Source organism: Bos grunniens, chromosome 8, assembly GCF_055505025.1.
Source record: "Bos grunniens cultivar Pamir isolate PY7600 chromosome 8, Bosgru_T2T1.0, whole genome shotgun sequence".
Taxonomy (NCBI): Eukaryota; Metazoa; Chordata; class Mammalia; order Artiodactyla; family Bovidae; genus Bos; species Bos grunniens.
The window spans coordinates 110,556,440-110,626,040 of record NC_141172.1 but is presented as its reverse complement, the minus strand read 5'-3'; the positions used below and the strand labels follow the sequence as shown (position 1 = coordinate 110,626,040).

Below are 69,601 nucleotides of genomic sequence, written 5' to 3'. Positions count from 1 at the left end.
GAGGTAACAGAATGGAGGTAACAATGTTGAAAACTCAAGAAAACACTGGTGGAGTGTGTGTTAGTGCGGCCACTACAGAGAAGTAGGCAGGTTCCTCCAAAAAAGGAGTTGCTGTGATCTCACAATTCCATTGCTGAGGATTTATGCAAAAGTAATGAAAACATCAAAGGGATGTCTGTCCTCCCAGGCTTATTGCAGCATTATTCACAGTAGTCAAGGTACTGAAACCTACCTGCCTGTCACGGGACAAATGGATAAAAGCTACAGATAGAGATGTACAATCAAACACCCTCGTGAGGAGGAGGGGTGTCCTTCATTGGACAGCGTGCTTTTCCCTGGAGGGCATAAGCTAAGTGAGATAATCCAACAGAAAGACACTATGATTGTAACTTTCATGCGGGTCTAAGGAAGCCAAACTAGAAGGGGCGGTGGTTGCCAGGGTGGTGCTGGCAGGTGGGGACTGGGAGAGAGGTTTCAGGGACACGTGTGCAGCTAGTAAGTCCTGGAGAGCTGATAGCGCAGTGCAGTGAACACAGACAGCTATGTTGTATTAAAACCGTCAAGATTCCTGAGAGCTAGATCGTAATTATTCCCACCACAAGAGAGAAATGACAGGCTTCCCTGGTAGTCCATTGGCTAAAACTCCACTCCCAGTGCAGGCGGCCTGGGCTTGATCCCTGGTCCGGGAACTAGGATCCTGAGTGCCGCAGCTAAGACCTGTCAGCCAAGAAATTTTAAATCAACATTTAAAAAAGCAATGAGAACTCTGATGTAGTGAAGTGCTAACTGATGCCACCCCTGTAGGCAACCATATTACCCTGTTCAGATGTGTCAGATCAATGTGCTGTACACCTTGGTCTTGAATGCTGGGTGTCAGATATGTTTCAATTAAAAATACAGTTTTTATTTTAAAAATGCATGCTCTTTGTCAAGATGAGGAAATCCCCCATCTGTTCCCATTTTTCTGAGAGTTTCTATCATCGAAGTGTGTGGATTTTGTCAGATGCTTTCTGCTTCAACTGATGTGACATGTAGCTTTTCTGTGTTAGTTTATTGGTATGGTGGGTCACTTTAGTCGATTTTTCACTGTAGCCGATTTTTGAATATTGACCCAGCCTTGCATCCCCAAAATACCACAGTCATAGCGTATAAATCTTTTCACATATTGCTCAATTCTGTTTGCTAATACTTGGTTAAAAATTGATTTCATCTACATTTTTTTTTTTTTTTTTTTGCATCCGTATCTTTTGCAAGTTATTGGTCTGTACTTTTCTTTTTGGTAGTGTCTTTGTCTGGTTTTGGTATCAGGATAACACTAACTTCATAAATTGGTAAGTGTTTCTCCTCCACTTCTGTTTCCTGGAAGAATTGTATGGAATTAGTTTTTCTTTAAACATTTGGCAGAATTCTCCTATGAAACCATCTGGCCTAGAGATTTCCTTTTGGGGAGATTTAAAATCACAAGTGCAATCCCCTTAATTGCTCCAGGACTGTTGAATCCTGTCTTCCGTGGAGAGTCTGCTGTGGTAGCTTATGTTTTCCAGGACGTGGTCTGTTTCCATCTGAGTCGTCGGGTTGACTTATACAGTCAGGCAATTTGAATAAACAGTCCGTTCTTCCTCATGCCTTTGGGGATGTGTGTGGCATCTGTCAGTCCCTACTTCTGTAATTTGTGATAACTTCTCTTGTCAGTCTTAATAAACGTTAATCTTTGAACCTAGCTTTTTATGATCCTAATTTGCCAACTGTCTTCTTAAATGACACCCCCACCCCCGCGCCCCACTTGCAGCCACACGGAAGCCGGATCCATCCAGTCACGGATCTGGCTTGTGTTCCCTTCAGTGAAATTCCAGTGAGAGGAGGGCTTTTGCGGTCTCATCATGGGTTAGGGCTTCCCAGGTGGCGGTAGTGGTAAAGAACCCCGCCTGCCGATGCAGGGGACATAAGAGACAAGGGTTTGATCTCTGGGTCAGGAAGATCCCCTGGAGGAGGGCGTGGCAACCCACTCCAGTACTCTTGCCTGGAGAATCCCCATGGACAGAGGAGCCTGGCGGGCTACAGTCCATAGAGTTGCAGAGTCAGACACGACAGAAGCGACTCAGCACACACACACGCACAGATTAGGTCTCGGCAAGCAGCAGGTGAGTACTTCATGGTTTTGGAGTGAAACCCACGTGGAAAAAAAATACAGTATGTCAGCCTGTATTCTCTGTGATATCAGGTGATAATTGTCACTCTCCTTTCTGCTCTGCTGCATTCCCACAATACGCATGCTTATTTATTCAAAAGAAAGAAAGAGGAACAGGAAAGATGCATAAAGAAGGGACTGGTGTGGAAGTTCGGGGGAAGAGTGAGGGGCCCTGAGACCCCGACTTCTCACATGTCCCCGAGTTCCCAAACTCCCTCCTCTGCCTGAGGCTTTGCAAACAGGAAGCCGTTTGCAGATAAGGCTGCAGCCCTGGGCGGAGTGGAGTCGCTGCCGGCCGACAGCCAGGCCACTCGCCCAACGTGCGGGTCTGAGCGCAGACCCAGCCCGGGGCCCAGGGTCCCCGTGGCCACAGTCAGGACTCCCCCTCCGCCTGGTGTGCGCCTCAGGTAGGGACTCTGCTGGCCCCTCTGCAGCCTCGGGGCGGGACGCGGGAGATGCTGGGGCCACGAGGCGTGGCTGCTGGGGGGCACCGGGGGTACCGGGTGCGGGGCGGAGCGGTCTGCTCCAGGTCAGCCTGTCGCAGGGACCAAGGCCGGGATAATTCTCTGGTTCATGGTGGAGACTGCCTGGAGCCGAGCAAGAAGCACTTAGTGTACCAGTTACTAGGAGACCAAGGCAAGCGCTGCCAAGCTGACTCAAGGCGGGGAGAAGCAGCTTTTCCTGAGTCCCAGCCAGGTGCGTGCCCCACAGGAGGGGTGCCCAGGAGAACTGCTCCTCTGCTTTCAGTTCAGTTCCGTTCAGTTGCTCAGACGTGTCCAACTCTTTGCGGCCCCATGAACCACAGCACGCCAGGCCTCCCTGTCCGTCACCACCTCCCAGAGTTTACCCAAACTCATGTCTGCCCAGCAGCTCCAGGTGGGACTCAGTGACGGGAGTTGGGAGGGGCTGCAGAAGGCAACTGTCGGGACAAGTCGGGTCCCCTTGTGTCGGGTCCTTTTATGATCGGGGAGGGGTCATCCCGCCTCCAGCACTGGGCTGCGCAGTGTCGCAGGGGCACCCACCCACCAGCCACCTGCCTGCGGGCTGAAGCTGGGCTGCAGTCCTGAAGCTGAAAGCGGACGTCTGGGAGCCACCGAGTGTGGCTGTGTGTAACTGAGTTTTCGGTTTGATGGGAAACGTGTTGCCCTGGGAATGAGCAGAGCAGCACCCAAAACTTTCACAGCTCCCCAATTTTATTTACGGTTTTGAACAACCTATATGCCAAATAAGAGAACACACAGATGTTTCTCGTAAAGTTAGGGAGGGAAAGACGGAAAAGGCCCCTTCTTCCTGCCTTTGGGGTGACGCTGGCCGTGCTGTGGCTGCCAGGATGCCCAGTGTCGCTGCAGGAACAACACGGCGAGTGGGGTGGGGTTTATGCCCCCGAGACCCACGGCGCTGCTCTGCAGGCCCTCGAGGTGGCCAGAAGGTGCTGGGCTCGCTGTGGGCATTTAATGAAAACGGACAACTGCATGTTTGGCGTGCAGGAAGCCACATTTTTTTCATTGCCTGTTTCATTCTTACCATGTATTTCTACTAAAAGTTCCAAATTGAATTTCCTTTCCCCTCTGCAAAGCTGCCTCCTTCACGGAGGGGAGGGTCCCAGTCTCAAGGGCTCTGGCCTCCCGGGTCCTGGCTGGGAGATAAGGGTGTTGTTGTTGAAGAGGCGCCAGGAGGAGCTGCAGCTTCCTGGTTTATAAAACAAAATTCCTCTTCTAAGAGGGCAGGAAGGAGCCTGAAGGCTGGGAAACAGGCTCCCACCAGGGTCTGCCCACCCCAACTTCTGCTGGCAGGACCTGCTGGGTGGGTGGGCACAGACACGGGAGTGGGCAGAGGGCCAGGGGATGAGGGAAGGGCTGAGTGGGTTGTCTGCCCCTCAGGGTCCTCCTCCCGCTGCTCCCCTTTCTCGAGACCAAGTTGGAGCAGTTGTTGTTCAGTCACTCAGTCATGTCCGGCTCTTTGCAACCCCATGGAATGCAGCACGCCAGGCCTCCCTGTCCATCACCAATTCCTGGAGTTTCTCAAATTCAAGTCCATTGAGTTGGTGATGCCATTCAACCATCTCATCCTCTGTTGTCCCCTTCTCCTCCCACCTTCAGTCTTTCCCAGCATCAGGATCTTTTCCAGTGAGTCATTTCTTAGCATCAGGTGGCCAAAGGATTGGAGTTTCACCTTCAGCATCAGTCCTTCCAATGAATATTCAGGACTGATCTCCTTTAGGATGGACTGGTTGGATCTCCTTGCAGTCCAAGGGACTCTCAAGAGTCTTCTCCAATACCACAGTTCAAAAGCATCAATTCTTTGGCGCTCAGCCTTCTTTTATGGTCCAACTCTCACATCCATGACTACTGGAAAAACCATAGCCCCGATTATATGGACTTTTGTCGGTAAAGTAATGTCTCTGCTTTTTAATGCGCTATTTAGCTTGGTCAGAGCTTTTCTTCCAAGGAGCAAGTGTGTTTTAAGTGTCAGAGCAATAGGTCTTGCTAAACACCCTGGTAGTCTCCTGATGCAGTTGTTTCTAGCTAGAAAGGATATTCTCGTGCACGCTTTGGATTAAAATAATCTGAACATGGCCTGCATCCCACAAACACCAATAAGCCAGTGTCCATCGACCTGAGCACAAGTGATCTGCCGCTAGAGTGGTGGTTCCCTCTCTCCCCACCCCCGAGCTCCTGTTGAGATGCCTTCTCATCGATGTAAGGAGATAATGGATAAGCCACAGGTGCCTGTAGCAGCATAATGTACATGCATCCTGGAGCGCTACTGTTGACTAAGGGCTTCCCTGGTGGCTCAGCAGTAGAGTCCACCTGCAATGCAGGAAAAAAGGGTTTGATCCCTGGGTCAGGAAGATCCCCTTGAGGAGGAAAAGGCAACCCACTCCAGTAGTCTTGCCTGGAGAATCCCATGGACAGAGGAGCCTGGTGGGCTACAGTCCACGGGGTCACACAGAGTCGGACACACTGAGCAACTAAGCAAAACAAACTGTTGAGTAAAGCAGGTGAGACCACGCAGTGTGAACCAGGATCCCATGACTGAGGCCGGGCGCACCAGCCCTGCGCTGTCCAGGAATCCGCTGAGCCGACTTCAGGGCAGGGGGAGTGGGCGGGCTCACAGGTGTGGGGACGGGCCCCTCTGCAGGAGGCAGGGCTGGGGCAGGCACCAGACACTAGGGTCAGGATGCCGTCGTGTGAAGGGGCGGCTCTCCAGCATTTGGTTTTTGACGATGAACACGCCTTTGTGTGTACTGAACCTTAGTTATAAAGAACCAGAAGACGAGAATCTAGAGTAATATGGTCTTCGTTGTCACTGCTGGGCAAAGGGGACGTCTGGGTGGAGGTTTAAGTTGGCACCCAAGTGAGAAAGAGACAGAGGCAGAGAGAGAGAGGGAGAGAGAGAGGGACGCCCCAGAACGAGGGGAGCGGCCTCAGGCAGGCGGCCTGCGCACTGTCACTCACTGTCGGGCTTTCGGAATTCCCAACACTGTTTATTCCTGCCCCCTCCCTCCAGGAGTCGGCGTCCTGCCAGCCTCACCATGAAGCGGGCTCTGACTCTGATGGGCCTGGCCTTCCTGTGTGTGCTCCGGGCTGGGGCCGCGCAGCAGACAGTGGACGACGCCTGCTCCGTGCAGATCCTTGTTCCCGGCCTCAAAGGTAGAGTCCCCAGGCCTCCCGGGCAGCGCCGCCCACGTGGCAGCTGGTGGGCAGGCGGGTAACCTGGGAAACGCAACCAGGAGGGAGTTCTAAAGAATGCTTTACACAGAGAGCAGTTGTTGTAGGAAGAGTCAGCAGTTTTAAACGGTCCCTTCCGAATCCCAATAAAAATATGCAAATGCACAGAAGTTGGAAGAAAAGCTGGAGGGAGACCCACTGCCGTATCAGCAGCCGTGCTTCTGAGCACAGAGCCCAGGAGGGTGAGGCATGCCTGTCTACAGCTCAGCTTTGTCCACAGATTAAATAGAAAATGGGGGCCGCATCTAGAGTCAGGTGTCTGGGTTTACAAGCGAATCTCGAGGGCACTTCTGAGAAGATGCTGTTTCCATCTGCTTCGGGACCATTTCTGCCGCATCCAGATGAGGTGTCTCTGACCTGCACGCTCCACAGGCCCCGCAGGGCTTTCTCCCCCACCGGCAGCTGCCCCAGGGACCAGTCGCTTCCTTCAGCAGTGGTCTCTCCCCACCTAACACTGTGCTGCGGGCAGTGATGAGCCACTGAACTGCCAGGTGAAGGCCAGTCCGCAGAGAGCTGACCGGCTGTCCTCCCCGCCCCTCCCACACGCACAGGCTGGGCGGGTGCAGTGAGCAAACGCGATGCGAGTTCTCCCACAGAGGGGGTGTGTCGGTGAATCTGCCGAGACCCTGCTCGCCAAGGCTCACCCGCCAGCAGGCAGTCGGACAGGTTCCAAGTGGCAGTGTGGGATGTCTGGGGCCACGGGCTACACGCTGTCACTTAGCCTGCGGTCTGGATTCCGGATCTCAGGGCAGCCTCGTCTCACACGTGTAGTTTCATGCTAGTCTGCCGACATCAAATTGGCAATTCCAGTGGAGAAACTTCCTAGTATATTTACGAAAGCCCTTGGAAATCTGGGCAGCTGGTTCTTTCTTAGATATCCAGCTTTGCTGAAGGATAACTGGCAAACAGAAGCTGCAGCAGCTATGTGCGGCGAGCTTTGTGATGCTGGATTCTGCAGGCTTCTTGTGAACCGGCCCCAGAGTCACGCTGACGGAGCCGCCCGCACCTCGCCTGGTTACTCTCTGTGGCATGTTCTGACTCAGAACTGCGGGGCCGCGTGAGAGCCTTCTGGGCTGAGAAGGTGCTGACCGGAAGCGAGGAGGGATTCAGTGTTCTGGGCTTTACAGGGCAGGGGTGGGGGGGGAAGGTGGTAGGCAGCGGGGGAAGAGTGGAGGGGAGATGCTCAGGTCCACGTGCATGCGTGCCCCCTGCAGAGCAAGGCTCTGGCATCACAGCAGGGCCCGCCCCCCAGACCTGGGCCACTGCGGCGGGGGAGAGGGGGAGCAGGGGGCAGCTGCACTCAGCTGGTCCTCACCGCCTGGATCCCCAGCTCACAGCTCCATCTCTGACCTCGCAGGCGCTCTGGGATGCTCCCCGGCTGCAGAGAGCAGGAGGCCCCAGGAGCGGAGAGAGACTTTTCTGACCCTAGGAGGCCCTTCCATGAGGCTCAGGGTCGTGGTGGGGCTGGGACTTCTCCAGCGCTTGGTGTGTAGAGCATCAGCGTCACACCCAGATTCAGGGCACAAGGGACGCCCTGCCGCCCTCTGCCCTCTCCAAGTGGCTTCCCGACCACTGGGTGCTCCAGCCACACAGGGAGCCAGGGAAGGGACGAGGGCTCCGCTGGCCACACCTGCCCAGAATGTGCCCACAAGAGCCTGTGAAAGGTCTGATGACTGCACGCGTGTCAGGAATGGCCTTGGCCAGTGGGGATGGAAGTAAAAACACAATACGGGTCCTGCTTTTAAGATGAAAGAGGAGGTGCGTGGCCTCCCCTTGTCCATTAGACAAACGCCGGGCCAGGCTCAGCCCAAGAGGACGAGTCGGTGCCCATCTCCTTAGAAACGGAGCCTGGAGGCACAGGGGATCTTAAATGCTGCCACCTCCACCGTCCCATGGGGACACCTCCTCCACTGAGTCACAGGGGCTTCAGGTCCTTCTCAGCACAACTCCAGGCAGCCTCCCCCCAACTGGCACTGTGCTCGAGATGAGGTCCGTTTGCAGACCCAAAAATAGCAATCTCTCTTTGCATTCAGATAGAGTAAGAGCCCTTTCCATTATGGCTGGAACAATGGGGTTGCAGGAAGGAGAATACAAGTGTGTATTAGCAAGCCTGCCACTCAGAGATTTTAAAACAGCATCGTTATTCTGAAGGTTTTATCCAATTGATTGGTTCAGTTCAGTTCAGTTGCTCAGTCGTGTCCGACTCTTTGCGACCCCATGGACTGCAGCATCCCAGGCCTCCCTGTCCATCACCAACTCCCGGAGTTTGCCCAAATTCATCTCCATTGAGTCGGTGATGCCATCCAACCACCTCATCCTCTGTCGTCCCCTTCTCCTGCCCTCAATCTTTCCCAGCATCAGGGTCTTTTCCAATGAGTCAGTTCTTCCCATCAGGTGGCCAAAGTATTGGAGTTTCAGCTTCAACATCAGTCCTTCCAATGAACACCCAGGACTGATTCCTTTAGGATGGACTGGTTGGATCTCCTTGCAGTCCAAGGGACTCTCAAGAGTCTTCTCCAACACCACAGTTCAAAAGCATCAATTCTTCGGTGCTCAGCTTTATAGTCCAACTCTCACATCCATACATGAACACTGGAAAAAAATTGATTGGAGGGAGGTTGATAAAACCAGTTAGTTGACTCATACACACACTTGGGCATTTCGCTCTTCTGAAATGTTGCTCCGGCCCGTACCCTCTTCTCCTGCAGTCTCCCGGCCCCTTCCTCCCTAAGCTGGGCACCTCTGCCCTGCGCTTGGCCTGGGGAGGCCTGCCCGCAGGCATTTGCAGCAGGTGTGGTGAGAGCCGAGCCGCTGTGGTCCTCCCATGGCGGCTGTGGACTCAGCCCGGCGATGCACGGCCTGAATCTACTGACGGGCGTGCCTTCCCGCTCGGGTGGAGAGTCTCCCTGAGTGCGGTCTAGGCGGGGGAGCTCGCGCACGGTCGGCATGGTGCGCAGGCGCGGGGCGAGCCATAGGCACAGGACACGTGGTCTTCCATTCTGCGAGGCCGGAGGACATAGGCACACGGCCGCGCGAAATGAGCAAGACAGCAGAGCGGCCGCGGGAAATGAGCAAGACAGCGGAGCGTCAGCCTCTGCTGGTCGAGACACTACAAATATCCGTCATTCAGAACCTGATGTAGCAAATTGGCCCCAGATCAGCGCCCGACAGAGACCCAGCTGTGGGGAAAGGCTCCGGCGTTCCCGGGTGCGTGCGCGTTGCGGGATACGTGTAACGTGTGTGCGGGAGGGGTCAGGAAGACAGTCACCAGCGAGCACACCCCCGGCCCCGCAGGAGCGCAGGCTCTGTGCCCCCAGACAGCAGACACCATGAATTCAAGCCCTGCTGAACACCAACAGGGCTTGGAAATCGCCTATGTTCCTGGAAGCGCCTCTAGGGCGTGCCTGCAGAGAGGAGGTCAAGGTCAAGGTCACAGGACAGGTGGTCAGGAGCTTCCTGCCGCTGAGTCTCGGGGTCTGGGCTGCCTCCCAGGGTGGGTGGGGAGGGGGGGTGAGTCTTTCCAGCGACCCCCAGCACGCCGTGTGCACACGGGTCGTCCCCTCTTCGTCAGAGATGAGGGAGCTAGGTGGGACAGTCTACATGGCCCAGGATGAGGAGGCCCGCGGACTCCAGGTTCTGGACGCCCCACGGCAGGACCTTGAGGAAGGCTGGGGCCTGCATCCACTGGGGGAGGCTTGAAGGGCCTGGAGCCAGAGAGTCACCGGTCAGAGCCTCAGGAGAAGGGCGAGGAGGGGTTTCTGCCTAGACTCGGGAGAGAAACCCCTCGGAGGAGGGAGGTGCGAAGGGGGTTCAGGATGGGGGGAGGGGGACACGTTTGTACCAGTGGCTGAGTCACGTCAGTGTACTGCAGAGATCACCACGGTATTGTAAAGTAATTACCCTACAATTAAATTAATTAGAAAAAAGAAAGAAGCCCTACGGGTCCGGCTCCTCAGGAAGCCTTAACTGGGTCCGGCGACGTCTTATTCCTGTTCCTGTCTCAGCGAGGAGAGTCGGGAAATATGAGGTGACGTTTGGGGCTCTTCAGGCTCTTGCTGACCTTGGATCCTTACTCCCAACCCCTGCTGGATCCTCGGAGATGGCCCCTGGAAGTGGGTGGACGCAGGGCAGGAGGCGGCATGACTGATGGCTTTCTCTCCCCGAGGAGGGGCTTGGCAGCCTGTCCTCTCCCCGGGGCTTGGCGGTCCCGGGAGGCGTGGCCTGTCTCTGGCCTGAGTCTTCATCCGTGAAGAGGACACGGTGCCCGCATCACATGGGGCGGCGGGGGGCGGGGGCGAGGTGGTGTTGCTATGGAGATGACTGGAGCGTGTGTGAGCTCTCTGAGTCCATCTTAACAGACGAAAGAAAACCTGGGGGGTTTGCTGGCGCTACTTTTCCAGGATTGTTGAGGCCTCCGTGAGGTCCGGGCTCCCCAGGTGCTCTCAGAGACGCGGACACACCCTCCTCACTGCCCTCCCACAATGCAGGGGGTGCCCTGGTGGGCGCTTCCCTCCCTCAGCCCGGCGAGGCATCTGGTCCCAGCGCCAGCTGCTCCGGGCTCCCCACCCAACATCCCAGACCCCCGGCTCGCCGGGTCCTCACCCGCCCAGGTGGTCCTCTCCCCCCACTCCCCACTGGGTTCATCCGCCTGCTTCAGCAGGCCCCCGTCAGAAGCCGGGTCATCGGGGAGGCCCCTTCTGATCTTTGTCTAAATTACGGGCTTTTGTTGAAAACCTGCCTCATTTTATTCTTGTAGCCCATGTCGCTATTGGGGATTCTACGTCTGTCTAATTCCCATTTACGTGCATACAGGCTCTAAAAATTCCTTTTGCTTGTGTTGCTTGCAGAATTTTCTCTTTACTCCGACGTCCCGTCTGTCACTCTAGCACGTCTGAGTTGTTTCCCCCATTTTTTTCTGCTCCCGCTCCATGGGTGCTCGCTTCACACCCTTCGTGACTTTCCCCAGAGCTGGAAAATCACAGCTATGAAGGCTCGAACGTCTGTTCCCCTTTCCGGAATTCCTGAGTGGTGGGTGTGGGGATTTGTGGGTTTTTTCTTCAACTCCCGACTGGATAACTTCAAAACTGAAACAAAACTTTTCAGCCCTTCATCCAAGTCCTTCTGTCTAATCTTTTGTTTCATAAACTAGCCTTGTCGTTGGCTATTCGGTTGCTCAGCCTGTCTATGTGTGTGTTAAGCCACTTCAGTCATGTCCGACTCTTTGCGACCCCCATGGACTGTCACCCTCCAGGCTCCGCTATCCATGGGATTCTCTAGGCAAGAATACTGGGGTGGGTTGCCATGCCCTCCTCCAGGGCACCTTCCCGACCCAGGGATGGAACCCACATCTTTCTGGATTGGCAGGCAGGTTCTTTACCACTAGTGTTACCTGGGAAGCCCTGTCTATAGAGTAACTGGTTTTGGAAACTCATCTGATGCAGAAGATCCCTAGTTGGTCCTTCTTCACTGCCGTTTGCTCCTGTTCCCTCTCATCTTTGCGGGGATCCTCCGGGTCTCATTTCAGAGCAGGTTCTGGCTGCCCCCCGAGGCCTGCCTCCTGGGTTGTTCCTTCTCCATCACGATGCCGGTGGCCCTGCAGTGTCTGCCAATTCCTGGCGGTAACAGATGAGTCTGTTGGCTGGTTCTTCATGCCGGACTTTCAGTGGTTCTCCCAGTACCATTGCTGTAATGGTTTCCTTCCTTTTTAAAGAGAGAAAGTGAAGTCACTCAGTCGTGTCTCTTTGCGACTCCATGGACTGTAGCCTACCAGCCTCCTCCATCCATGATATTTTCCAGGCAAGAGTACTGGAGTGGGTTGCCATTCCTTTTTGAAATATAAGAAAAAATCCCGAGAACTACCCTGCGATTCAAGGGCCCATGTGTGTGCTGCACATGCTGGTCGCCCTTCGTAGTGGCCCCCGGAACCACCACGGCTGTGCTGGGGTGGCAGTGACACGGCCCCTCAGCTTCCAGGTCTCCTTGGTGCTCACTTTGCTCGTCTCTTTGTTGAATGCTTCCCAGCCCACACACTTCGGGCCAGATGATCGGTTTGGGGAATGTCACTGGGGAGTTGGTAATCTCAGAGAAGACGGCCACCCCGTGAAGGTGCACAGGACACGTTCACGCAGGACAGAAGTGCACTCAGACTTGTGCACACCGGGGAAGGTGCATCAGCCACAGCCACTCCTGGGAGCAGGGGCAGCGGGAGGCTACGTGAGCCATGATGACTGTGGTGAGGACAGGCTCCCCATCTCCAGAGAAGGGAGACCCACCTTGTGGGGGGTGGGGAGGTGAAGCCTCCTGGAGGGTCCGATGATGAGATGAAACCCCTCCAGGTGGAAGCAGCATGTGAGAAAGACCTGGGCTCTGTGCACAGGCTTGTGGGGCTTAGAGACGGGACGTTATTTTTAGGGACATTTGGCTGTTGGTGGTTTTGAATCTCCAACCAAGGGAGGTGTCCTGATGGGCTCTGTGTTTTAGGAAGGTTGTTCCGGCCTGGACTGGAGTGGGGACCGGGGCGGGCAGGGGGAGGACTGGATGTTCTGTCAGGACTTCACCCTCGCTCCTGCCACATCCTGACCTGCTCCGGCAGGGTTCTCTACGACCTGTCCTCTGTGCCGAGCTGCGTGAGGGCAGGCTCGTGGTCCACGCGCCCCCAGAGCTGCAGAGACACGGCCGGGCATGGGGGCTGCAGAGGGAGACCGGGGAGCTGGCTGGCCTGTGCACAGTTGGTGGATACTCACTGGCTCAGTTGCGTCCCAGTCTTTGGCTCAGATGGTAAAGAGTCTGTCTGCAGTGTGGGAGACCCAGGTTTGATCCCTGGATTGGGAAGATTCCCTGAAGAAGGAAATGGCAACCCACTCCAATATTCTTGCCTGGAGAATCCCATGGATGGAGGAGCCTGGTCAGCTACAGTCCATGGAGTCACAAAGAGTCAGACACAACTGAGCGACTTCTCTGTCTCTTTGCGACCCCATGGACTGTAGCCCGCTAGCCTTGACGAGGGGGATGGAAAACCAGAAACGACTCAGGGCCTGGGGCTTGGCGTCTGGGCGAGTCGATGTCTCAACGGCAGGAAAGTCCACAGAAGAGACTCACTCCTGGGGGAAACCCTGGGGTCGATTTGGGACGTGCCAAGTATGTGGTACCCAGGAGACTCAACAGACAGCCCAGTTCCCTGTTTCAGTTTTGAACAAAATAAATGAAACAGAACCAGTGGAAAGACTGGGCGCCAGTCTGGAGAGGGGCCGGAGCATTGCTGCAGGGAGAGGGTGGGTGAGGACGCAGAGTCCTGAGAGCAGACCGGGGAGGGAGACCGGCTGGGACGGGGTCGGGGAGCGGGGGTGAAGCCCCTGGGGGCTGGGCAGGAGGGAGGTCAGGGCCCCGGCCGGAGGCACAGACGTGGAGCAGCTTTCTCTGGTTGCTCCCTCCGCACAGAGGCCAGGGCCCAGAGCTTGGCGTGAGGTCCTAACGGCCTGTGGCTTCTTCCGCAGGGGATGCTGGTGAGAAGGGGGACAAAGGCGCCCCAGGACGGCCCGGGAGAGTCGGCCCCACGGGAGAGAAAGGTACCTGCCGCCCCTGGCCCCGGGGCACTTCGGGGGAGAAGAGGGCAGGGGGTGTGAGTGAGCAGGTGCCCAGGGTACCTGCCGCCCCTGGCCCCGGGGCACTGCAGGGGAGAAGAGGTGGGGGGTGTGAGTGAGCAGGTGCCCAGGGTACCTGCCGCCCCTGGCCCCGGGGCACTGCGGGGGAGAAGAGGTGGGGGGTGTGAGTGAGCAGGTGCCCAGGGTACCTGCCGCCCCTGGCCCCGGGGCACTGCAGGGGAGAAGAGGTGGGGGGTGTGAGTGAGCAGGTGCCCAGGGTACCTGCCGCCCCTGGCCCCGGGGCACTGCGGGGGAGAAGAGGTGGGGGGTGTGAGTGAGCAGGTGCCCAGGGTACCTGCCGCCCCTGGCCCCGGGGCACTGCGGGGGAGAAGAGGTGGGGGGTGTGAGTGAGCAGGTGCCCAGAGTGCTCTGTAAACAGTGCTCCCGGGTCCTGCCTGCCTGGTGCCAAGAAACAAAGTGCCTCCTGGGAGGCGCACGTCGCGGGACGGCTCAGGGCATGGCGCTCGGCTCTGGCTGGCCCTCACGTGCCAGTGATTGTTACACGCAGGCACAATTATGAGGGCGTGCAAACAGTGATGGAAGCAGTTACATGGTGTGCAGGGGAGAGGGCACAGATTTGGGTGGGCCATGGTGGGGGGCACTCTGTGGCCTCCTGTTTATGGCTGATGGACCCTAGTCATTTTTTGGGGGGTTCTGAAACCCGAGAACGGAAGTCACTTTGAACCTGTTCCCTCGTTAGTAAAACGGTGTCGTGTAGCCTGCTTACTGGGCTGGTGCTGAGGTTCACAGGGAAGCAGCTACACGGTGCATGGCGATGTCAACCAATGTCCCCTTTAGAGTTCACTTACTGCTGCTGCTTTAAAATTTGCAAAGTCCTTAAAAGCGGTGTGTCGAGTGCTCTGTCAACGCTGGGACACTGTCCTGGGAGACCATGCCCTGAGATGCTCTGGCCCCAGCCGAGCTCTCAACACTGGTGTCAGGAGGAGGTTGCAGCCACACGGGAAAGGCCATTGTGCTTGTCAGCCCTTGCTGTTTGCTCATTCTTTTGAGGTGTGATTTACCCGCCGTCGCGTTTTGGGATGTGCCGTCCGTGGCTTTGGCATGTGAAACCCTGGTCCCAGGCAAGACCTAGAGCGGTTCTGTCACCACCACCCCTCCATCAAGCCCAGGAGCCGGTTTTTATTTATTCTCCCGTTACTTGGAACAAATTAATTCAAAAATAAACCAACTATGCTCCTGGCTCAAAGTTCAAAACGTATATTCCCAGGGACTAGCCTCCTTCCTTCCCCACCAGCCACCCTCCCCTCTGACCACCTGTCAGGGTTCTTCATCTTCGCAGAGCTATTTTGGAACGGCCAAGTGAGCTCTGGTCTTCCCTGCTCTGTAGGAGCAGTTGCAAAATGTATGCACCATCGTGCGTTCTGTTCTTCCCGCTTGTCCGTGCACTTGGAGCTCCATCCACAGGAGGACACACGGGTTTGCTCGCTCCCTCCTGATGACACGGTATACGTGCTTTAGCTGGCTGGTCTCCTGTTACTGCAGGTTTGCAGTTTCCTAGGGCCTTGCTGCAGTGAGTCATCTTTAAATGTCATTCTTAATGTGCATGAGTGGAGCTTGAAGATAAATTCCAGGCATGTAATTGTAGATCGAAATGCTGGTATCTTTTGAACAAAGGGTCAAATCTGTTCACCCTTTCTTATTGAAGCAAAAGGAGGCCATCCGCCATCACCCTCCCTGCCTCAGAGAGCTGCCAGCCTGGCGGCAGTGAGAGGCTACATCAGTGTGCTTTTTAAAAAAGACGTATTTTCCTCTCTGGCCGCGTCAGGCCTCGCGGGGACGCGGCGGGGCTCTCGTTGCAGCGCAGACTCTCTAGTTTCGGCCCGCTGCCTTAGTTGCCCTGAGGCGTGTGAGATCCTAGGTGTCTGACCGGGAACTTTTTTGTTAGTTGCTGAGAAAGTGTGAGGGATTCCCTCCAGATGTCCAGAATGTCCCATGGGTGTCCAGTCTCCCTGGTGTGCACCGTTTTCCCCATGGGACCCCTTCCTTCCCCTCTCCGCTGGCTCCTGACTGGAGTCTTCCCATCCCATCAAGGACCCGGCCGTTGGAAGGCCCTCAGTCAGTTGTCTGGGAAACATCTGGAAGGAGTGCGTCTGAAATCTGTGGGTGGCCTGTCTGAGGGCCGGGGTGACTGTGCGGGGACCTGCCCCTCCCCAGGTTCCAGCGAGGGGGGTGGTCTGTGCTGAGGCATCTGGCCACGCTGGGCTGAGTTCCCCCTGCTGCCCTCTGGGCAGACGCTCTACCTTGAGATGCTCCTCCAACCAGAAGGACCAGCTGGGCTTATGCAGCTTCAGCTTTGGTTTGGGGGGCGGCCGAGGTGGGTAAGATTGGCAGCCGGTGCCAGGGGGTGGGTTGGATGGGACCGCGGCACCCTGTTCCTGGCGCCCTTCTCAGCTCAGCTTCCATGGAGGGCCGGCTGGGTCGATGTGGGGCTGCTGCAGGCAGGGGCCTCCCACTTTGGCTGGCATGCCATGTGTTGGGGGGGGTCTCTGGTCACACAAGGAGCAGCCCCCCTGCTGGGAACTCAAAGCAGCTGCAGCAGAAAGTGCCTGCAAGCTGCTGGCTGGCTTTTTTGGAAGAACAAAGACAGCCCATGTGCTGCGGCAGAACCCACCCCCCCCCCCGCTCCCCCACCGTTGTCGGGGTCCTTCATTGGAATGCGAGTCCTGCCCGCACTTCCCACACGAGCTGTGCTTGCTGACACCACCTGCTAAACGTGTGTCGTCTCAAGCCCCCAGACATGCAGCTAAGAGGCCGCCCGCCCGCCCCCGGAGCGCAGGAGCTGGGGCCCCTCCCGGTGCGGGAGGGTGGAGGGCGATCCCGCCCCTGATGGGCTTTCTAGGCGCTGGAACGTGTGTGTCATCCCCGTTAAAAATCGCTGAGGAAGCAGGTTGCCAAGTGCTCTTTCTGCCCTGTCTCCTCTTCAAAGGACCGTGTGAGATCTTCATTAAAATTAATGAGGATCGCCAGCCCGCTGCGAGCCCCGTTCCCGTGCATGTCCAGAGGACAATGTGCGCAGTGCCCGTCTCATTAGCGGAGGGGACGGGCTCCCTGTAGGCGCCACTGCCAGCTCCGGAGGCCTGGAAGGACAGGGTCTGAGTGTGTCCAGTGTGTTCCCAGGGCGGGGGAGTTTGCTTTTTGTCCTAAAGGACTCGAGAGGGGGCAGCAGGCAGTGGGCTCTTGTTGCGTCCAGTCCCCGCCGGGTTGGCAGTCACCCAGCTTTTCTGCTGCTTCTGGGTAACCATGGGTGTAGATCTGTCAGGGGACCCAGTGGCTCTCGCCTCTTTCTTCTCCAGCAAACCCCACAGAGAGAATATTCCTTGAGGAGTGGCAGCCCACACCCCAAAGGTCTCGCATGCATGCGCAGGGTCACACTGCAGGACCTGCTGGGCTCCTGCTCCCAGGTTCCAGCCCGAGTGCAGCGAGGATGACAGCGTTGCAGGGCGTGTGTTTACGTTTGCGTGTCTGGATGTGTTGTCCGTGCGTGTGTGCATGTTTGAGTGTCGACATGTGTATGGATGTGGGTGCATGTGTGCATCATGCACACACATGCACAGGCATGTATAGCACATGTATATGTGTTAGTATACATGTGTGTGCACACATGTAACAGGCACATGTGTGTATGTGTATACACACGTGTAATATAGATGTGTGTATACACATGTGTGATATAGATGTGTGTGTACACGTGTGTGATATAGATGTGTGTACACGCGTGTGATATAGATGTGTGTGTGCACGTGTGTGATATAGATGTGTGTGTGCACGTGTGTGATATAGATGTGTGTGTGTACACGTGTGTGATATAGATATGTGTGTGCACGTGTGTGATATAGATGTGTGTGCGTACACATGTGTGATATAGATGTGTGTGTACACGTGTGTGTGCGCACATGAGTTGCCCAGCACCACCACTGCCCGCAGCAGCACCCACAGGTGGTGGCTGTTGTCACTCTGCCCTCCGGGAGCCTGATGTGTGGGAACCGTGTAGGGCAGGGTGCTGGTCGTGCTGGCCAGGGCGACCCCTCACTTGGGGCCCAGCTTCCCCCAGGGCCCGGCCTTCTGCATAGAGGCCCTCTTGTGAGGCCACCAGGCTGGGAGCAGGCCAGGGCCTGCTCCGGCTCTGGGGCCTTGGAGTCACTCTGCGATGTGTTAAATTGTAGATTCCGGTGTGTGAGCTGGTGTGCCCAAGGCTCTGTGTGTCTGGGTGGGTCCAGGCGGGGTCAGATGACAAGGGGAGTTCAGCCAGGGCCAGGGCCCAAGTTCTGAGCGCCTCGCACACGGCTCCTCCGGGGCAGGTGGGCAGTGTCGTGTGCCCAGCGTCTCAGACCACAAGGAGAACGTTATTTTCACACTGTTTGGAGAGAGTCGACTTTGAGGGCCCAGATGCAGGGCTGGCTGACCCCCAGCCTTGGCTTGCACAGGCGGGCTCCTGCACCTCCAGCCTTCTCGCACCCCCAAAACCCCAGGGGTCCCCAAGCCTGGTTCTGGGACCAGGATGCAGACCAGCATCTGCATCGCCTGGGAGCTTGGGGACACCCCTCCCAGACCTGCGGAGTCCCCCCTGGGGTGGGTCCAGCCATACGTGGTGACAAGCCCCCGGGGGCCTCTCCCCGGATCTGCAGACCCACAGTGCCTTCACTGCCCTTGGCCTTGGGCTCCAGGCCCGCCTCCATTCCCTGCCCCATGAGCCGCTAGTGTCCGACCGTCTGATTGTCCATATCTGTACCTGGTTTCTTAGAGCTCCCTACAGCAGGGACCACCTCCCACACTCCTCCAAGAGCAGGAGCTGGACACAGACATGCTGGGGACAGGAGCCCGGTGTCAGCAGCAGCCTTGAATTAGTGGTGAAGTTCGGCTGTGCAATTCACAGACGGGCTGAACGCCAGGGGCTCTGCAGTCATCCTCAGGTTATGACTTATTTACAACAGCAGGGTGTGTGCTAGACCCTGACTGCGTCCTTCAGCAGATGAACTGAATCATTACTTGATCGACTGCTAAGCTGGAAGGTTTTGTGTGTGGGGGGAGGCGGGGGAGGAGGCATTTCACCAGATTGTTCCTGATGGAGGTGCTTCCCCTCCAGGCCCTCCTCCCAGCCTCCCCCCCTCTCCTATCTGCTTGGGGTGGTAGGGGCCATCTCGGGGGAGCAGAGGAGTGGGCAGGTGTTGTTCCGAGCGCCCCGCTGCAGGGGTCTCAGGAGATGTGAGCCTCAGCTTGTAGGAGCTCTGCACTCAGTCCTTACCTTTTCTAGTTGGACTCTTCTTAGCAAACAGCAGACTCCAGGTGACAGGCCCGCGCTCACACCCGACCTACCCCAATGTGACCCAGGCTCCTCTGCGGTGGTGGGTCTTCTGAGTGAGGCAGCGCATTCCCCAGGCAGGAGGTTGCTCCCCGGGCTCCAGCGGCCCGCCCCTCTGCAGTGGAGCCCTCGTGCTGGGACCCATCCGCCCCGTCCACACTGTAGGTGAAGTCTTTTGACTCTGTGTGTCTGCCCTTCCGTCTGCAGCTGTGGTTGGGCAGGTGGTCTCTGAGACCTCCAGCTGCTCTGGGCATGGGTCTTCATGGGGCTGCTGGTGGAGCCCAAGTTTAATCTAATTTAGCGGATCTGCACGTCCCCTAAGGAGGCCATGGCAACTGTCCCAGCGGACCCTGCTGGTCAATGAGGAAACAGTGTGAAAACCAGCCGAACCACCCCAAGAGGCCCCCGTGCCTCTCCTGTTACAGCACTCGTTACTGAGGTTAGAGCCACCTCCTCCAGCAGATGCTGAGCTCTGTCGCTCCTGTGTCCCCCCAGCATCATGCAGGGCATATGGTGTCTGGGGCAGGAGCTCGCCTCGTGGCTGGACCGGGGACCTAACCCTGGGAACCTGTGCAATGAACCCGTCCTGTAATAAACACAAGCGCGTCCGTGCACGCGCTCTGCCCCCGACCCCTCCTCCTTGTGCGGATCTGAGCCGGCCCTGGTTGGACTGGGGGCATGTTAGACGGGTGGCTCTGGGCAGCGTGTTTCCGTCTCCACTGTGGTTCAGCCCTCAGCCTGCATTCTGTCCTGTGACCTTGACCTGGTCTGAGCTGGGGCAACATCACAGAGGTAGGACTTGCCTGCTGGCTGCAGTGCTCGGTCTGAGGCTTGGTTGAGTGGAGGACATCGGGGTGTGCAAGGAGGCCTCTGCCGTTCCGTAGCATGCAAGACTTAGGGGAGGGAAATACCTCAGCAGGTGACATGAGTAACCCTCCGGGGTCAGTTGACCCCACGACCCTGGAGACTTTTGTGCGTGGCTGTGTGTGCATGCATGGCTGTGTGTGCATGCGTGGCTGTGTGTGCATGCGTGTTCCGGGGGATGGCGTGCCTACCCGTTACCTGTACACGTTACCCGTGCCTTGGCTGACCGTGATCTCGTTGTTTCCGCAGGAGACGTGGGCGACAAGGGACAGAAGGGCGGCGTGGGGCGCCACGGGAAGATCGGCCCCATTGGCTCCAAAGGTATTTCACTCGCACCTCTGGCTCACGTTCCCTCGCAGGCTCCCCACTGGGTGCTTGGAGAGCAGCTGGTGGGCGTGTTTATTGTGTGTGCTTTACACGTGATCGGGTCTGCCCTGATGTTTAGGTTTTGGGAGTGATCAGACTTGACTGGGTGCCACCAGGCAGGGGTGCCCCCACCCTGCAGGGCTCACGAGCTGCCCGGGCTCGGGGGACAATCAGGAGACCCGTTTGAGCAGCAGAAGGACCGTGTTCTGGACACACGGTGTGTCCACCTCCAGCTCGGTGGCTCAGACTTCCTGAGATGAGCACAGGGGAAGCAGCATCAGTGCCCACGTCATCCCCTTTGACCTGCACGACCCTGGAGGCTGGGCTTGGACGACGAGGCCCAGGGCAGTCAAGGGGTGGCTTGGCCTCAGCTCTGCCCCCTCCACCCTCTGTCGGCAAATGATTTCTGAGCCCCTGGCTTATCTGCACCTCTGCTGGCCCCCGGGGCTCATGATGGGGCAGGCAGGCCCCCAGTCCCATGGAGGCTCCCCACAGGTCTTGTCGCGGGTGCTGGCGGCAGGAGACCAAAGCTGGGGGGCCTGGAAGGCTGCAGGGGCTCTGCTGAGTGGGCACACCATCCATCACAGTCCTGGCCAAGGAGCCCTTCCTGCCAGGGCCAGGCTGGGCCAGGGCAGGTCCCTGTGGCCCCCATCAGGAGAGACCACCAAGACACACTCATGGCTCAAAGCCCCAGATGGGGTGACGGGGCACAGTCCCCAGGCCCCACGCTGGGGACAGGGACTGTCCCCAAAGCGCCTCTGCCCCTAGCAAATCCGCAGGGAGCCCCTGCCCTGGGGATTCGTCACGGAGCACACACATGTGTGTGACACAGAGGAGGGTACGACTGCTTCCGGAAAACTTTAAAAAGTGGTGGTAAAACGTTGGTAACATAAACTCCATCACTTTCAGCGTCCAGTTCAGCACCACTAAGTTCACTGCCGTGATGTGCAGCCGCCACCGCTGTATACGTATTTCCAAAATGCTTTCATTACTCCAAAGAGAAACTCTGTCCTCATGAAGTAGTAACTCCCCTCTCCCCTCCAGCCCCAGCAACCGCTTATCTGCGTTCTGTCTGTGAACTTGCCCACTTAGATAGTTCACATACCTGGAGTCACACACTCTTTGTGCGTTTGTATCTTATTTCACTGCTACGATGCTTCCGAGGTTCATCTCCGCTGCAGCAGGCGTCACGACCTCCTCCCCTCATAGGCTGAACAATGTTCTGTTGCGTGGATGGACCACGTTGTACTTGCCCCTTCATCTGCTGCGGGTCGATGGAGGGGTTTCTGCCTTTCAGCCATTGTGCAAAAGGCAGTGGGTGTTGCCTACGAGTAGGGGTGTACATGCTTGTAACACACAGCATGTGCTCTGGGTACATGTCAGTCTCACGGGGGACAGCTTGCCCTGGGGGTACTCGGTGGGCTCAGCTTACCTGAGCTTCCGCGTCTCTGAGGCTGTCACGCTGGGCCCTTGTCAGGCTGAACCCAAGTCATTTGCAAGCTCCTGATGCTGATAAACAAAGGCACCAGCAGGGTGGAGCCTGCCGAGCTCTCCATCCTCATCAGACAGAACACGGGTCTCCAGGGACACGCACTTCACTGTCCCTTCACTGCCCCCCGGTCAATGGGGGTGCTTACGTGCTCTCGGGGGAAGAAAGATATGCTTTAGTGACATCCCTGTGATTTAAACATAAATATCCATTGTCTAACTTCAAAGCAGCTAGAAGCTCTGTCTCCATGGCTTTCTCTGACCCCCTTGTTTCATAAGTTGGGAGAAATGGAGGGTCAGAGTGGCTGAGTGGCATGTCCTGTCCACAGAAGGCTGGCGTCCAGGTGTCCATGGTGACACCTCGCTGCCTCCCAGAGAGGGTCGGGGAGGCCCTCATTTTGACTCTGCTTGGCTGGGTAACCCATAAGGTCCATTCATCTCTGAGTTCACATGTTCTACTTGGGTTCTCTTGCTGTGATGAGGGACTTGGACAGGACTGGCACTGAGCCTAAGATTTCCTGAGATGATGGATGTTCTAGGAAACATGCTGGCTTTCCAGGATCGACGTGAAGAATGTTTGTCTGGTAACCTCTCAAGTCCCATGCTGTGTGTGTGTTCCCGGTCATGTAAGCAGAGCCTGGAGAAGCAATCGCCGACAGACTGTGCCTCCCTACAGTTCACTGCGGGAGTAGGGACCGGGAGAAACCCCAGGGCACTGCCCATGGAAGAATGAACGCTGTCGCCTGGACAGTCTGAGCTCATGGAACACGCCCCAGCCCTGCTTGGTGACTTTGGCCTTGCTTCTCTTTTGCAGGTGAAAAAGGAGATTCTGGTGACATAGGACCCCCTGGCCCTAACGGAGAACCAGGTATGGCATAAAGAGTCCAAGGATTTATTAAACGTGTGTTCAAACTGCACTTTTAAAACATATAAGTCATGACAGCACGCTTCAAGGGACTGGAAAGCAGCACAAGTACCTGCCCTCCCCTCCCCAGGTGTCGCTCCCTCTGTGGACTCCTTCAGTGTTCGGTTTCCTCCCGCCTGAACGTGTCCCTGTCCTGCTTAGGGCCGTGGTCTGCCTGCCGACTGCATGTGGTCCCAGCTCCTCATTCGGCTCAGACACAGGGGTCCTTTCCTAATGCGTCTCTGGGGAGCCACTTGCTCTGAGCACCCAGCTTCTCTGAAAAGCATGTCTGCACCTTCTGGTTCTGCTCTTTCTGGAGTCCTTGCAGCAGACTCCCCAGGGGACCCCAGCCCAGCTCGTCCCTGCCGGCCACCCCTCCTGGGGGCTGCGGAGGCCCGTCTGCGGGCAGACCCGTCCTCTCTGTCAGCGTCCTGTCACCCCCACTTCCCCTCTCTCCCCGGAGGAGCCCCTCTGCTGCCCCCGCTTCCTTCTCCACGAGGAGCCGCCCGCCCCCACCCCCTCACTGGCCAGCCCACTGCCCAGCTCGCGCCTCCAGCGTCCCTGCCGCGTTCACGTGGTCCACACACAGCCTCCCCCACCCCTACCGGACTGTCCCTGCGGTCACCCGCTTCGGCTGTCCTGTTTCCCGTCCCTGCCACGCCCTCCCTCGGCTCTCGCGGCAGCTCAGACCCGTTGCTGAGACCCCCTCCTGGCGGGTCTGCACCTGCCGGTCCTTGTCTGTCCCCCCACCCCCCTGCCGGTGACGCAGGAGACACCTCACAGATTCTGGATGAGGTGGGAACGCGGTGTCAGCGTCCCAGGGGCGGCCCCTGTGCGCGCTGAGGGGCCCATCGGGTGGACAGCGGGCCCAGCCCTCCAGCTCGGCCCTCAGAGACCTTGAAGACACGTCTCAGAGAAAGTTCCCTCAGAGCGAACCCACCCAGGCGCGGTGGTGCCAGGTGCCCCGGGATGAGGGCGCCCTGTGGGTGGTAGGGGTGTTCGGGCTCTCGGTGATAAAGGGTGGCTGGGAGTCTGGATGACGGGCCAGACACCGAAGCTGACGATCAGACTGCGACGGTGGGCTGAGCGCTCATGCGGCGGAGTCCTCAGGAATGGGGAGAAGTCCTGCGGCTGGGCGGAGCCGCTGGTGGGCTGGGCAGGGGGTGGGGGTGCGGAGCCGCGGGTGGGTGGACCGGGCCGCCGGAGGGCCGAGCCGCGGGTGGGCGGGGCCGCGGGTGGGTGGGCGGAGCCGCCAGAGGGCCGAGCCGCGGGTGGGCGGGGCCGCTGGTGGGTGGGCGGGGCCGCTGGTGGGTGGGCCGAGTCGCGGGGGTGGCGGGCGGAGCCGGCAGCCGGTCCTGATCTAGAGCGGATGCTGGAGCCAGGTGTGTCTCCAGGTGTGCCTCCACATGCGACTCGCCTAGGACGCTGTGACAGCCAAGTGACATTCCGAGAAGGCTCCTTACCCCGTGGAGCTCCTCAGGGCACGAAGATTAGGGTCCTCTTGAGAGTCCGGGAGGAGACCACGCATGGGTGACCAAACATCGCCCAAGGGCTCCAGCTCCACCACACTTCTCAAACGTCTCGTCTTCTCTCCCCCGCCCCCGAAACACGGTCCAGACATCCTCCCGCGGTGACGGTCACGACCCCCACTGTCGCCCACCCCGTGTCACTTCTGCACCCCACTGATTCCTTACTACGGTGACCAGAGCGAGACTGAGAAACTCGGACCTGACTCGGGCGCCCCTGTTGCTGACCTCCCACCGCTCCTCGCCTTTAGGGTCAAGTCTTGCTCACAGCCTGGACGGCCTGCGTGTCTGCTGCATCACGTCGGTGCTTTGGGGAGGGGGCTCATCTCCTAACATGCTGGCCGTGGTCTCCATCCGCAGGCATCCCGTGCGAGTGCAGCCAGCTGAGGAAGGCCATTGGGGAGATGGACAACCAGGTCACCCAGCTCACGGCCGAGCTGAAGTTCATAAAGAACGGTACGTGCTTCCGGGCACCTTCCTGCTCCTGGGCCTCCCCCAGCCCTGCCCCGTGAAATGCTGGCTGCGGGGGTGGTTTCCGTGGGCCCGGCCGGGACTCTGTGTCTGCCCCCACTGCACGGTGCGCTGGGTCGGTGCTCCGTTCGGGGACCTCTGGCGCTCACCCTGCAGCCCTGTCGTCGCAGCCGTTGCCGGGGTGCGCGAGACGGAGCAGAAGATGTACCTGCTGGTGAAGGAGGAGAAGCGCTACCTGGACGCGCAGCTGGCCTGCCAGGGCCGGGGCGGCACACTGAGCATGCCCAAGGACGAGGCCGCCAACGCGCTGCTGGCCGCCTACATCACGCAGGCCGGCCTGGCCCGCGTCTTCATCGGCATCAATGACCTGGAGAGGGAAGGCGCGTTCGTCTACGCGGACCGCTCGCCCATGCAGACCTTCAGCAAGTGGCGCAGCGGGGAACCCAACAACGCCTACGACGAGGAGGACTGCGTGGAGCTGGTGGCCTCAGGGGGTTGGAACGACGTGGCCTGCCACCTTACCATGCACTTCCTCTGCGAGTTCGACAAGGAGCACGTGTAGGGGGCCCTGCCCTGCAGCCCCTGCATCTCCAGTGTCTGAAAGGAAAAACAAGTGTTTCTGGGTATTATTCCTGAAGAACTTAAAGTTTTACAACTTTAAGTAGCCAAAATGTTATGTAATTATTACTCAGAATTGCTCTTGGCTTTGTCCAAAGTATAAAATAGCTTCTTTAATTATTACAACAGTTAAGTACAAACAATGGTAGTGAGGTCATAAAGGACTATATATGGAAAAGCATCCTCTTGCCTTTGATCAATGCTTCTGTAAATTATATTAAAATATAAGTTCCCTTTCTTTGTTAATCAAGTAGAGACAGCTTTGCTTTGCTGCAAACCCAGATTTCAAGAACAAGAGAAATAAAGGCTCTGAATCTGATGACTGAATGTGCCATGTCCTTTCGTGTCCAAGTCCTCACTAGTGGTATTCCTTGTCTGTTCCTGTATCACTGTCACCCTGAAACAGCAACTTGTGACAAGTCATCGGTGTCCCTGAAGGTGCTGTGGGCCAGGACTTCATGCCAGGCACAGCCAGGCTCTGCCTCACTGGCCACACTTGACCATGAGGTCACACGGGTGGCTGGACGGGGCCTGGGTTCCTTGCTGGGCGCCTCTGCCCTGGACAGCTCCCAAGGACCGTTGGTGCCTCTGAGCAGTGCAGCCTGAGCCCATCAGGGAAGCGATGCTCCATCGCAGTCTGCATCCCCGTCTCAGGAGCCAGTGGCCAGGCCCAGCCTACACTCAGGAGAGGACTCCTGGGGGCGGGGCCAGTGGGGACCATTCTAGAAGCTGCCCGCCACAGTCACCCATGGTTCTTCCTCCTGTTATGTCAGAAACCTCAGCAAAAATATAACAAGCATCTTCATTTTTCTAAGGAAGCATGTAGATGTGCACGTACAAAGGAAAACAGCTGGGGCTGGGGACCAGAAGGGGGCTGTGGGGAAACAGTCTCAGGGCCTCCTGCGAGTCTGTTTTGGGAGCGAGGCCCTGGCTACCCGACTATGTCTGCAGGATGCTTGTATACTGACTGCCTCGGAGGAAGGGACGGTCTGCCTAGAGCGGCTGGGGCAAAGGGAAGGCCGGGTGATGCCCAGTGCGGGTGGGGCTGGTGCTCTTCGAGCGCCCTGTGGATGTGTAGAAAGCACAGCAGCCCTGCTCGGGGTTTCTGCGGGCGCCCCCACAGCACTCCCGGGCCTGCAGGCATCCCCGCCTGCAGCCCACAGCCCTGAGCTGGCCTGGGTGCCTGCCCCTCACAGGACATGCAGATCCAGCCCAGGGGGGCTGTGCCAGGGAGCTGACGCGCGAGGACGGTGCGCGGCAGGGCCGCAGGAGGGGTCCGGCCTGGGCCTCCTGAAGCCTGAGCCTCTGCAGCGTGAGGGCTGGGACCTCTGCCTGTGAGACTGCCCTCGGTCACCGCCCTGGTTCTAGGGTGGGTTAAGGGTGCCCCCACCCGGCCAGAGCCGGGCTCATCTCTCGGTGTTAAGTGCACCTCCCTAGTCTGGGTCCCTCTCTCATCCGGAGGGAGTGGGGCACCTCTGTGCTCTCATGTGGTCTCGACTCTCAGGTGGAACCAGAGGGAGTCATGCCCGCCGCCTCCTCCGCCACACCCTCCTGGGAGGCCCCGTGCCAGCAGGCCGCCCAGGAAGACCGCTGCTCGGTCTGTGATGACTGCAGCCGCATTTGCTCGGAGACGACAACCGGCGGGAAGCCAGGAATGAAGTGCTAATTCAATCTCCGGGCTTGGCAAGGGAGGGCGCGGCGCCCGATCTGCGGAGGAGGAGCGGCGGTCTGGCTGCTGGCGGGCCGGGCTTCTCAGGCTGCACCGAAGCGGGACCGCGACGCTGTGCGCGGGTCTTCGAGCGCCCAGCGCTGCGCGGGCGACACGGATGCGCGCCGGACGCGGCCTGAGGGGGCTGCCCGGCGGGCGGCCGGTGCGCGCGTCCACACTGCCACCCAGCGGCTGCGGAGACGGACGAAGGAGGAACAAAGGGATGACGGACGCCTGGGAGGGGAGGAGGGGGCCCCAGACCGAGCCGCAGGGAGCCGTCAGGAAAGAGCGCAGCTCGTGTGGTGTCCCCTCCAGGAGCGAGTGTGACCCCAGGTGGCTGCTCGTACTGCAGGGGGGCAGACGGCTCTAGCCAGGGGTTGTCATTCCTGCCCTGATCCCCACCCCCTGCAGCCCTGGGCCCTGGGGGTCTGGGGGCGAGGGCTGCAGCTAGACCGGGCAGGAAGGTGTTTCCTCGCAGACAAATGTCCTGTGGCTGTCCATCTTCTTGTCCCTGGGGCAGCCTTTGTCTGGACATCCCTGCCTCTTGATGGGGGTGACAAGGGCTCTCACATCTGCCCACGGCCGTCTCTGGTGTCGGGGCAAGACGGAGCCCACGTGCCCCTTTGGGGGCAGGTGTTGAGGGAGGGCCTGGGGGGGTCACCAGGTGTAGCTCAGTTTAATCCAGCAGGTCAGACCCGAGGGCAGGGCTGTTTCTTCGCTGTAAGCAGGAAAATCGGAGTCTGGCTGATATAAGTAGAAAGGGGATTTGTTGAAAGAGTTGGGGCAGGTGAAAGGGATTTTGGAAAGACTGGAGAATGTCTGGCGCTCAGTCTGAGGAAGGGAGAAGCCCACACATCCTGCAGAACGCGGGCCTGCAGGGCTGGCAGCCTCTGCCAGCTCCAAGCACCCTGCCATGGCTGCTGTCTGTGTCCAGCTGGACTCAGAGAGGCAGAGGACAGCGAGGCCCTCCTGGTGACCCACTGGCCACGGCCTGAACACTGCTGCTGCTGCCTCTGGAGAGGCCGTGGGTGACCGGAGACATCAGGACAGAAGCACACCCATTAATTTAAAACAATCTGCTACGTGAGGAAGCACAGGATGGGTTTTGCTATTAAGAATTTCACTTGGAAGGGAAGATGCGTGCCTCTGGAACCAGAGGGTCTGGTGGGGGCTGGCCAGGTTCCTGGAGAAGGACGGGGGCAGCCTTTCCATCAGGGCAGGGTCGGGGTGCAGGGGGAACAGGGTGGGCCAAGGCCTGGGAGGAGAGCCCCGGACGGGAAGTGGGAGGGGCTCCTGGGTTGGGAAACACCTCCAGAGGGTAGGGGCGCCCGAGCTCCTGCACACTGGGTGTTCTGAGCCCCCGCTCGGTTTAGCCGCTCGTGAGGTAGGCTCCCAGGATCACCTTGGCAACCTTGGGCCGCAGTTTCTGCATCTGTGAGCCGGGATAACACCGGCAGGATGCTGTGATGACAAGTGCAGTCGGCTGTGCCCCTCATATGTCAGGCATGACCATGGGTGTCAGGTGTGACCAAGGGAATCAGGCATGACCATGCATGTCAAGTGTGACAAAGGGAGTCAGGCGTGACTATGTGTGTCAGACATGACCACACATGTCAGGCATGAACATGCATGTCAGGTGTGATCAAGGGAATCAGGCATGACCATGCATGTCAGGCAAGACCATGCGTGTCAGACACAACCATGTGTGTCAGGCATGACCACGTGTGTCAGGCATGACCATGAGTGTTAGATGTGACCATGGGTGTCCGGCATGGTCATGCATGTCATGTATGAACATGGGTGTCTGGCTGTGCTCAGCTGTCCCCATCTCATGGGGTGCACTTCCCCAGACCCCAGGCTCCCAGGGCCAGGACAGGTGTCTTTCCTGCACCACGAGGCACAGGTATGTTTTCTCCAGGTCCATGGGCCCCTTTAGCCCCCGGAAGCTCCGTGTGCACCTGCACTTTCAGGCGGAGGGTCCTTCCTGCACTCACCCCCCAGGCTGTTGTCTGCTGGGTGCCCACACTGGGTGTGCTGGACACATGCTATCACAGGAGCCTCCTAGAGACGGACCCCAGGGGATCCGAGGGCTGGCAGCGGGGGTTTCAGGTCCACATTGTTCAGTAAGGGTTGGGGGGCCCCTTGGCTTCTGCAGGGAGGGGCCGCTCAGCTCGGAGTTCCGTCTCCTGCAGCCCTTGTGACGTCACACAGGCACAGCCCGTCCCTGGGAAACTGTGAATTCTCTCCTGCTGGCACCTGAGCGCCATGAGACCTGGGCTGGCTTGTGGGACAGAAGAAACCCGATCCTGAACACGGAGCCTCAGACTCCTTCCTGGTGAGCTCAGAGGCCCGTTGATAAACAACATGTTGTTTTTAAGTTGTTATTGTGGAAAGAACAGGGCAGCAGAGAGGAGCTTACTAGCACACGAGTGTTTGACCCCCGTGAGAGGGGAGGGTGGGACGGGTCTGGCAGATGCTCAGTGTCGGGGGTGGCTAAACCCCGGGAACAGTGTTTGCAGAGCCAGGAACAGCCTGAGTGCGCTGAGCGGCTCTGGACTCTGGTCCTGCTCTGCTGGGGCTCAAATCATTTGACTTTGGTCTTTACAAAACTACAGAACCGTTGACAGCGCTAAGCCCATGGGTGAGATGAAACTTTATTCCAAAGGAGAGCCGCACATCTGAGAAAAACCTGAATAAATCCCCAGCTGTGTTCACCAGGGCTCTCAGTGCCCACCTCGGCATTCTGTGTCACTGTCTCAGTGCCTACCTGGGGCATTCTGTGTCACTGCCCACACTGACTCTAGTTGTGTCCACACGTCAATAAACTTCTATTTTCTTCTGTTTTGCTATAAACCTTATACTTCTGGCCAGAGGCTTTTTTTTTTTTTTTAAATTAGGACTTATCAACAGTGAGGACAGAAGTCACTGTTGATTCTGAATTGTCAGCGCAGCCTGGCTGGCTCCTCGAACAAAGACCTTCCACACACATTTCCTAGATTCACCCCGTAGCACCTTCCCATTTTAGGGCAAATCCCAAAGGGAAATAGCTCTTGACTGTATGAAATTTAAGGACTAAGCTTTTTCCATTGGGAGGGAATAAATGGCCTCCTTGCACTGGAATAACCCATATAACGCTCCTGATTTCTGATGACTGAGTTGCAGTTTGCCTGAAAAGCTTTAGCCTATGCATTAAGCATCGCAGCCTGACCTCAGTCACAGCTCCTTTTAGAGGCGGTCTTGCTTTTTTCCTAGAATTAATTAAAAGCTAATTTTAAATGAAGAGGTAAGGGAATTCCGTATTTAGTAGTTAGATGTAGAGGTGGATGCAGCAGGTGGCCTGAGCGGGTGGGAATGGGAGAAGTCAGGTTTGGGGGCTCCTCCATCAGTAGAAACAGTGGGGGACCATGAGCTGAGTTTGGGGGACACGCAGCACCCGAGTCTCAGAGCCATGGACATCCCCCCACAACGAGGGGCGAGAACCTGCTTCCCCGAGAGGTCTCAGGTGGTTAGGGTAACCCCACCCGGGCCACCCAGACTCCCCTCCCTCTCATAGGGTCTATAACCTTTGTCACAGTTGCAAACTCCCTCTTGCCATGTGAGGTGATGTGGACACAGGTATATTTCAGGATGAAGGAGCAGACATTGGGAGGGGGCCTTCTGCCCACTGAGGGTGGGTGGGCTGCGCCGGCACTCGGGCCGCCATGTGTCTGTTACTGAGACCATCCACGGGCACCGGTGTCTCTGTCTCCCCATGTCCCGGTGTCACTGGACCCCCTCCGGCAGTGGGAGGTGTGTGTTCACGGGTCCCCGTCACTGGACTCAGACCCAGTCCACGAGGGAGCCTCCCGTGGGCACAGTCCCCAGGCCCTGTGTGTGCATCTCCAGAGATGGGGCGCACCCTGCCTGTTTCTGCGGGATCTCAGCCCACTTCACGTTTGCTCTGGCAACGCCCACCCACAGCCCCCTGACATGAGGCCCTCTCTGCACCCACCGTGCTCAGCCCCGCCCACTCCATCCCACCCACTCTTCTCCCAGCGACGTCTTTGAAAGAAGGGGGATCAGTTTAGTGTCCATCCTCAGCACCCAGCGTGCCCAGCTGGCTGTCAGAAGCAGTTCTGGGAGTGGATGGCTGATGCAACAGACAGACTGATGACTGGGTGCTTGAGGCCCACGGGCAGTAAGGGGCCAGCGTCTGAGCAGCCTGGGAGGCCAAGCGCTGGCCTTCCAGAACTGGAATTTTTGCACTGCTGCTGCTGCTGCTGCTGCTGAGTCGCTTCAGTCGTGTCCGACTCTGTGTGACCCCAGAGACCGCAGCCCACCAGGCTCCCCAGTCCCTGGTGTTCTCCAGGCAAGAACACTGGAGTGGGTTGCCATTTCCTTCTCCAATGCATGAAAGTGAAAAGTGAAAGTGAAGTCGCTCAGTCGTATCCGACTCTTGGCGACCCCATGGACTGCAGCCCACCAGGCTCCTCCGCCCATGGGATTTTCCAGGCAAGAGTACTGGAGTGGGGTGCCATCGCCTTCTCCGGAATTTTTGCACAGAAGCAGCCAATTGTGGATCCGTGTTGGAAGTGTTTCTTTGGCTTGCTTTTCATTGCTTTTGTTATTATAATCAGACAGAATGGCCTGCCTCAGAGAACCCTGCCTCTCTGCCTGCCTGTTAAACCAAAGTGTCTTCTTCAGAGTCTTCTCCACCTGTGGATGGCAGGAAGGAAGAAATGAACACACCCCCTGGCTGAGGCAGGCTTGCCATTCTAGGAGATGTGTGCAAGACTAATGGCCTTTTGACTTTGCTTCCTCATCTCTCCCCCCCAATCTCTGATCTGTAAAAGAACCTGGCATCCAGACCCCGCTAAGATTTTTGGCGCTAGCCTGCCGTCTTCTCTGTCAGCTGGCTTTCTGAATAAACTTATTTTCCCGGCCTCATGCAGCCGGCAGAGCGAGCCTGGACTCGTATTTAACAGAATGAGGCTGGTGGCGTAGCTGAGGATGTCATGCAGGGCGGGGCTTGGTGGTGGGGTCCTCAGTCCCCAGGAGGCGTGACCAGGTGGCTGTGCAGCAGGAGAGCAAAGTATGGGTGGAGAGCGGGCCCGAGCCTGGGGTGCAGGCGTCTATGCAGGGAGGCCCGGTAGCCATGGCGGGCAGCTGCCCTTGGCTCGCCGGCGACCTCCCAGTGGCCTCCTGTCTGACAAGCCCTGAGCGAGGAGCATTGGCTTTGCAGGGGATGGTCCGAGCTCACTCCCCAGGCCAAGACCGAGCGGGGCTGGATGTGCATGGTATCCTTGGGGAACGTGGGGACAGACACGGCCACCTTGTAAGAAGCTCATGGGCGTTAGAGCCTGTGTCATGGTCTGAGCGCCGTGCCTGGCGCCTAGTAGATCTCCAACTTCAGGGGCACCTAGTAGGTCTTTAACTCTGAGACACCTAGGAGGTCTCCAACTGCAGGGGCGCCTAGTAGGTCTCCAACTGCAGGGGCGCCTAGTAGGTCTCCAACTGCAGGGGCACCCAGTGGGTCTCCAACTGCAGGAAGCCCACAGGCAGCTCTGAAGTGTTAGCTCTGGCTTTCCTGCATTGGTGGGAGGTTGTTAAAGACTTCCGAGACTTACTGAAAGTCGCTATTACACCCAAGGTCATTCGTGAAAAGGCATGAAAATAATGAGTGTCCTCCTATAACATGCAGCAATGTGCTTTGCATCCACACACCTCCATCTTGACTAGAACTTTCTATAGCAACGGAAATCTGTCTTCTGGCTGTTCAGATAAGGGGCATTGAGCTTTAGATTTCATTCGCTTCAAACTCAAATGGTTCAAATAGCAGATAGTTGCCATCTTAGCGCAACCACAGCACACATAGACACCGCACTGCATCAAACCTTGTGTGCTCAGAACCCAGGACTGAGTGACTCGCCTGTTCGAAGGGCTGGATGTTTTGTCTAAACACAGGATCGTAGGAAAAGCTGTGAGTGTCTGAAGAGAAGACAGGGGGCTGGATTTCACACCCCCCACCTCTGCCCCTGCAATTTCTATTAAACTGGGTTGGGAGTTTCATTTTCCTCTGAGACTTCTCTCTGTCCTGACTCCTCTGCAGAGTTTCACAAAGATCTGTTTTTCTTTTATTTCAATGCAACACGTTTTAAACACACTTGAGTAGCGAAATCTTACCTGTTAATGGAGTTTGCCAAGAGAATGATAAAGCTTTAAGTCACTACGTCTTGGAGTAGCTGTAAGGTCACCACGTGACACCTCAGTTCTAGCCAAGTGTGCAGGCTCAGGAAGTGGGCAGACGTGGCCTCCAGCGAAGGCTATGAAAGACGCCATGGAGAATTTCTGCCCCAAGCCAAGGTTACTCTGCCAACTAAAACAGATGTTTCCAAATGGCAGAGTTCATGGGGAAAAGCAGAAGTCAGCCTCGGAAACTTCCAGCTGTTTTTGAAGTGCCCTTTGATGAATATTGGGGCTTCCCTGGTGGCTCAGAGGTTAAAGCATCTGCCTGCAATGCAGGAGACCTAGGTTCGATCCCAGGGTTGGGAAGATCCCCTGGAGAAGGAAATGGCAACCCACTCCAGTATTCTTGCCTGGAGAATCCCATGGATGGAGGAGCCTGGTGGGCTATAGTCCACGGGGTCGCAAAGAGTCGGACACGACTGAGCGACTTCACTTTTGATGAATATATATATCAGATCAGATCAGGCGCTCAGTCGTGTCCGACTCTGCGACATATATATAGTAACGAACTCGAGGAAAGTGTGCTCACCCCGTTTGAGAAACAGACCACGTTAAAAGATCTGGCTTGGTGGCCCCAGACGCTGCCTGTATCTTGCAGACGGACGAGGGTCGGCTTCGGCGGCTTTACCCGTTAGCCATAGAGGGTGCGGCTACACTGACCAATGTGCGCCCAGGAAGGACTTTTTATGTAGGTATTTTCCAAACGGAAACATTCATTTTCAGAAGGGGCATTCTCTTTTTTTTTTTAAATTTTTGTTATATTAGAGCATAGTTGGTGAACAATGTTGTGTTAGGGGGTGTTCTTTTTTAAAAACAAGTGCTGTGCCGCGGTGTTTATTGTCTGAATGGAGTGCCGGTTTTCAGGGTGGGGCTGGAAGAACCTGAAGCGGTGACTCCAATATTTAGGAAAAAAGTGTAAAATTTTTTTCCCCTTAATCTCTTTCTCCCTTGAATCTGCAGCCTCTGGTCGACGCATGTCATACCAACTGTTTGTGTAGTCTGAGGCGCATCAAAGCAAAAGATAAAAGACGGCTAAGATGAAAAAGAACGCTCTCCATCCTCCACAGCTCTCTGGGAGGCAGGGAGGCAGAGCGATGCCTGCTCCGTGTGGGTTGGGCCTGTGTTGCCATGACGCCGGGCTCCTCCCATCCAGTGGGGTACCGGGCCGGGAACCCTGCATCCCTGACTCAGGCAAACGTGCAGATGCTCTGTCCTGGGGTGTCTCGAGCTCACTGCAACCGACTGAGAAACAAAGCCAAGCCTGTTTGAAACAATGGGTGACTCACATGTTCCGTAACTAGCTAAGGAAATGAAATACTCACAAGTCTTTGTTGAGTGTGCATGATGGTCCTGGCCCTGTGGGTTCTGTTCAAGATGCAGGACATGGACTGAGTTGTCGTGGTGGTAGTGGTCGGGGGGACATCTGAGCGACCCACCCAGTCTGGGATGGGTCTGCTCCCAGCCTGGCCTTGCCTCGTCCCTCTGAGCCCCCAATATCCTGAGCTGCCGGCAGAGCTGAGCAGAGCCGAGTATGTGAGCTCTGACGGCTACCCCGGGGCATGGCAGGGACGCTCCGGGAAGAAGCATTTGATCAGCGGCCGTGAGGGCACGTCTACCAGGTGGGCTAGTGTTGCCTGTCCTTTGGCGTTAAAGGTTTAGAGATTGCGTGTGTGTGTGGGGGGGGGGACACGGGTGGGCTGCCCACTATTATCTTCTCCAGCCGGTAAATGTCCTGAGTGGATGGAAAGTTCTCTGTACCAGGCAACCTGGGAGTCACGCACAGCTATGAGCACTCAGAATGTGGCCAGTACAAGAGGAACTGTACTGTAATTTTATTTTATTCACTTTTATTCACTTGTAATTCTTTAAAATTTTATTTTGTTCACTTGTAATTCTTTAAAATTCACTGCAACTCTTGTAATTCAATTGTAATTCTTTAAAATTACATTTTATTCACTTGTGATTCTTTAAAATTCGCTGAATAGCCACCTGTGGCCAGGGCTTCCAGGCTGCCCCATGCAGGTCTGGACCAGTGCGGCTCTCCAGCCCCCAGGCCCTGGATCCCACCCGGCCAAGTGCTCTCTGTCGCTCAGTCTCCTTGGTGCCCAGCTCGGGTGTCCCTCCTAAAGGGGCCCCAGGAGGACACCTCTTGTCTCTGTATCTCCTGCTGTGTCTGCCCTCCACTATCACCCCTGGAGAGCAGGGGTCGGGGTCAAGGGTCAGGGGTCAGTCCCACGTGTGGCCGTGGGCCTGGCCACCGTGGGAGCTTCAGCTACAGCCACTGGATAAGCCTAACACTAATGCGTGAGCATCCCTTCTGAGACTCTGACGCGGGCTGAGAGCTCTCAAATATCCGTCATGTCAGGACATGTCTGGGTTGGAAATAGGGTTCCCTCCCCAGCTGTGTGGTTTGGACAGTTCACTCGGCCTCTCAAAGAGGCATTTTGTTTGTAAGATGTGAATACCAAACTCACAGGGTTGTTCTGAGGATTAAAATCAGATAAAATAAATGAACTGTGTAGGACGCTATCGTAGACTCAAATAAATGTCAGGAAATAAATGTCCTGTTTTCTTCTGCACCTATTCATCCTTGGGAAGATTTTAGTCCATTTGAGGAATCAGTATTTTAACACACAAATCAAGAAAGCATTATTCACTCATTCATTAATCCAGCAAGTATTTGTCAGGCATCTTGTATGTGGCCGGCAACGTTCCAAGCCCTGCAGATACACCCGTGGGCCAAAAAAAAAAAAAAAATCAGTGTCCTCAGTAGTTTTTCAGCTGTTCAGGTGGGTCCGACTCTTTGCAACCCCATGGACTGTAGCACACCAGGCTTCCCTGTCCTTCATCGTCTTCCAGAGTCCACTCAAACTCATGTCCATGGAGTCAGTGATGCCGTCCAGCCATCTCATCCTCTGTCGCCCCCTTCTCCTCCAGCCCTCGGTCTTCCCCAGCATCAGGGTCTTGTCTGATGAGTTGGCTCATGAGTGTCCTCATGGAGCGTAGCACATCTAATTGGGAAAGAAGATAATAAAAACCTACAAGAAGGCGAATCCCACAGAGGTCTGTGTGCTGTGGAGACAAAGATAGATGCGGTGGGGGCGTTGGCAGTGCTGGGGTGTGGGTGTGGGTGGAGGTGCCACCGCACCGCAGGAGCAGTTTGCACCCAGAAGGTGACAGTCCAGCCGGGCCTTGAGCAGAGGTAGCGGGTGAGCTGCACAGGTGCCAGGAGGAACTTCCTGGCAGAGGGAACAGACGTCTCCAAGCCCCAGAGGCCGGGCGCCTGGCACGGTGGACGAGGAGGGTGCTCTGTCCTGTTTTCTGGGCCCGCCTCCACCAGGGTCTAGTGCCCAGCTGCTTGATATGTGTGTGTGTGTGTGTGTGTGTGCTCTTAATATATATATTTTATTGAAGTATAGTTGACAAAATGTTTTAGGTGCATAGCAAGGTGATTCAGTTATACATATACACATATATTTCAGATTATTTTCCATTATTGCAAGATATTGACTATAGTTTCCTGTGCTATACTCTAAACCTTTGTTGCTTGTATATCTTTTTTTTTTTTAATTGGAAATCTACCATTCTATTCATACTAAGACAAACACGTGGAATCAAAACACATTTTGTTTTTTAAAGTGAGATTGTTTTCTAATGTCTCCAAGTAGCCTTTCTGTAAAGGCTATTTTCCAAATAATTTTATTTAGGTTTACTTATTTTTGGCCATGCTGAGTCTTCTTTGCTGCTTGGGCTTTTCTCTAGCTGTGGCGATCCGGGGCTTCGCACTGCAGTGACGTCTCTCGAGGATCGCGGCCGGAAGGGCCTGTGGTCTGTCTTTGCGGCTGGGTCCTAGAGCACAGGCGCCTGATTTTGGCACGCGGGCTTAGCTGCCCTGAGGCGTGTGGGATCTTCCTGGACCAGGGATTGAACCTGTGTTTCCTGCATTTGCAGCGGATTCTTTACCACTGAGTCGCCAGGGAAGCCCAGTATGTGTTTTTTGAATGTACCTCAAAACTATTCAAGGCAAATTGTTCTTTTCTACATTGAAGCATTTTTTCCTCCTTGAATAATGACATTTTGCATTTTGTGGCTGCAGAATTTGTGTATTTTCTTCCTAGAAGGTTCACGTGGGGGCCGTGCTCTAGTTCCCTCCCAATGCAGTTTTGTGCAAAGTTGCTGGGGAGGGACCCTGAGCCAGCGGGTACCCCACAACCAGTGGGGGGCACGTGTGTTGTTTGAATGGCTCAAGCCTTGGTTTGCGGGCCTGATGAGGGCCTTGCTCCCTGAGACTCGGCACCCAGAGGCTGACCCAGCCTGCCTTTATCCTTGCAGGAAGCATGGCTGACTCCCCCAGGGAAGGAAAAGTGGCCAGGCCTCCAGACTTCACGCAGCTGATTGACTTGGCATCTGAGTTTGTAGGAGGAAAGGTAAGCAGGGTGTCTCAGGGCGGGAACAAGTGTTGTACTTAATGCACCCAGGCTGAGGCTCCAGCTGACCACTGTGGGGACCTGAACTGGAACAGCAGGAATCAGGAAGAAGGCTGGCCTCCCCAAGGAAGCCCGTTACTGTGAAAGTCTCCCAGGGAACTTTCCTTAAATTGGTGACAATTATGACCAGGGCAGCATTGCCCGAGGTTGGAAGCACACATTTTGCCCCTGTGAAAAGAACTCTCCACCCCGTAGTGTGTTTTCTTATGGGGCAGAGGAGTGGTCCTCAGACTTCAGTATGAGAATCACGTGAGAACCTAACATGAGGCTCCAGGTAAGCTACAGACCTACCCTCAAGAGCTTAGGCTCTGCTGGGAAACATGCAGACCAGGGCTGGCATCAAAGCAGGACAGGGCGCTGCAGGACCACATCTGTCATGCAGGGTGGGGAAGCAGAGGGAGGACCATACAGGGAAGCGATGCTCAAAGGAGCCCTCAGTCAGGGGAGGAGCCTGTAAGGCAGGGGGGTGATGGAGAGGGTCAGACAGAGGACGAGGGGAAGGGAACTGATGTGGGGTGTGAGGGCAGGAGCCTGGAGGGGTAGCAAGGCCCCCCATGCCTGGAAGGTCTCTGCCCTGGAGGAGGCTTGCAGGCCCTGAGCAGGGGAGAGACGCCCAGGTGAGCTCACCGAGCTGCGTCCTCGGGAGGCAGATGTCAACAGACAAAACCATGCACAACCTGAAAGCTGAGCACGATGCTTTATTCGGAGACAAAACTGAGGGCCTCGGCCCTGGACACAGCCTCTCACTTGGCTCTACGGACGGCTCCGAAGAGGTGAGGGGGGAGCCAGGATATGTAGGGGTTTTGCAACAAAGACCATGTAATCACAAGATCAAAAGATTCCTATTTGTAAAAGAAAACCAGACATCTTTAGTTAAGGAATTTAGCCCTTTTCTGTGTATGGGCTTCCCAGGTGGCGCTCGTGGTTAAGAATCCGCCTGCCAATGCAAGAGACGCAAGAGATGTGGGTTCGATCCCTGGGTCGGGAAGGTCCCCTGGGGGAGAAAATGGCAACCCATTCCAGTATTCCTGCCTGGAGAATCCCATGGAGAGAGGGGCCTGGTGGGCTACAGTCCATGGGGTCACAAGAGTTGGAGACGACTGAGCAAATCTGGGCTCACTGACACCTTCCTTTTTTATTATTAAATTAATTAATTTATTTTAATTGGATGCTAATGACACCTTCCTTTGATTTGCGCTTCACTCCAAATCCTATGCTTTCCAGTCACACAGAGACGGCCCCCACATTTGGCCAACCAGACAACCAGCAGCTCCCAGACAGCTAGGCCCTCCCCTGCCTTTTAGGTTGTGGCTGGGCTCAGAGGTCAGGACACTCTTTCCCAGACCACAGGGGTCCCCAGGCCCCAGGCTTGGTGGAGTGGCCAGCAGCCAGTCTGCACCTCACTCTCTAAAGTGTTCTGCTTTGGGAGTCCAGTGGTGAGGACTCAGCTCTTTCATTGCCATATCCAGGGTTCAATCCCTGCTTGACAGGGCAACTAAACCCCCCCCGAACCATGAGGTGTGGCCAAACAAACATTCTGCTTTGGTTAACAAACCACAGAGGCAAAGGAGAAGCCTCAGCAAGATGGTAGGAGGGCAAAATCGTGTTTAGAACCAAACCCCTTCCCCGCCAGAGATGCTTGGACAGAGCAAACAAACCTTGTGTGCACCAGGACCCAGAGACCCCCCCAGAGACTGAGCCAGAACTGTCTCTGAGTGTCTCCTGTGGAGGTCCGGGTCAGCAGTGGACTGCCACAGGGGCAGGGGCTCGGGGTGCAGCGGACCTGGGTTTGGCATAAGCCCTCTTGGAGGAGGTCGCCATTAACCCCCCCATAGAGCCGCCAGAACTTACACAGGACTGGGAAATAGACTCCTGGAGGGCACACACAGAACCTTGTGCACCAGGACCAGGAGAAAGGAGCCGTGACCTCACAAGAGACCGACCCAGACTTGCCTGTGTCCAGGAGTCTCCAGTGGAGGCGTGGGTTGGCAGTGGCCTGCTGCAGGGTCGGGGGACCTGAGTGTAGCAGTGTGTGCTTGGGGCCTTTTGAAGGAGGTCACCACTATCTTCATTACCTCCACCATGGTTTGGTCTCAGGTCAAACAACAGGGAGGGAACACAGCCTCAGCCATCAACAGAATATTGGATCAAAGATTTACTGAACATGGCCCCACCCATCATAACAAGACCCAGTTTCCCCCTCAGTCAGTCTCTCCCATCAGGAAGCTTCCATAAGCCTCTTATCCTTCTCCATCAGAGGGCAGACAGAATGAAAACCACAATCACAGAAAACTAATCAAACTGATGACATGGACCACAGCCTTGTCTAACTCAATGAAACCATGAGCCATGCTGTGTAGGGCCACCCAAGATGGACGGGTCATGGTGGAAGTTTTGACAAAACATGGTCCACTGGAGAGGGGAATGGAAAACCACTTCAGTATTCTTGCCTTGAGAACCCCATGAACAGTATGAAAATGCAAAATGATAGGATGCTGAAAGAGGAACTCCCCAGGTCAGTAGGTGCCCAATATGCTACTGGAGATCAGTGGAGAAATAACTCCAGAAAGAATGAAGAGACAGAGCCAAAGCCAAAACAACGCCCAGTTGTGGATCTGACTGGTTATGGAAGTAAAGTCAGATGCTACAAGAAAAACATTTCATAGGAACCTGGAATGTTAGGTCCATGAATCAAGGCAAATTGGAAGTGGTCAAACAGGAGATGGCAAGAGTGAATGTCGACATTATAGGAATCAGAGAACTAAAATGGATTGGAATGGGTGAATTTAACTCAGATGACCATTATATCTACTACTGTGGGCAAGAATCCCTTAGAAGAAATGGAGTAACCATCATAGACAACAAAAGAGTCCAAAATGCAGTACTTGGGTGCAATCTCAAAAATGACAGAATGATCTCTGTTGGTTTCCAAGGCAAACTATTCAATATCACGGTAATCCAAGTCTATGCCCCAACCAATAATGCTGAAGAAGCTGAAGTTGAATGGTTCTATGAAGACATACAAGACCTTCTAGAACTAACACCCAAAAAAGATGTCCTTTTCATTATAGGGGGTTGGAATGCAAAAGTAGGAAGTCAAGAGATACCTGGGGTAACAGGCAAATTTGGCCTTGGAGTACAGAATGAAGCAGGGCAAAGACTAACAAGAGTTCTGCCAAGAGAACACACTGGTCATAGCAAATACCCTCTTCCAATAATACAAGAGAAGACTCTACACATGGACATCACCAGATTGTCAACACCAAAATCAGATTGATTATATTCTTTGCAGCAAAGATGGAGAAGCTCTATACAGTCAGCAAAAACAAGACCGGAAGCTGACTGTGGCTCAAATCATGAACTCCTTATTGCCAAATTCAGACTTAAAGAAAGTAGGGAAAACCACTAGACCATTCAGGTATGATCTAAATCAAATCCCTTATGATTATACAGTGGAAGTGATAAATAGATTCAAGGGATTAGGTCTGATAGAGAGAGTGCCTGAAGAACTATGGACAGAGGTTTATGACATTGTACAAGAGGCAGTGATCAAGACCATCCCCAAGAAAAAGAAATGCAAAAAGACAAAATGGCTGTCTGAGGAGGCCTTACAAATAGCTGTGAAAAGAAGAGAAGCGAAAAGCAAAGGAGAAAAGGAAAGATATAAGCATTTGAATGCAGAGTTCCAAAGAATAGCAAGGAGAGATAAGAAAGCCTTCTCCAGCGATCAAAGCAAAGAAATAGAGGAAAACAATAGAATGGGAAAGACTAGAGATCTCTTCAACAAAATTAGAGATACCAAGGGAACATTTCATGCAAAGATGGGCTCAAAAAAGGACAGAAATGGTATGGACCTAACAGAAGCAGAAGATATTAAGAAGTGGTGGCAAGAATACACAGAAGAACTATACAAAAAAGATTTTCATGACCCAGATAATCACGATGGTGTGATCACTCACCTAGAGCCAGACATCCTGGAATGTGAAGTCAAGTGGGTCTTAGGAAGCATCATTATGAGCAAAGCTAGTGGAGGTGACGGAATTCCAGTTGAGCTATTTCAAATCCTGAAAGATGATGCTGTGAAAGTGCTGCACTCAATATGCCAGCAAATTTGGAAAACTCAGCAGTGGCCGGGCCTGGAAAAGGTCAGTTTTCATTCCAATCCCAAAGAAAGGCAATGCCAAAGAAGGCTCAAACTACTGCACAATTGCATTCATCTCACACATTAGCAAGTTCAGTTCAGTTCAGTTCAGTCACTCAGTTGTGTCCGACTCTCTGTGACCCCATAAACCACAGCACGCCAGGTCTCCCTGTCCATCACCAACTCCCGGAGTTCACCCAGACTCAGGTCCATCGAGTCAGTGATGCCATCCAGCCATCTCATCCTCTGTTGTCCCCTCCTCCTCCTGCCCCCAATCCCTCCCAGCATCAGAGTCTTTTCCAATGAGTCAACTCTTCACATGAGGTGGCCAAAGTACTGGAGTTTCAGCTTTAGCATCATTCCTTCCAAAGAAATCCCAGGGCTGATCTCCTTCAGAATGGACTGGTTGGATCTCCTTGCAGTCCAAGGGACTCTCAAGAGTCTTCTCCAACACCACAGTTCTTAAGCATCACTTCTTCGGCACTCAGCCTTCTTCACAGTCCAACTCTCACATCCATACATGACCACAGGAAAAACCATAGCCTTGACTAGACGAACCTTTGTTGGCAAAGTAATGTCTCTGCTTTTGAATATGCTATCTAGGTTAGTCATAACTTTCCTTCCAAGGAGTAAGCGTCTTTTAATTTCATGGCTGCAGTCACCATCTGCAGTGATTTTGGAGCCCAAAAAAATAAAGTCTGACACTGTTTCCACTGTTTCCCCATCTATTTCCCATGAAGTGATGGGACCGGATGCCATGATCTTCGTTTTCTGAATGTTGAGCTTTAAGCCAACTTTTTCACTCTCCACTTTCACTTTCATCAAGAGGCTTTTTAGTTCCTCTTCACTTTCTGCCATAAGGGTGGTGTCATCTGCATATCTGAGGTTATTGATATTTCTCCCAGCAATCTTGATTCCAGCTTGTGCTTCTTCCAGCCCAGCGTTTCTCATGATGTACTCTGCAAGTAATGCTCAAAATTCTCCAACCCAGGCTTCAACAGTACATGAACCTAGAACTTCCAGATGTTCAAGGTGGATTTAGAAAAGGCAGAGGAACCAGAGATCAAATTGCTAACATCCAATGGATCATCAAAAAAGCAAGAGAGTTCCAGAAAAACATCTACTTCTGCTTTATTGACTATGCCAAAGCCTTTGACTGTGTGCATCACCACAAACTGGAAAATTCTTCAAGAGATGGGAATACCAGACCACCTGACCTGCCTCCTGAGAAATCTGTATGCAGGTCAAGAAGCAACAGAACTGGACATGGAACGATAGACTGGTTCCAAATTGGGAAAGGAGTATGTCAAGACTGTATAATGTCATCCTGCTTATTTAACTTATATGCAGAGTATGTCATGTGAAATGCTGGGCTGGGTGAAGCACAAGCTCGAATCAAGATTTCTGTGAAAAATATCAATAATCTCAAATATGCAGATAACACCACCTATATGGAAGAAAGTGAAGAACTAAAGAGCCTCTTGATGAAAGTAAAATAGGAGAGTGAAAAAGCTGGCTTAAAACTCAGTGTTCAGACAACTAAGATCATGGCATCTGGTCTCACCACTTTATGGCAAATAGATGGGGAAACAATGGAAACAGTGACAGACTTTATTTTCTTGGGGTCCAAAATCACTGCAGATGGCAACTGCAGCCATGAAATTAAAAGGCGCTTGCTCCTTGGAAGAAAAGTTATGACCAACCTAGATAGCATATTCAAAAGCAGAGACATTACTTTGCCAACAAAGGTCCGTCTAGTCAAAGCTATGGTTGTTTCAGTGGTCATGTATGGAGGTGAGAGTTGGACTATAAAGAAAGGTGAGCGCCAAAGAATTGATGCTTTTGAACTGTGGTATTAGAGAAGACTCTTGAGAGTCCCTTGGACTGCAAGGAGATCCAACCAGTCCATCCTAAAGGAGATCAGTCTTGGATGTTCATTGGAGGGACTGATGTTGAAGCTGAAACTCCAATACTTTGGCCACCTGATGTGAAGACCTGACTCATTTGAAGAGACCCTGTTGCTGGGAAAGATTGAAGGTGGGAGGAGAAGGGGATGGCAGAGGATGAGATGGTTGGGTGGCATCACCAACTCGATGGACATGAGTTTGAGTAAACTCTGGGAGTTGGTGATGGACAGGGATACCTGGCATGCTGCAGTCCATGGGGTCGCAAAGAGTTGGACACGACTGAGCGACTGAACTAAACAAACCACAGACCACCCCCCGCCCCCAGCAGGGCGTCCTAGGATGGGTTGGCTAAGCCACAGTTGTGACTCTGGTGACAATTTTTTCCCCATTGCTCTGGGACAAGGATCACAAAGCCCAGGGTCCTCCGTTCTTGAAAAAAGTTGGTTTATTTTCTTTCTAAGAAGTTAGCACTTTTGTATCCAGATGGTAAGGGGGATTAAGAAGGAAAGGGTGGGAAGGCAAGATTAAGGAGGAGGCAGGCAATGAAATCGAAGCATTTAAAAGGCATTGTGTCTTAATTGCATATTGTTTCTCTCCCCCTCGGCAATTTCACATTTTCTTTTTACTGCATCTCATAATGTTTCACCAGGGAATGAAATAAAATGGTTTTAAATTTATGGTTATTTTATCTTTACTTCTTTCTTTGTCTAGATTTTATTTGCAACAGATGACTTCTTTGCTCCTGCTGAAAATCTTTTAAAGGTACTGTAAATTGGTCTCTGCTAAGTGCTGGGGTGGGGTGAGCCACGCAGTCCTGCTAATTAAAATCTCCCTGTGTGTTTAGGCTGGGAGTCACGTGATGTGACCCAGAGAATTAGGGTATTAAAACAGTAGAAACGTGTGGAAATTAGCCCCCACTCCTATTAAGACGGCAGAGACAAATGCGGACCGACACAGGATTCTGGGACCACTTTGCTCTATGGGGGAGTCGCTGATGTCCTCTGTATTTCTCTCTGCCCCACATTGTGTTCATAACTTGTGATGGGAAGAAAAGTGTTGCAGAGCTTGAATTTTTTGGAAAATGTATTTCCTACTTAGTTATAAAAATGTTGTTCAGTCACTCAGTTATGTCTTTTTAGTGACCCCGTGGACGGTAGCACCCCAGGCTTCCCTGTCCTTCACTATCTCCCAGAGTTTGCTCAAAGAGTTGGTGATGCCATCCAACCATCGCATCCTCTGTCGTCCCCTTCTCCTCCTGACCTCAATTTTTGCCCAGTGTCAGGGTGTTTTTCTAATGAGTTAGTTCTTCGAATCAAGTGGCCAAAGTATTGGAGCTTCACTTCAGCATCAGGCCTTCCAATGAATATTCAGGGTTGATTTCCTTTAGGATGGACTGGTTTGATCTCCTTGCAGTCCAAAGGACTCTCAAAGCGTCTTCTCCAACACCACAGTTCAAAAGCATCAATTCTTTGGTGTTCAGCCTTCTTTATGGTCTAACTCTCACATCCGTACATGACTCCTGGGAAGACCATAGTTTTGACTATATGGACCTTCGTTGGCATATGTTTATTAAAAACAGAAAATACTGATAAATGTAGGGAAGAACGGGAACTCTGGGGAATCCCGCCACCTGGTCCCTGCAGTGGGACCAGCGAGAGTTATTGCTAGAGGGGTGATGGCCTTGGTGCCCGTAGAGCTGGTGCCCGGCAGCATGTGACTGCTGTGGGGCGGGGGTCTCACTTTCACTGCTGGGCCTGGAGCAGCTCAGAGCACGGGAGTGGGGGCAGGGGTGACTGTTCAGAGTGACCCTCAGCATCGAGCCTACACTTCCTAAGACTCGGCCGGATTCTGGTTGCCCAGTCTTTTCGGGGTTGCTCTGGGAGTCCAGCTACCCTTTCTTGCTTTGCTGAACGGCCTTTCAGGAGGCGCCCAGGTTGCAGCTGCACCAGTGGTGGGGCCCCTGGAATGAGCCATGTGGTTTTACCTTTTGCTGCCAGTGACAAGTTCCCTGGATGAAGGCCTGCAGAGAAGGATGAAGGCCCGCAGAGAAGGATGAAGGCCTGCAGAGAAGTAGGACTTCTTTCTTGGAAGCCGATATGAAGACATGCGGGCATCGTCCTCCGTCTCCCCTACAGTCCCTGTTCTCTGTACCACCCATCTGTCCCTTTGGGGCAGAAGTTTATTTGCTGGGAGCCCAGGCTCTCGCGTGAAGGTTAACGATCCGCTCGTCTTTGCTTTAGAGGGACAACCCAAGTTTTAAAGAACACGAGTACACTGAGTTTGGGAAATGGATGGACGGATGGCAGACCAGAAGGAAAAGGATTCCAGGTAAGACGATGATGACTGTTCACTCACTCCTGTGACATTTGAGATCAGGGGCTATTGGAAAGCAGTGCACGTTGGGAGTCGATTTTAAAATGGGCCCTTGGACTACTCGGTCACCTCAGATGTCCCTTCTGAATGGCAGGCTCTGCCAATTCAGGAGGGGTCGCAAGAGCCCTGGTCATCAATGCGAGCAGGAGCAGGCAGGCACTTGTGAGGAAAAGGAGACTCTGGAAAAGGAGGGCTGTGGGTGAAGGAGACTGAGCCGTGTGCACACACGGGTCGGTGCGTGTGCAGCATTTGATGTCAGCACCCCTCTCTGAAGTAGGTGTTCTGGTCCCATCCGATTGCCATGGAAACAGCCTCATTCACTTAGCTCAGGTCACAGCAACGGTGAGAGAAGCCAGGAGCTCAGCCGAGATCCATCCTATCTTTATGTCACCTTAAGAGGCTACTTCCGCTCACTGCTACTCATCAGTCAACATACACCCTTTAAATTTAAAGAAATGTCTGTAAAAGAAAACCAGGCAGCATCAGGCTAATCTCGGACTTTCTTGCTACTGTCTCAGGTGTTACAGAAACAGTCGCTATTTCTAATTTTCTGTATTTCTGTGGTACGCCAGGCCTTAATGGCTGTGCTCGTGCTGTGCTTGGTCATGTCCGACTCTCTGGGACCCTGTGAACTGGAGCCCGCCAGGCTCCTCTGTCCACGGGATTCTCCAGGCAAGAATACTGGAGTGGACTGCCATGTCCTCTTGCCAGGTCTCCCGCATTGCAGGCAGATTCTTCACCGTCTGAGCCACCAGGGAAGCCCAGGCCTTATTCAGTTCAGTTCAGTCGCTCAGTCAGTCGTGTCCGACCCAGAGCCTCGACTGGATGGACCTTTGTTGGCAAAGTATTAGGCCTTATTAGATTCTAATAAAACTGGACATTTTAAGGTGGATTTGAATCTGACTGCTGGAAACCAAGAATCACACAGTGTCATACTGGGAGTTCTTCTACGTCATCCGATGCAGGGTGGGGTAGTCCTGGCTGGGGCCCTGAAGGCAAAGCTTAGGCTGTTCCAGGAGACCCAGCTCAGTACTGAGCCCTGGCCTAGCTGGGCTGGTGGTCCCTATACCAGAGTTACAGCTAAACTTTTTGGAAGCTGAGCTCATCTCTGATTTGCAGTTAAAAGAAATGAAGCTCAGAGATGCCCGTCTGCCAATGCTGCCCACAGGAGGTGGCCAGTTTGGAGTCAGACATGTGGCCCCTCTGGACCCAGGGCTTATGTACGCTCTGGTCAGATTAGAAGTGAGGGTCCGTGTGGCGAGTGGCGGTCGGGTGTAGCCACGTCATGAGAGACCTTGCAGCCTCGGGAGAAGGAGCCCGCACCGTTTTCCCCGATGCGCGAAGGTCGTTTCCGGTGTTTCACTTCCGCTGTCGGCGTGCTCAGCCCTGCGGCTCGGCGGCGGGATTCAGCCGCGGGGGCCCTGTTGTCTACGTCCGCAGGTCACGACTGGTGCGTGGTCCAGCTGGGCATCCAGGGAGTTATCCGGGGCTTCGACGTGGACACGTCCTACTTCACGGGAGATCACGCCCCTCGAGTGTCGATTCAAGCGGCAAACTTCGAAGAAGGTGCCTGGGGGACCTTTGTGGGGAGCTTTGTGGGGGCCTCTGATGGCTCACTTCGCGCCCAGACAGTCTCGTCCAGAGGCCCCCCTCGCTGCCACAGAGGCTGATGACATTCCCCCTCAAGGGCTCCGTGATTTTTGAGATTTAGCTTAACAGTGTCCTTCGGCTCAACTTTCGCTATTCTCACACTGCAGCACCCCCGGGAGGCGCAGGGTTTGGGGAGCAGGCTGCCTGGGCGGCCAGGGCGGTCTGGAGCCTGATCCGGGCAGCTGTGGGGCCGCTGCCCCCGCTCATTCTGCTGCACCCCAGCCCCCAGGGCCTGCATAAGGACGCGGCAGCTCTGGGCTTTCCAGGAAGGTTCCTTTCCGAATCCTGGAATGGAACTGGTGTCCTCTGAGGTTGGTCCCAGAGGTAGCTTTCTAGAAACATGTACCCTCAAGGGCATGTCTGTACATTACTTGGGAAACAGGAGCCATGTCAGTTAGCGGTCTTATCCTGGAGGCACTCTGTGCCCAGCTTGTAGGAGGCTCCAGGGGCGTGACAGTCTCCCCTCCCAAAAGACAGTTGGAGGGACCTGAACAGTCACGTGATGGTGGGAGGCAGTGACCAGTGACCCAGAGAAAGATGCTTTCAGGAGGCTGACTGTCCACACAGGCTCCTGTTGGTGAATCGCCCGTGAGTCAGTTCTGGGATGCCACTGGGGGAAACAGTGTTTGTGAATTGACTAACAATATTCCAGAACTTTATCAGTCCAGCCTTTTGAAAACCCGAGTCATGTGATGAGTTTGTCTATCTGGCTAAACTTGGAGATGATATTTACCCTCTGATGAGCAGACCAACCACCAGGTGTGCAGCACCCCTTCTGAAGTTACCCTAAGTATTTTAAATATGGAGGAACTTTAACACGTATATCTATTACATTGGGCATCTGATACTTTGACTTAAACGATATCTTTAGGCAAAATAAAAATGACCCTACAGCCCACTAAGAAAGTATGTATATTCTGATTTTGAATGGGAATGGTAACCCTCATGGTCACTGCAACTTTAGATAAGCAGCCAGAAATCCCACAACGAGAAGTCAGGACAGGAGCCGCGGCCACCCCCGAGGAGTTTGAAGCCATTTCAGAGGTACGTCCCCCGGGGGAGCGGGGGCTTGTCACGGGCTGTTGGGAGCAGCTCTGCCCACCTGCCTGCCTGCACTCAGCCTGGCCGAGCTCACACGTTGTGCTTACCCCGTGCGACCCTGCAGAGGTTTCTGGGTGGATCTGTGCACCCCTGACCCCAGCGCATGCGAGGTCCAGGGTGCTGCTTTCCATGGGGCAGTCTGCTCACAGAGACGCGGGAATGGTGCCCTGTGAGATAAATACAGAGTCAGTTCACATACTTTTGATAGCAATTGGACAAAGTAACGTTATGCCGGATGAATGTAATCCAATAAACAATTTGGTTTGTGTTTGGGGACATTCTTGCTTTTTGAAGTTTGTCTGCTGATCTTCATTGCATTTTACAAAAGTGTGGATCCATAACACACTGGGGAAATGCATAACGGCAACAACAAGCGGGCCCTTCCAGTGAAGCGCTGACCTAGGGGAGAGTGCTGGGAGGCTCAGGCTGACTCGTTTACCCCCAGGCCCACGGCAAGAGCCTGGGTTTTATTTAAACGTTCACATCACCTTCTGGCTGCTGCTTTTTTATGAATCCTCAAAGTGAAGACATCCGGAGGCTCGGCCCTAACCCCCTGCCCATCCCTGGCCACCACCAACAGGTGGCTGTTACGACCGGGGTGAAATAGAAGCAGGCCTTTACTCTGCTTATTAAACCTGGGACTTGATGTTTATTAGTGCTTTTATTACAGTGTTCCATTAGGCGTCCATCATTCATTTTGTTCCAAAGTGGTTGCCCCGTAAGCCCCACGCAGGCATCAGGATGACGGGATTTATCGCTCCCTAGAGCCATCTCTACTGTTTTTATATTTGTTGCTAGCTGAAGTCCGACGACTGGAGTTGCTTGGTTCCCATGACAGAACTTACACCGGGAAATCCTGCTTCCAGCCACAACTACTTTCCGGTCACTTCCCAGCAGAGGTGGAGTCACATACGACTCAACATTTTCCCGGGTAAATACAATGGACCACCTCCAGTCCTGTGCTTTCTTCATTGAGTGCCGGCATGTTTTCAAAACACAAAGAAAAGTCACCCTTTCCTCCTCGGTCACTGATCTCTCTAGCATTTTAGGATTTTGATCTTCCTTTCTGTGCACTAGGAAGTCCTCGTTTTAGCCCTGCTGTCCACAGGTAGTTAGGAAAAACTGTCAAGTAAGTTAGGATGCGATGGACCTAAGCTGTATTAGGTTAGATGTCACCTAACAATGTCTATTTCACAGACATATTAGCAGTTGACGTGCTGTGTACAAATAACCCTTATTTTGTTTTATTGAACAGCTTTATTGCAATGTAATAAGTGTAACATGCATTTCACCCACGTGAAGTACACAGTTCCATGGTTCATAGTACATACAAGTATACAGTGTAAAGTCCATGTAAATATATAGTGTGGCTTCCCAGGTGTCTCAGAGGTAAAGGATCTGCCTGCAGTGTAGGAGATGCAGGCTCAATTCCTGGTTCAGGAAGATCCCCTGAAGAAGGAAATGGCTACCCACTCCAGTGTTCTTGCCTGAAAATTCCATAGACCGAGGAGCCTGGTGGGCTACCGTCCATGGTCCATGGGGTCGCAAAGAGTCAGACACGACTGAGCGACTGAGCTTGAGCATGAAATACATATATATATATATATAGTATATGTGCAGCCATCACCACGGTCAACTTCAGAGCACGTTTATCACCTTGAAAAGAAACCTGATACCTTTGGCTATCAGCATTCACCTCCCCAGCCGTAAGCGGTCATTAGCCCACTTTCTGTCTTGATCCACTGGACTGCTCCGGACGTTGCATAGAAATGCTCTTTTGTGGCGCGTTAGCGTGTTTCCAGGGCTCACCCGCGTTGTCGTGCGTCAGTGCTCCATTCCTTTGTGTGGTCAAATAATCTCCCATTGTGTGCACAGAGCTCATTGTCCACGTATCAGTTAATAGACATTTGGGCTATTTTCACCCACTGAAAGCTTATGAATAATGCTGGTATAAACACCCTGGTACAACTGTTTGTGCAAACGTATGGTTTTCATTTGGGTGTGCAACTAGGAGTTGAAATTGCTGAGTCATATAACTGTGTTTTTAATTTTATGAGAAATCATCAGGCTTCTTTCCACAATGGCTGCACCACATTACATTCCCACCAGCAACGTGTGAGGGTCCGGTTCTCCCACATCCTCCCGACACTTGCCACTTTCTGAGTTTTTGATCACAGCCACCCCAGAAGAAATGAAGTGGTATCTCACTGTGGTTTTGATTTGCATTTTCCTCACGACCGATTATTATTTTTTAAAAGTTTCTATTTTTTGTATCAGAGTGTAGTTAACAGCGTTGTGTTAGTTTCCGATTTTCTGATGTTCAGTCGCTCAGTCATGTCCAGCTGTTTGCGACTCCATGGACTGCAGCATGCCAGGCCTCTCTGGCCATCACCAACTCCCAGAGTTTGTTCAAACTCATGTCCATTGAGTCGGTGATGCCATCCAACCAGCCCATCCTCTGTCATCCCCTTCTCCTCCTGCCTTCAATCTTTCCCAGCATCAGGGTCTTTTCCAGTGAGTCAGTTCTTAACATCAGGTGGCCAAAGTATTGGAGTTTCAGCTTCAGCTTCAGTCCTTCCAATAAATATTCAGGGCTGATTTCCTTTAGGATGGACTGGTTGGACCTCCTTGCTGTCCACGGAACTCTCGAGAGTCTTCTCCAGCACCAGTTTGAAAGCATCAGTTCTTTGGCGCTCAGTCTTCTTTATGGCCCCACTCACATCTGTACATGACTGCTGGAAAACCTGTGTGTGTGCGTGCCCAGCTGGGTTTGACTCTTTGCGACTCCATGGACTGTAGCCCGCCAGGCTCCTCTGTCCATGGACTTTTCCAGACAAGAATACTGGAGTAGGTTGCCATTTCCTCCCCCAGGGGATCTTCCCAACCCAGGGATTGAACCCACTGCATTGACAGGTGGATTCTTCACCACTAGCGCTACCTGGCAAGCCTCAGCTTTGACTTATGGACCGTTGTCAGTAAAGTGATGTCTCTGCTTTTTAATACTGTCTAGGTTTGTCATAGCTTTCCTTCCAAGGAGCAAGTGTTAGTTGCTCAGTCATGTCTGACTCTTTGCAACTCCATGGACTGTAACGTGCCAGGATCTTCTGTTCATGAAATTCTCCAGGCAAGATACCGGAGTGGGTTGCCATTCCCTTCTCTAGGGGATCTTCCCGACCCAGGAATCTAAACCGAGTCTCCTGCATTGCAGACAGATTCTTTACCATCTGAGCCACCAGGGCTGTAGTCACTGTCCGCAGTGATTTTGTAGCCTCCAAAATAAAATCTGTCACTGCTTCCACTTTTTCCCCTTCTGTTTGCCATGAAGTGATGGGACTGGATGCCATAATCTTACACAAGCCCCTTCACCATGTCAAGGCTGTGATCCATGAAGGGGAATATTCCTTGATAGTTTGATTAAAAGTGAGGTTGGATATTAATTCTATAAAGAAGAATCTTATTTTTTTTTAATGTAAAATCGGCTTTACATGAGCAGACATTAACACTAGGTACCATGAGGGCAGCTCATAATATTCAATGAACCAGTATAGTGTTGTGAATTACTCCTGTTAGTATATTTTCTTGGGTTTTATAACAACACTCCAGGAGATGGTGAAGGACAGGGAGGCCTGGTGTGCCGCAGTGCGTGGGGTCGCAGCGTTGGACGTGACGGAGGGGCTGAACACCAACAAATACGAGCACAGCCTGGTTTCATTTACTGTAAATGCCAAGACTCCACTGTTCTGTCGAAGTTCTTTCAGATCACTCAATTTCACCAAATTTTTCATGTGAAAATATAGGGCTTGTTTCATTAGAATATTCTGATTAGTGATTTTGAGCTTCTGTATAAAAAAACTTGGGTTCCACCTTCTAGGACATGATGCTCAACTAAAAAACATTTATTTTATTAGACTCACACAATATAAGTGGATCTTGGTAGTTATTTTTTGCTCTGCAGACCTACTGTTGAGGTGCTCTGGTTGTCAGCAGCTACTTGAATTTGTGAATGTTATCTTCAGTATTCTCAACCGCACTGCAAAGCAATGTGTGTAAAAATAAAAACCTAAGATGTTGTGTAAGTTGGTGTGGGATTTAGCAATGTTGATTTCGGGCACCAAGCATTATATCTGCGGTGAATTTACCAACTGATTTTTGGCTTTCCTGGAGTTAATTCACCAAAACACAAATATGTATTTACTATGTGCCACACGGAAGCAAGCAAGACAGGTAGCTATTCTGGCCTTCAAAGATTTTTAGATTCTGCTTTTGGGAGACTTCTTATCAGGGACTTAAGAACAAGGTAATTTTGGACTGTGATTAGTGCAGTGGAGTAAATAAGTGTGTGTGTGGGGGGTTGATAACCTTGACCCGGGGAATCAGACCGTGGCTGAGGTGGGGGTGGGGGCAGGAAGGAGATGGCTCTGGAGAGGGAAAGAAGGCCTTCCTGGGGCCACACGATTAAGCTGAGACCTGAGAACAATGAGAGGTCCTTGGGCAGCAGGAAAGTTGTCTGAGAACAAGGGGGTGGCAGCTGCAAAGGCCCTGGGGCTTTGGGCTCAGTGTGTTTAAGAAGCAGAGCAGGCAGGTATGCGGAGCTCTGTGTTTTAAGATCTACCAACGGCAACTTTTCCCAGGTAATAATAATGATACGGCACGTCTCCGTTTCAGATGGTGGAATCGCACGTCTTAGGGTGTATGGTACTGGACAAAAGGACTGGACCGCGGGTGACCCCAAAGAACCGTTAGACCTGGTGACCGTCGCCTATGGGGGTGCCTGTGTAGGATTTAGCAACGCACACTTTGGGCACCCAAACAATTTAATAGGTGAGACGATGCTTGAGGAGCTTGGGACATGTGGGCCTCACACTGAGCACCCGGTATGGTATGAATCACTTAAGAGGAAGGGGCCGTCTCAAGCCATATGGGTGGGTGAGGTCCTTCATACAGGATGGAAAGCCTTTAAGACAGGAAGTAAATCAATAGCAATCTCCCTAATTTTGGCTTAAGCAGTTGCTCGGGTGTGAACTTGCTGACGCATTCACCTTAATGGAAACCACGGATGTTGCACTGCTCAGGCGCACGGGGTCTGCTCTGATCACGCCAGTGAATGTTTATTCTAAACATTCTCGCGTTTAGGATAAACTGTGATGGTACTCTGACATACCACTGAACACTGTTTTTGGCAGGAGTCGGCACGGCGAAGTCAATGGCAGACGGCTGGGAAACCGCACGGAGGCTGGACAGGCCCCCGATACTGGAGGTGAGACGTGAAGACGCTGCGTCCCAGCGCTTCCCAGAAAGTAAAGGTTGTTTTCTTCGTTTGATGTCAAGGAGACTGATAGTTTAGAAACCTCTCAGGCGTTTTTGTAAATACTTGCTGCTTCTACATGTTTTCTAAATCTTCTACTGCTTCAATGTGATATCAGAGCCAGACTACACAGAAAGACCTAGAGGTCAAACTTGCTAATTAACGCTGGCTGTTCTAACACATCACTGGACTCATCCCTTTTTTAATACAGAAAAGCTAGAGCATCTAAATTTAATAAAAGCCCATGAGTAAATTTGTTGATCTGGAGAGAAAAAAAAAAGCACCATTTCCTCATCTTTGATTTTTGTGTATCCCTGGGTGAGACCACTTCTGTGAACGTGTGATGGCTCAGCTGTTTAATTTGACCAGTAACTAACTCAAGGTAAGGAAGTAAAAAAGGAAAGAAAACACCTTTCAGTGTGTAAATCATATCACAGACTTAATTGTAAACACCCCTTTGACGGGTTAGTTTTTGTATCACCCAATGCTTCCAAATATAAACAAACTCTCCTCACTAGAAACTTGTGTTTGGAGGCAGGTCATATATTGGTATAGATGTGGTCAAAGACATATCTACTTTGAAAAGTCAAACCAACCACAGGAGCTATTGGCTGGGTTGGATAAACACCCTTTGGAGTACAGCATACTACCTGAGTTCACGTACATGTGTGCTAAGTCAGGTCCAGCTTTTTGCGATCCTGTGGACTGTAGCCCGCCAGGTTCCTCTCTCCATGGGATTTCCCAGGCAAGAGTACTGGAGGGGGTTGCCATGCTGTCCTCCAGGGGATCTTCCCGACCCGGGGACTGAGCCCTGGTCTCCTGCATTGCAGGCAGACTCTTTACCACCAGGGATGCCCTACTCCTTTCAGGAGGAAATGACACGTGCGTGCTAACCTTGTTGCTGGCTGGTTTTCAGGATTGCTGTCTTGAATGACAGCAAGCTGACTTAGGTTGTTTCTTCCTTTTTTTTTAATTCTAGAATGATGAGAATGGTATTCTCCTGGTTCCAGGCTGTGAGTGGGCAGTTTTCCGATTGGCGCATCCTGGAGTAATAACTCAAATCGAAATTGACACAAAATATTTCAAAGGTAAACGTAATGGCACTAGGAAACCGCTTATAATTGGTGTGCTGGTCATGATGGCAGGAGGCTCCATGCCGCAACTAAATTACAACTATGAAAAAGAATAAAGACAGCAGGCTCCAGCAGGGGAGGGACTCAGGGCGGTGGGCTGTGGACCTGGCTCTCCACTCACAGTTGTGCAGCTTCAAGCGTGTTATGTGAACTCTTCGCACTCTGCTTCTCTCTTTATAAAGCATTAGATGTGCACTCGACCACAAAAGTCATGAGGTTCTATGAGGCACTAAGGCTCTTCACCACAGGGGCCCTGAACTCCATGTGGAAAAAGCCTATGAAACACTTGCTGGTTAGGTCGTCGAAAGAACGGGGTGGGGGTATCGTCTCAGGGGAGGGATCGCAGGCAGCTTGGTGACTGTTTCTCCTCTGGGCAGTGCTCTACACACATTTTAAATTACGGCCTTCCTTTAGTAAAATAATATTTGGAAAAAGCATCCTTAATATTCCATATTTATGTTCTTATGAAATAGATACATGTTCCATTCTATTAAGTTCAAAAGAGGTTACTAAACTTCTACAATCGTTAGGTCTTGCCAAGCACCGTGGTGGGTGTCTAATGACTCTTTGGCCGTCTTTGAGTAAATACAGCAGTTTGTATTCATACACGGCATGCTTGATTTTTAAATGTCTTGTGAATCATTGTGACCTCACTCAACTATTAACTCTTCCATCAAGGGTCAGTATATATTTAAGGTGAAGTTCATCCTCAATGGGTAGATGTAAACAGTTTCAAGAGGTCTTGATAATTTGAACTCCTGTTGGGAAGACCATGGTTTAGATCTGATTAGCAGCCACTGTTTCCACTTTTCAGCATGACTGGCCCAGGGCAGCTCCTGAAGGTCAGGAGGAATGTCAGTCCTGCTATCTTCTTGCTGTTTCGGATGTTCAATAATCATCTCTAGTGATATATTTCATCCACGGTTCTCTGTGTGGTAGTTTAAAGTCACTTCTTTATTTTTGCAAGGGACAGTTTAGCCAAAACCAGGGTGAAAGTGAAGTCGCTCAGTCATGTCCGACTCTTTGCAACCCCACAGACTGTAGCCTACCAGGCTCCTCCCTCCATGGGATTCTCAAGGCAAGAGCACTGGAGTGGGTTGCCATTTCCTTCTCCAGGGGATCTTCCCGACCCAGGGATCGAACCTGGCTCTCCCGCCTTCCAGGCAGACGCTTTAACCTCTGAGCCACCAGGGCCAGGGTAGAAAGCAGCAAATCCGTGGAGCCAGGGACCCCAAAGTGCAACGTGGCATGGATGCACTGGTCGTGGCCTTGGCTATCTCTGTCAGCCAGGATGATGGTCATGGGGATCGGGAACAAGCCAGCATCCAGTTATAATATCAAACACGCAAGGCCTAATACATACACCCCCCCACACACGTGTACACACGCATGTACACACACGCACGTATATACACACGTGCACACACACATGTACACGCGCGTGTATATTAAAGACACAGAAACAGTCACTGGGATGTCCTCTCACTGTGCCCCAGAAGCATGCTCACCTCACCCATGCTCACTTTTTGCTGGGTCTTTCAATCTGATTTAAAAGGTCAACATTCCATAAACCAAACTGCGCTGAGTGCAGACAGAGTGGAGAAGGTGCCCTTTGTCTTGTTCCAATAGGTAATTCTCCTGAGAGCTGTAAGGTGGATGGCTGCATCCTGACGACTCAGGAGGAGGAAGACATGGTCAGGCAGAAGTGGGACCTTCCGGGCCATAAGTGGAAGCCACTGCTTCCAGTCACAAAGGTAGTGTGGTGTGCGACCCCTTGGGGTCACGCAGGCAGCCCTCCAGCGGGCTACTTCAGTCAAGGCCGGATTTCAAAGGGTTACAGTTCCACCCCAAAGCTTCTGCTCAGTTGAACTGTGCAATGAATGAGATTTTAAAAACTGTCTCCACCCCTTTGTATAATAAAATGACGGGCTGTCTCGTCTCACGTTTTTGCATACCTAACTCTCAAATTTTCTTTTAGACCATCTTGTTCAAGCATGCATACATGGAGAAACGTTTCCGCGATGTACTAACTCTTTAGGCAGGGAGCTAGCATATTTAGGGGCAGCAGGATGGGGCCAGCCGTGGGATGGATGCAGGAGGGGCGTGGTCATTTTCAGGTCAGAGACGGGAGTGAGCGCTGCTCCCCTTAGTGAAGGGTGACCGCTCCCATGGCCCCCTGTCTGCTTTCTTTTTCTCACCAGTTTGTCTGCTTACTTAACTATCAGAAACATCACGGGGACCTGAGTATTCATGCCGGTCTCTTTGGGGCATCCTGTCCCCAAAAGCAGATTGCTAGGCGAGCCAAATTATTATCATGGAATAACTTTTCACCTTTTAAGGCCTAGAGTCCAAGCGGATGGGTGGCCTTGGGAGAGTCAGCCCCCTGGTCATTACAAGGACCTCCACCTCCCCTCTCTTTCTAGCTGAAGCCCGATGAGATGCATGTGCTGGACAGCCTGACCCCCGAACTGCAGGACGTCATCACCCACGCCAAGTTCACCATCACCCCCGACGGGGGCGTGAGTCGCCTCCGACTCAAGGGCTTTCCCAGCTCCATCTGCCTCTTGCGGCCCCGCGAGAAGCCCATGATGAGGTTCTCGGTGAAGGCGGGGTTCAGGGCGAACCTCTAACCCACACGGAACCTGTACAGTGACTCAGACTCTTCTTCTGAAGTATTTTCAACACCTGAAACTTAAGTTTCTAGCAATTAGTGTTTTGAAGGTCAATGTAATTCCTGATGATTTAATAAAGTGGTCACTCTCACACACTGGTGACATTTAGTGTCATTTAATGTCATTTAATGGAGTGCTTGGCAGTTGGATCCCTGGATTGGGAGGATCCCCTGGAGGAGGGCCTGGCAACCCACTCCAGGATGCTTGCCTAGGAAACCCCATGGACACAAGAGCCTGGCAGACCCCAGTCCATGGGACCACAGAGTCGGGTACCACTCACTCGTGGGACACTTGGTAGTTCAAAGCCTGGCTGTGGCTGTGCAATAGCAGGGTTTCTTTATTACTTTTTTAAACAGTTGTACAAGACACTGATACTTTTATAACATCGGTATTCTGTGCCTTCAGAGGTACTTTAGCACTTCATACGTAGTCTACTGTCCTGAAAAGTTTGCTGAAGCCCATCAAAGCCACTGGAAAAATATAATCCTAGAAGCATTCTCTGTCTGGGTTGAAGAGGCGGGGCTTGCCTTTACCTGGAACAGGAAGTGACCTTCCCAAGGTCACCCAGGCCCTTGACTCGCTCCTGCTGCACACGAAGGTGCATTCTGAAGGTTACACTTTGGAGGCAGCGCGGCCAGCTGCGCCTGCTCGCCTGGATTCCCACGTGCTCTGGATGGTTCGTGGCACATCCTCTGACCAGCTTTAATTGTCTGGATGGTCCTGTCCGCCATCTCCCCTCTGCTCGGCAGAGCGGGAGACGGAGGAGCAGGGGGAGGGTCCCGGTGGGGCCCAGGGCACCCTTGGCCTCCCACCCCACACTGTGGCGGGTGCCTCCCTCCGTGGCCCCGAGCTCCGCGGGCCTCACCTGCCGGGACTCGGATGCCCGTCGCCTGGCCTGGCCCTGCCCCCGCCCCTCCCCTGTCTGGCTTGGCCGCCTCTTTCCTGGGCGGCGGGGCAGGTGGGCGGCGGTCACAATTGCCGGTGGCGTCAGCGCGGGCGGTGGGACCGTGGACCCGGCGCCCCGGGGGCCGGGCTGCCCTGCGGCGGCTGGAGCACACGGGCGGCGGCCGGGCGGCAGCGGAGGTGCGCGGCCATGGGCTCGCGCGCGCCGCACGCGCTGGTGGACACCACGCCCGCCAAGACCATCGTGGTGTACCGCAACGGCGACCAGTTCTACGTGGGCCGCAAGTTCGTGCTGTCGCGGCGCCGCGTGGCCACCTTCGAGGCGCTGCTGGAGCAGCTGACCGAGCAGGTGGAGGTGCCGTTCGGCGTGCGGCGCCTCTTCACGCCGACGCGCGGTCGCCCGGTGCTGGAGCTGGACTCGCTGCAGGCCGGCGGCAAGTACGTGGCGGCCGGGCGCGAGCGCTTCAAGAAGCTGGAGTAAGTGCCCGCGGCCCGCGCGCCCCTGCCCCGCGGGGGCCGCCGTCCAGCCCCCCAGACGGGGACAGCGCCGACTCTGCCCGGCCGGCGCCAACTCCTGGCGCGCCATGCACCATCTGCCTGGTGATCAGGGCCGAGCAGAGTCTGTCCCCGGAACTTCAGTGATGCAGAGGGTCAGGAAGGGGATGGGGAGAGGACGGCGGGCCTGGCAGTGAAAATAGGGCGCCAGGGCGCGCCTCTTTGGAAAGGCGGGAAGCTCTGCGGGGAGAAGGGGAGCTGGCCACACAGAGCAGAGAGGGAGGCAGAGCTGGGTCATAACTGGTCCAGACTGGCGTCCCTGGGGACCTGGGTGCACGCCCTTCCATGAGTGTGCCTCCTGAAGAGTGCTGTGGGCCTGCTCACCATTCTCTATCCTGCTAGATTCAGACCCTACTGAGGACAGGCACCTAGGATTCTGGAAGTTCTGGCAGCTAAGGAAATGCAGATGTGCCTTCCAGCCTCTGAATGCCCGCCGGGAGCAGGGCAGGGATACCCCTGCCACCCCAGCGCTGCAGAGGTCAGGACCACAGCTGGGGAAGGATGTAGGTGTCCTGAGCAAACAGGCCCATGTACCAATTCCAGAGCCCCCTGGAAAGCCATGATGGAGCTGGCCGGGTTCAGGCCATCCGTAGTGCTTTGGGTGCCCACCCAGAGCGTGAATTCAGTTCTGTTTCATTTAGCCTGGGGATGGTATTAGTGCAATACCAGTTTGTGAGATCTTTCAGCAAATGGGGTCACCACACTTCTGTTCATAGCCTTACTTTTCTCTCCAGGAGTACGTCTGTCTCTGTGCTCTGACAGTCTTCATCGTTTCTGTAAGCTCTGGGTACCTCGTTATACAAATGTCATATCAGTGCCGCGCTTTCTTAAGTTCCTTAACAAAAGCTATTGTGTGCGTCTTCCTGGAGGGCAGCCTGGGAGAACTGGGGAGGCTGCGAGGGCCTTTCCGTGTGTGTTTCGGGGAGATAAGACACAAACAGAAGTAACTGCAGAGGAGAAAGCAGAGACTGCGCGGACAGGCACAGGTGTTGAAGTGCAGGACCTCAGAAAAGGCTTCCTTTAGAGAGCAGAATCCGCCTGCAATGCAGGAGACCCTGGTTTGATTCCTAGGTCAGCGAGATCTGCTGGAAAAGGGATAGGCTACCCACTCCAGCATTCTTGGGCTTCCCTTGTGGCTCAACTGGTAAAGAATTCGCCTGCAATGTGGGAGACTTGGGTTTGATCTCTGGGTTGGGAAGATCCTCAGGAGAAGGGGAAGGCTACCCACTGCAGTATTCTGGCCTGGAGAATTCCATAAACTGTATGGTCCATGGGGTCGCGAAGAGTCAGACACAGCTGAACAACTTGCGCTGCACAACAGAGCGGAAGGAGAAAATCACTTGTTTGTTCATCCTCCGTGGATTCCCGGGCTGCCTTGGCGTCACTCACGTCTCGTGTCTTCCTTTAGAGATGTCATTTCTGTTCCTTACATGTTGTTGACGCCATTTCTTTTATTGTGAAATTTGTCCTGTACACAGAGGAGTGTGTGTGTGCTCAGTTGCTGAGTCATGTTCAGCTCTTTCGACCTCATGCACTGTAGCCCTCCAGGCTCTTCTGTTCGTGGGATTCTGCAGGCAAGGATATTGGAGTGGGTTGCTGTTTCCTCCTCCAGGGGATCTTCCCCACCCAGGGATCAAATCTGCATATCCCGTGTCTCTTGCATCTCCTGTGTTGTCAGGCAGATTCTTTACCACTGAGCTTCCTGGGAAGCCCCATATACAGAGGAGTATGTGCAATTTTATGTGTAGTTTAAAGAATAGTAATAAAGCAAGCCTCTGTGTGAACCACGATCGGGATTCAGGAAAAGAGGATGACCAGTATTTTCAAAACCTCCTATCTCCACTCCCATCCCTTGCCCACACGGAAACACTATTTTGGCTTTTGTGATAATCATCGTTTCATAATAATCTATCCCTGAAGGATACATTTTTTCCCAGTGTTTTATGTACTTTATGTAAATGCAATTATGCTGTGTGTATTTTGTTACTTGCTTTCTCACACAATAATATGCTTCTGAGGCTCATCCATGTTGTTGCTGCTGCTAAGTCGCTTCAGGTATGTCTGAATCTGTGTGACCCCATAGACAGCAGCCCACTAGGCTCCCCCGTCCCTGGGATTCTCCAGGCAAGAACACTGGAGTGGGCTGCCATTTCCTTCTCCAATGCATGAAAGTGAAAAGTGGAAGTGAAGTCACTCAGTTGTGTCGGACCCTCAGCGACCCCATGGACTGCAGCCTTCCAGGCTCCTCCGTCCATGGGATTTTCCAGGCAAGGTACTGGAGTGCGGTGCCATTGCCTTCTCCGTCATCCATGTTAACAGCATGTAACTATAGGTCATTCGTTTTCACTGTTAGGTATTATTTTGTTGACTGACATACCAGTTTATTTATTCAATCTGTTGGTGGATAATTGGGGTTATTTTAAACTTCATGCTAAGTCAGCACACTTGTGCACATTCCTCTACCCATCTCCTGGTGCACGTGGGTGAGACTTCCTCCCGGACAGCATGTGGGTTATTGGTTGCTGCGTGTCCTGTTCATGTGAGCTTACTGGTGGGAAGCAGTGTTTATTGTCTCATAGTTCCTCCTACCAGGAAGTCTGGAGCAACTTAGTCAAGTGGTTCTGCTTCAGAGACTCTCGTGTGTTTGCAATCAAGATGCTGGTGCAGTCACATCTGAAGGCCTGACGGGGGCAGGTGCTTGCAGGCTCATGCCCATGGCAGGAAGCTTCATCCGTGTTGTGAGTCATCCACGGGAGATCTAGCTGCTGGGTCTCCTGGGCAGGAGTGGTCCAGCCCGAAGCCACAGTGGCTCTTGTTACAGCTGCATCTCTGTTAGGCTGTCTTCTCTCGCCCTCTGCCTCATTATCTCTCTGTGCTGCACATTTTTACTTTTAAAACTTATTTGCAGAAATAATTTGAATGGTATCATCCCAGGTCACGGTCACTTTAACACAGCTTCAGAGTGTGGGGTGGTTCGGACCACCCAGGGGTCTCTAGGAGAGTGGGTCATGACGACCCCCTGGCTGGCGGGCCCTGAGGCCATGCTTTGTCTGTGGTTCATCCTCTCTGCTCTCTGCTCCCAGCAGCCACCACCCCGAAACCAAAGTGGCCCCAGACACCGGGCTCTTGTCTTTCTATTTCCTTTCTTTCCTGGACTGTGCTGACCCCTCAACTACCTTGTTACGTTGCAGAGGTGTGTTTTTCAGTTTGTCCAGTTGTACTTGTTTTTAAGAGGACACGTTGATCAGGGTTCCTTAGTCCACGGTTCCCGGAGCCGAGGTCTTCTCGTCCTTTTTCTTTTTGTAATAAATCTGTGGATGACGGTGTCCTTCAGCCCATGGAAGGCGCTTTTCATTGTCTTCTAACTCAGTGGTCGCTGATGAGAAATCAGCCATCATCTTTCGCTTCTTTGAAAGTAAAGTTTTATCCTTTTTGGCTTTTTGAAATGCACGGGTTGAGTCCGGATGCTGTGCTTTTAGCAGCGTGTCTAAGTGCGGCCTTCCTGGCGCTCCCTGCGTCCCAGATGGTGGTGTCGCCGGCTCGGGGGAGTTCTCAGCCAGCCTCTCCGGATGCGCTCTGCCTTGTCTTCCCGCTCTGCTTCCAGTGTCCGGGTGGGTGTGGGCGAGCCTGTTTCACTGGCTCAGACCTCCTCTTTCTCGTCTCTCTCTCTCTCTCTCTCAACGTTGTGCTGTAATCTAGGCACTCTCTTCACATAGATCTTCTGATTAATTTTTCTGCCTCTGTGTCCTACACTATCAAACCTACTCATTGAATTTTAAATCATTTAATTTTTCATTTCCAAACATGCTGTCTGGTTCTTCTTTCAAAGCTTCCGTTTTATTCTCTTGGGTCTCTCGGTCCTGCATGTGTTTTCAGGTTTGCCTTTTGTTGAGGTCTTGTCCCGCTGTGATCTGTTGGGGATTTTCTCCCGGGACTTGGAAGCGACGAACCGGAAAGAAGGACACGTGGACAGTCTCTTGCAAGGACTGACAAGTTTATTTCTGCAGTCAAGCTTTTTTATAGAAGCAGGAACAAAGAGCTTAAAGTATGCGGCCAGCAGAGCACATACGGAGTTAACACATAATCAGTAGAAACATTTCAAGGACAGCGCGCTCTAAATGACTCATGGGCTTCTCCCACAACCCGCTCTCACAAGTAACATCCCTATTTATTATTAACTCTTGGCGCCCAGCATAACCAAAGGCAGGAGATGTCTTTCTGTCCGTAGCGCAAAGCCGAGTGCTTCTGGCCCTTCGCCATTTTCCCAGGGACTTTCTCGTTTTACAGCTATTTTGCACTGCGCTTCCCAACATGATCTGTGCCTGCAATCCCACTATTTGAACTTGCCTCCGTCTTCTCTTCTTTCACCTGGTTTTCTCCTGTGGTCCTTGCTACCCTTGTTAGTTTACTTACGTTTTGAATGCAAATGACTCCTTTTCCACGGAATTCGTGTTTTGAGGAGATTCTTTGAGGCCCGAGATAAAAGTGAGATGTTCCGGAGGGGATTTCCATTTTCTTCTCCCAAATGCCCAGGATGCTCCCTATCCAAAGGGCCCTCCAAATTGTCAGTATCTTGAGTTTTTCAGGGCCACCCAGATAGAGGTATTTTGTGAGCTAGCTGGCTTGCGATCTAAGTTCTTAATGGCATATGCAGATGTGCAGACTTGACATCCTATTGCTTTTGAAGAAAAATCATAGACGTCACAGTTGCCAAGAGGTGGCGTCTGGATTGGGGCTTCCCAGGTGGCGCAGTGGTAAAGAACCCGCCTGCTCGTGCAGGAGACGCAGGAGGCCTCTCATTTGTGGAGAGACTTTCAGGGCTTATTGAAAATGTTTTGGACTCATGGAAGAAATACTGAGAAAGACGTTGAGGTGTTTCTTTTCCTGGATTTCTTAAGGTCAATTATTATATTCTGTAGGGAATGGAAGGTGATCCAGTTCACTGAGCAGGAAGGGGAGGAGGGGTTCCCACGTGGTGGAGACCCTCTGTTATTTTGCATTTTCCGGGTACCTTCACTGCTATCGAATGGATGGGAGGGGTTTGCAGGCAGAGTTCAACATGGAGAGGCATTTGGATTTCGCTTCTTCACTACCTTTTAAATCAATGAAGTATGAAATCGGAACCCAGATGTTGGTGAATAAAGCTCTGAAAACTGTTTGGGCTTAATTTACATTGGTATCAGTGAGCTAGCACTTGTCCGAATGTATATTCTGTACTTACTGAGCCACTGAGTGGCTAAAATTAATTTCCACCGGCAAATAAGCTTCTAATTGTGCCGCCAGCGGATGAACTTTGAAGTGCAACCTGATGATATATGAACCGCCCCGGAGGTCTTCTCATAATAACGGCTGTGAAACGGTACATTGGGAAGACAAGCAGCGTAAAATCTACGCAAATCCAGTCATCATTCACATTTCCTACACTTTCTGGAATAAATTAATTTGAGATGAGAAATATAATTTTTTCTCCATAAAACAAAATATTGTAGGCTAATAATTACTTAAAAGATAAATGTCCCATAAAGCCTGGAATTAATGATTTGTGGAGAAAGTTGTATTCACAATAAAATGTAGATCAAGGCATTCTGTGTGTATATGTTTGTGTGTGTGTGCATGTGGCACATATGTGTGCACACATGCATGTATGCGTGTGTGTATGTGCACATGTGCATGTCTCAGTGTGCATGTGTGTATGTCTGCATGCACATGTGTGAACATATGTGTATGTATGTCTGCACACACATGTACGTATGCGTGTGTGTGTGTGTGTGTGTGCATGTGTGTTTGGGGAGACTCTAAAGAATCTGAACTATGGTAGGAGTTTTTCCTGTTTACCTTAGGAGTCTGTTGTTGAGATAAAAAGTGAACGTGCTGTTAAACTCTGGCAGCTTGGTGGCACCCGGGTCTGTCCGCGAGTCTCCTAACCCCCACTTGCACCTGAGCACTAGTCGGGGTGGGGAGGGGGGAAGAACATGTGCAGAGGCCAGCACGCCAGGGGGCAAGGAGTGTGGTCTCTGGGCTGGGAGACCTGAGCTGGACAGGGTCCTGGCTGTCCCCGTGTGGTAGCACTTAGCCGGTTGAACAGCCTCGCTGAGACTCAGCCTCCTCATCAGAAGAACAGGGCTCGTTGGTGTCTGCTCCAGTGTGGGTTTTGATGACGCAGTGGACACAGCACTTTGAAATGCCCAGCATGGTCCTCGCGGTGGGCTTCTGTCTTGCTTTTGTTCTCCAGAAGCAGCAAGGGGGCACCTTTCACACGAGCATCTAGGCTCTGCTTCAAGTTCCTGCTCCCCAACCCCCCACACCCCCAAGGAAACCCAGGTCCATCCAGAAACCTCCTCCAGGCACCTGGCTTAATGACCCGGGTCCGCCGGCTCTCTGAGGAATCGCTTGTCCCCTCTTTGCATTCTGTTTCAGTGTTCTTTGGCAGACAATGTGGAGACAATAAATAGCATTTTGTGGCTGTTCAGTCTTTTTGTGCCTTAATTTTCCCATATTTATTTTTACCTTTTGTTTTCCACTTCATGATAATAAGTTGTGTCATGTGGGGGATTAATGTTCATTGTCAAATATGTAATTTGGGGATTCAACCCTAAAATGCCTATTTGGAGACAAGCAGAAGTGTGCGTGGAAGGGACCTATAAGCCAAGGGTGGTGAGTTGAAGATGTACAGTCTCTTCAGTTCACAGTTTTCAAAGGTTTGAATTGGCTGCAGCATTTTATAATGGAGGTATTCATGTGATATAAAATTTTGGTTTCCATTAAAAAATAGAGGATTTTATTGTTTAAAAGGACTGAGTTTTTAGTTGCCTGCATTTCCACAGGAAAACAGTGCCCAGGAGTTACGCGCCCTGTCGATCTCAGAGGGACCCTCACTCCACTAGCCGCAGACCCCACCATTCCCTAACACCACCCTTTGCAAGCATCAGCTTTCACTTGCCTCCGTAGGTGTCTGAGCTTGTGACTCCTGACTGCATAGTAAGTGCTTAAAAATGTCTTTTCCTTCCATCCACCAACTCTTAGTCAATCCTTCTCTGACTGTGGCTAAAATCATTGTCAAGAACAATCTCAAATATCTAAAAAATTGTTTTAAATCAGAAGAAAGCCTTAACACATATACATTTTAATGTATTCTGTTTTATCCTTAAGAACATCTGCTCTGTCTTTGAGGCATATGGAACTCTTCGAAAGTCCTCAGGTAACAGCTGTGCCTGTGGGGCTCACACACATTTGATTCCTCTGGCTCCTTCCACTGTTCACGTCTGGCAGGATGGGGTCCAGGACGACGTTCCGTGGGACGTGCGGGACAGTGCAGGCGCGAGGAGCTGGGCGGGCCGTCCGGGTCTCCGCCCTGACTGTGGCGGGTAGTGGACCCTGGATGAGCCGCGAGTGACCCTGTAAAGTTTTCCTCTTTGAGTCCTTCCCAAGGTTCCTCTGTGATTAATAATGTCGTGCGAGGGAGAGCAATGCCAGTTGAGGACAGTGTTCCCGAGTGGCGCCAGCGGTGGCAGCACCAGGTACGGGCACTTCCCTGCAGTGACACTGCTGTCGCACGTGGGCGTGGGCGTGCGCGCCGCTTAGATTTTAGTTTTAAGTCGCTATGCAGTGGGATGTGACACTGCTGGCGCATGTGGGCGTGGGCGTGCGCGCCGCTTAGATTTTAGTTTTAAGTCGATATGGAGTGGGATGTTATGATGCCGAAGACGAGACGCCTCCAAAGAGGCTCAGATTTTCAATCTAAATATCTACCTTCTAACTAGGTTTCTCTCTCTTCTTTTGCAGTTATATTAATATAGTTCCCAGAAAGCCTGCAAAGATGAGGAAGTTGAAGGAAGTAAGTGCTCACTGCCAGCTACTAAAGAGGGGATAAAGTGGATGACTTGGTAAAAATGGAAACGTCAGTGTGGAGTAATTGACGTTTCGTAGAAACAGCCTTTTGTAGGGAATGCCTACAAAGGCAGCTGCTCCTGAAGCCAGAAGTCACTGGGCAAGCGCGTTCTGTCAGAGCACCTCAGTCACCAAGGTGGTGGCCGTGGGCGAGAATGTTCTAAGACTGCCGTTAGGGAGAGAGCAGATCCATCCACCCAGTTAGTGAGATGCAGTGTGCTGCCATTCATTAAGCCTTTTAACTCCTCTTTAGTTTTGGGGATTTGGAAAGACAGGTGTCAGGAAAAGTTATTTTTAAGTCGCACAATGTTGAAGCTCATTATAATGTTAAATTCAGAGATTTGCTCTATGTTCCCAACATTTCTGTGCTTGAAAGACATTTGAAAGGTCTACAAGATGGAACCATCCCTCACTCTATTCACCTCGCTTGGGTCTTAGCTAGCAAACAAACAAACCGTAGCTCACATGTGAGTTAAAAGAGATCCGCGTTTTTAATGAGCAACAAAAATCACCAGGTGAGCAAGATAGCCTGATGCTTTGTAGAATGCAAGATGATTTTACTTTTTTATTTTATAAATGGGCTTTTGTGGAGTATTTCAAAGGTGAGCTGTTTTTAGAGTATCTGCTTCTACACGTGGTAATTTTGCTGTTAAGTTCTCTCCTCTGTAAAAAGGAGATGAGAATGTGTGTTAGACAATGTGTAATATGAAGATTACATGATGAAATATATGTAGTGTACCAGCACTAAATGTGTCGGTTCTCATCCTCCACGTCCTCTAAATGTCCTTGAACTCCAGCCAGGGCTGCAGTCAAGGACGGCCCAGTGGTGCTCGCTTTGCCCCCAGGCACCAGCCTGCAAACGCGTTTAGCGTTACTTGCCCACCTTAGACCGTCACTTGCCAGGGACGGGGGAAAAGTTCCTGACCAGAAAGCAATTGGCAGTCACCGAATTTCAGAGCTGCCTTAGTAAAGAGAGAGGAAATGTGTATGGTCATCTTTAACCCCTAGGTCCCTGCATCTCCCTCTCCAGGCGGGGCAGGGAGTGGGATTAAACACCAGTTCTGAAGAGGACCTCTCGATGGTAACTGTTCAAATTTGAGTCTATGTTTATCCTTTGTACATTGCAATGATTTAAAAACATTAGACTTGATTACAGGTAACATTTAGCATTTTAGGACAGGAAGGAGACTTCCTAGAGTATCTCATCAAAGCTCCCTGTTTTCTGACTGAGGACGCTGTGATGGGAGACGTTAGGACAAGCCTTGTGTGAAATGTGGGTACCACCCCATCTTCTCCAAGTCGGGCCTAGATTCCAGGGCCCTCACACCAAGGTTGTGGTTGCCCAAGGAACTTTCTAATTGTTCTTTTGAAATTTGCACTCTTTCATTAAAAAAAAAAAATCTCATTTTAAAGTCATTCTTGCTGAGAAAAATGTCAAAATTGCCGTGCAGAAAAGCTCAATGAGGAAAGCGAAAATCACCCATGATCCCTCCTCCCGAAGATCAGCACTGTGTGTGTTTCGTCATGTCCGTTTCCAGCAGCCTTTCTCTGCACAAGTAGCGAATATCTAGCTATCTACCCTCACAGACACACATGTACGTACAGTATGTGTGTGTATATATTTAAAGAGAGGCAGTCCACCAACACACACTGTTCTCTTCTTTTTATTAGTTAAGTATCATGATAGTTTAACCTAGTAAAGGATCTCCTGCAACATGGTTTTTAGTGGCTGCAAAATGTTCCATTATGTGAGTCTATCACAATTATTTAACCCGCTCCCTGTCAACAGACCTTCCATCCTTTTGCACGTTCATTATTGTACCCAGGCACTGGGATGGCCCCCGATAGAGCCCTCGTGATTGTAAGGAGGAGGAGTTAGGCGCACAATTGTAGCCTCTTTAATGTTGACTTCCGGCACGTCTCTCAGAGCATGTGCTGCTTCCAGGGCACACGTGACGGCGTTCCCGTGAGAACGCCACTCCCGCCCTGGAGTGCTCCGTGTCCTGTGCAGTGGGGAGGCCTGGAGGTGCTTGACGGTCACCCCCCAGCCCCCGCTCCTTCGGTAGAAGATGTCACTCCCTGAAAGTGGCTCGTGATTATTGCTGTTTGATGTGTAAATCCTTGTCTTGGTGGGACTGTAGTGTTTTCACAGCCTCTGTGAGGTAGCTTTGCAAGAGAACGTGGTGTTGAAAGCTCCCCAGACCTTGTCAGAAGTCGAGGCCGTGGGCTCCCCTCCTGTACCCCCTCCAGCCAGCTCACTCAGTGCACACGCTGGGGCTTAAGGATGTTTATGGCAGCATTTATTATTATTATTGTAATTTCAAAAACCTGGGAACCATGTGAATGTCCATCAATAGAGAAATGGTTGAATGGTTTATGACATCTTACTATGATTAGATCCATAGATATGGATCTGAAATAATACCTCTTAGAGTGTT

General features: G+C 53.0%; 2 protein-coding genes across 6 annotated transcripts; both read left to right on the top strand.

The window, feature by feature from the left end:
• The first annotated feature begins 1,942 nt into the window (after window positions 1-1,942).
• On the top strand, window positions 1,943-25,435 carry COLEC11 (collectin subfamily member 11). Of its 5 annotated transcripts, none has more exons than XM_086414040.1 (7): window positions 1,943-2,141; window positions 5,699-5,841; window positions 13,413-13,484; window positions 19,993-20,064; window positions 22,412-22,465; window positions 24,388-24,483; window positions 24,669-25,435. In XM_086414040.1, exons 2-7 carry the CDS (start codon window positions 5,724-5,726, stop codon window positions 25,058-25,060), a joined length of 804 nt encoding a protein of 267 aa, XP_086270166.1. In that variant the 5' UTR covers window positions 1,943-2,141; window positions 5,699-5,723; the 3' UTR covers window positions 25,061-25,435. The 5 variants fall into 5 exon arrangements, with proteins under 5 accessions (XP_086270166.1, XP_086270169.1, XP_086270165.1 ...); XM_086414039.1 differs by lacking the exon at window positions 1,943-2,141 and adding an exon at window positions 2,318-2,595; XM_086414041.1 differs by lacking the exon at window positions 1,943-2,141 and adding an exon at window positions 2,744-2,884.
• An 11,943-nt stretch (window positions 25,436-37,378) lies between these two features.
• On the top strand, window positions 37,379-57,913 carry ALLC (allantoicase). The gene is made up of 11 exons (XM_086414037.1): window positions 37,379-37,476; window positions 44,296-44,346; window positions 45,825-45,912; window positions 47,398-47,523; window positions 48,572-48,651; window positions 49,507-49,639; window positions 53,374-53,529; window positions 53,892-53,965; window positions 54,993-55,101; window positions 56,776-56,900; window positions 57,570-57,913. The coding sequence occupies exons 1-11, from the start codon at window positions 37,387-37,389 to the stop codon at window positions 57,774-57,776; spliced, it is 1,239 nt and encodes a 412-aa protein (XP_086270163.1). The 5' UTR covers window positions 37,379-37,386; the 3' UTR covers window positions 57,777-57,913.
• The last annotated feature ends 11,688 nt before the right edge of the window (window positions 57,914-69,601 follow it).

Coding starts and splice junctions, on each gene's coding strand:
- COLEC11 (XM_086414040.1), top strand. CDS start 5,724: ATGAAGCGGGCTCTGACTCTGATGGGCCTGGCCTTCCTGTGTGTGCTC. Junction 13,485..19,992: donor CGGCCCCACGGGAGAGAAAG/GTACCTGCCGCC, acceptor TTGTTTCCGCAG/GAGACGTGGGCGACAAGGGA. Junction 22,466..24,387: donor TGGCCCTAACGGAGAACCAG/GTATGGCATAAA, acceptor CTCCATCCGCAG/GCATCCCGTGCGAGTGCAGC.
- ALLC (XM_086414037.1), top strand. CDS start 37,387: ATGGCTGACTCCCCCAGGGAAGGAAAAGTGGCCAGGCCTCCAGACTTC. Junction 45,913..47,397: donor CAGAAGGAAAAGGATTCCAG/GTAAGACGATGA, acceptor CTACGTCCGCAG/GTCACGACTGGTGCGTGGTC. Junction 49,640..53,373: donor ACGACTCAACATTTTCCCGG/GTAAATACAATG, acceptor TCTCCGTTTCAG/ATGGTGGAATCGCACGTCTT.